This window comes from Malus sylvestris, chromosome 8, assembly GCF_916048215.2.
Source record: "Malus sylvestris chromosome 8, drMalSylv7.2, whole genome shotgun sequence".
In the NCBI taxonomy this organism is placed as follows: domain Eukaryota; kingdom Viridiplantae; phylum Streptophyta; class Magnoliopsida; order Rosales; family Rosaceae; genus Malus; species Malus sylvestris.
In genome coordinates, this window is record NC_062267.1 from 12,538,580 (window position 1) to 12,610,668 (window position 72,089).

Genomic DNA, 72,089 nt, shown 5'->3' on the forward strand with positions numbered 1-72,089 from the left:
AGGGGTAACCGTAACCAAAGCTAGGTGAATGTGATATATTCCATAAGTGGTGGCACACCCATATCTAAATCTTCCAACAGGGCCATGAAAAATAGTGAACGAGCTTTAAGGTTTGGCCACCAAGTGTTTCACGTGGAAGACATCAGGGGAGGTAAGTATCAAAAGCCTAACTGGGATCCAATATGTTTCTACCCTGAGGAAGAAAGAGGTATCATCTACCCACACAACGACCCATTGATTGTGGAAGCTCACATAGCCAACTTTGAAAACGACGAATCCTGGTCGACACGGAGGCTTTGGTCAATATCATGTTTGCTGAAGCTTTCAGGGCACTTAATGTAGCTGAACATTTGCTCGATCGCTCGATTTCCGCTCTAATAAGCTTCTCCGGTGATATCGTGCGACCTTTCAGGGCACTTAATGTAGCTGAACACTTGCTCGATCGCTCGATTTCCGCTCTAATACACTTACCTTTCACCATTGGTACAGACCCTTACACAGCTACCATTACCACTAACTTCCTGGTGGTTGATTGCCCAACGGCATACAATGTCATCTTCAGACGCACAGGCATCAATGATCTCAAGGCCATGGTATCCACACATATGTTGTTGATGACATTTCCAACCCCCTATGGCAATGGTTACATCAGAGGAGATCAACTTAGTGCACGATCATGTTACAACATTTCGGTTAAGCAACATCATCTGCCTGTGCCTAAGGAAACCCTTTGTATACATGACCAAGTCATAAATACCAGCCCAAATGAAGCCAACTTGGATGTTCACAGTGGCAATAGTCAACCTGACGATCCTCGAGATGACTCTTTCACCCAGCAAACACAACCCGCTGAAGAGTAGGAGAAGGTCTCTATCTCAAAAGATTATCCGGATCGCATGGTGAAGATTGGGACCACCTTGTCACCACCCATTTGGTTAGCATTGATCTCATTTATGCAAGAGAACACTGAGGTTTTTGCCTGGTCATACGAGGATATGCCAAGCATTTCTCCCGATATCATCTGTCATCACTTAAGTATTGACCTCAAGACCAAGCCAGTGAGACAGAAGCGAAGATCTTATGACGCTGAACGGTACGAGGCAATGAAGGTAGAAGTTGAAAAACTCAAAGGCATAGGCTTCATCCGCGAAGTCAATTATCCAACGTGGATAGTAAATGTTGTCCTTGTTAAGAAGAATCCGACCAAGGAAAGTCTCCTGCTCCAAAAGGTCTTGTGGAGAATGTGTGTCGATTACACCGACCTAAACAAATGATGCCCAAAGGATAGCTTTCATCTTCCTCTCATAGACAGACTTATAAACTCTACGGCAGGGTGTGAACTCCTGAGCTTCATGGATGCTTACTCAGGATACAACCAAATCCTCATTAACCCTCCGGACCAAGAACACACAGCCTTCACTACTGATAGAGGACTATATTACCATAAAGTTATGCCCTTCAGCCTAAAGAATGCAGGAGCGACTTATCAGAGACTGGTCAATTCAATGTTCGCCGAACAGATTGGGAAGAGCATGGAAGTTTACGTTGATGATATGCTAGTCAAGAGTAAACATGCTAACCAACACATCACCAACCTATCTGAAACTTTCACCATTCTGAAGAGGTATCGAATGAGGTTGAACCCCAACAAATGTGCCTTCGGCGTAGGCTTTGGCAAATTCTTAGGCTTCATGATAAGCCAATGAGGCATTGAGGCTAATTCCAAGAAGAACAAAACAATCCTCGACATGAAAGAACCGGTAACTTCAAAAGACATCCAGCTCCTTACTGGCAAGGTGGCAGCCTTAACTAGGTTCATCTCTAAGGCCACAGACAGATGTGCTCCTTTCTTTAAAGCACTTAAGGGAAGTAAGAAGTACATTACATAGACTGATGAATGTGCTGAGGCATTCAAGAACCTCGAAGACTACATGAGTAAAGCCCCTTCTGCTCTCCAAACTTGAGGTTGGTGACACTCTTATTATCTATCTGTCGGTATCGACTTCAGCAGTAAGTTCCGTTCTCATTAGAAATGATGGTAATGTCGAACGGCCTGTCTACTATGCTAGCAAGGCCTTACAAGATGCGGAGACATAATACTCCAACATTGAGAAATTGGTTCTAGCATTGGTCATGTCTGCTCAAAAACTTCGCCCTTACTTCCAAGCACACTCTATCATCGTGTTTACCAATCATCCTCTTCGATAGATACTCCAAAGTCCTGACACTTCCGGGCGAATGATCAAATGGGCGATAGCATTGGGTGAGTTTGATATCTCTTACCAACCAAAGCCAGCTGAGAGGGCCAAACAGTGGCAGACTTCATTGCCGACTTCACATATCCTGTTGACATTGTTTCTACGCCTAAAGAAGTGGTTTCATTACCCTCGGAAGCTCAGAAAATAGAACCAACAGCCCCAGCATGGAGTCTATAGATTGATGGCTCGTCTAACCAACAAGGTTGTGAAGCAGGACTAGTCCTTACGACCCTTGACAAAGTGGCGATGAAGTATGCTCTTTGTTTCAAATTCAAGGCGTCGAATAATGAGGCCGAATATAAAGCCCTCCTAGCAGGCTTACGTTTGGCAAAACATCTTGGGGTTAAATGAATTAATATCTTCAGTGACTCCTAATTGGTGGTTAACCAGGTTACTAACAACTTTGACGCTAAGGATAGCTCCATGGCAGCCTATCTGGCACAAACACAATTGTTGCTCAAGCACTTCCACTACCAGATCACCCAAATTCCTCGAGCGGCAAACAGTCATGCAGATGCCTTGGCTCGCCTCGCCTCAGTGGTGAAAGACAAGATTGGGAGAAAAATTCAGTCGAATTGTTGGCAGCACCAAGCATTATGGCTGCGGAAGTGTGCAACTTACAACAGGGGGATAGTTGCATTACCCCGATTTATAGATTCCTTGGTCCCTTCCAAATGACAAAGTCCAAGCTAAGCAGATTCGATACAAGGCTACTCGCTACTTGATCATTAATGACTAACTCTACAAGCGGGGTTTTAACCTACCATACCTAAGATGCCTTACGCCCGCAGAGGCGGAAACTATCCTTCGGGAAATACATGAAGGAGTCTGCGGAGATCATGCTAGATCTCGATCCTTAGCACACAAGGCTTTTTGCCAAGGATATTACTAGCCAACACTCCACTAAGATGCCATCAGAATATCCCGCTCATGTGATAAGTGTCAACGCTACGCAACTATTCCTCATTCCCCTCCCAAGCCACTCACTCCTATGATCAGCCCTTAGCCCTTTGCCTAATAGGGACTTGATTTGATCGGCCCAATGCCTGCAGGGAAGGGCAAGGTTCGCTATGCAATCGTTGCAGTTGACTACTTCACAAAGTGGGCCGAAGTAGAACCCTTGGCAACCATTACTGAGGAAAAAAGAGAAGACTTCGTATGGAAGAACATCCTTTGCAGATTCGGCATTCCCAATGCGATAGTCACTGACAACGGGCGACAGTTCGACAACAATAAGTTCAGGATGTTCTGCTCTAAGTTCAACATCAACTTATGTTTTGCCTCCCTAGCTCATCCCCAGTCTAATGGACAAGTTGAAACCATCAATAAAATAATCAAGCAAACTTTGAAAACCAGCTTAGACAAGGCTAAAGGTTGTTGGCCAGAATTTGTACCCCAAGTTCTTTGGTCATACCGCACTTCGTATCGGACATCAACAAGAGAAACCTCATTCTCACTTACCTTTGATACAGAGGCAGTTGTCCCAGTTGAGCTTGAGCAAGCAACGTTCCGAGTCCAGAACTACGTGCAAAGCAAAAATGACAAACAACTTACCCTCAACTTAGATCTAGTCGAGGAACACAGAAACCAGGCTTACTTGAGGAATGTCGCCTACAAGCAGCGCATCTCCAACTACTATGACTCAAAGGTCAAACCTCGTTCTTTCAAAGTGGGGGACTGGGTATTGAAGAAAAGATTACTCTGCAACAGAGTCCCAAGTGAAGGAACACTTAGTCCAAATTGGGATTGACCGTTTGAAGTTGTTGGCATCAGTCGCCCTGGCTCCTACAAGCTTAGAAGCTCCGATGGCAAGACCCTTGGCCATCCATGGAACGCTGATCACTTGAAGTACTATTACAAGTAAACTCACATTGTACAAGTGTTAAGCTTCAGCCGTTCGGCATCCTATGTAACGAAAACTATTTGGCATGAATTCAATAAAAAGGTGATTTAAACAACTAGATCCTAATCCTTTTACATTCCTAGCAATAAAACACTCAGGTTCAAAGCTTCAACATGAATGCTTCCAACATGAAACAAAGTCTAAGTATATATCAACAAGACTATACAAATAAACGAACAGCTTCACAGTATATTCGTTCAATCATACATTCCAACACATTCAAACATAAGCCAATTGTGCTTTGAAAGGGTTCAACATATTTTGTGTCATTCAACACTTGCTACAATGTGCCTAGACACCTTGCTCTTATTCTCACCAACTAGGTGATGAAATGTGAAGAATGAACTCATTTTCATACCACCAACCAGGTGATGAAATGTACAACTCATACTATCATTCATGCCACCAACCAGGTGATGACATGTACAACCCGTACTCTAATATCATTTGGAAACTTGTCATTCATGCCACCAACCAGGAGAAAAAGGAACTCACCTTCGTACCACCAACCAAGTGATGAAAGCAACTCACCATTCATTCCATCTACCAGAATACGAGTGGTACAACTTGTACATGTGAACTCCTAGCATTCATAAATAATAAAAAACCCTCAAGCTTGACAACTCAACTAGGGGAGCACTTATGCCCAACAAGAGTTATAGTCACTAACAAAGTCTTATTGCAAGCCAACAGCAACTTCAGTGCATGGCATACGAAGATCAAACTATTCAGCTCTCTTGCATCTGCTTCAAACATTTCCCTTCCGTAACAATGCAAACACTACAACTCGTGGAAAGCTTCACACACTCTTGATCAAGACAGTGTGAAGCAAAACCAATTTATGGTGCCAACAAGAGCTTCATCAATAGAGGGCAACCAAAATTTTCAAAAGCTTCACACACTCTTGATCAAGACAGTGTGAAGTAAAATCAATTTATGATGCCAACAACAACTTCATCAATGGAGGGCAACCATAATTCTCAAAAGCTTCACACACTCTTGATCAAGACAGTGTGAAGCAAAACCAATTTATGGTGCCAACAAAAGCTTCATCAAAGGAGTTCAACCACAATTCTCGAAAGCTTCACACACTCTTGATCAAGACAGTGTGAAGCAAAACCAATTTATGGTGCCAACAAGAGCTTCATCAATGGAGGGCAACCACAATTCTTAAAAGCTTCACACACTCTTGATTAAGACAGTGTGAAGCAAAACCAATTTATGGTGCCAACAAAAGCTTCATCAAAAGAGTTCAACCATAATTCTCAAAAGCTTCACACACTCTTGATCAAGACAATGTGAAGCAAAATCAATTTATGGTGCCAACAAAAGCTTCATCAATGGAGAGCAACTACAATTCTCAGACCTTCGAAGCAAATTCAATTTATATGGTTTATCCAAACCTTCGACTACTACAAGGTGTGGCTTGCATCACAATCTCTTACTCAACAGTGTGAAAGCAAAATTTGTATATGTTGTCTCTCCCACATTTTCAAATTTCTAGTTTCCCAAAAAAAAAAAAAAAAAAAGGAAAATTCAACAAAGCTTCATCAATGGAAGACAACTACAAATTCTCAAAAGCTTCACACTATCTTGATCAAGATAGTGTGAAGCAAAATCAATTCATGGTACCTAACAAAAGCTTCACCCATAAAAGCTTCACCCACAAAAACTTGACCCACAAATGCTTCACCTACAAAAGCTTCACCCACAAAAGCTTTACAAACAAAAGCTTCACCAACAAAAGCTTCATCAATGGAGGACAACTACAAATTCTCAAAAGCTTCACACTATCTTAATTAAGATAGTATGAAGCAAAATCAATTCATGGTACCCAACAAAAGCTTCAACTCCAAAGCTTCATCTACAAAAGCTTCAACACAAAAGCTTCACCCACAAAAGCTTCAACACAAAAGCTTCAACACAAAAGCTTCACCTACAAAAGCTTGACCCACAAAAGCTTCACCTACAAAAGCTTCACCCATAAAAGCTTGACCCACAAAAGCTTGACCCACAAAAGCTTGACCCACAAAAGCTTCACCCATAAAAGCTTCACCCACAAAAGTTTCACCCACAAAAGCTTCACCTGCAAAAGCTTCGCCCACAAACACTTCAACTCCAAAGCTTCATCAATGGAGGACAACTACAAATTCTCAAAAACTTCACACTATCTTGATCAAGATAGTGTGAAGCAAAATCAATTCATAGTACCCAACAAAAGCTTCAACTCCAAAGCTTTACCTACAAAAGCTTCAACACAAAAGCTTCACCCACAAAAGCTTCAACACAAAAGCTTCACCTACAAAAGCTTGACCCACAAAAGCTTGACCCACAAAAGCTTCACCTACAAAAGCTTGACCCACTTCACCTATAAAGCTTCACCCATAAAAGCTTCACCTATAAAGCTTCAACACAAAAACTTCACCTACAAACGCTTCACACTATCTTGATCAAGATAGTGTGAAGCAAAATCAATTCATGGTGCCCAACAAAGCTTCAACCTCAAAACTTCACCTATAAAGCTTCAACAGCAAAGCTTCATCTACAAAGCTTTAAAATATATATATATATATATTCGAAATTTTGAAAATTCAAAAATTCGGAAATTAAAAAATTCGAAAATTCAAGAAAAAAATAATAATTCGAAAAAAAAAAAAATTGCCTACGCCTCCTCTTCTTTAGGCCTAACAACTTTCATAACAAATATATATGAAGAAGGAGTTTTGGGCTACCACTTAGAAAGGAAATGCCTCATTTGTCAACTCCCTCGACCGGAAACTTGGGGGACTCCTACCGTATTCTACTGCACCTTGATACTCGGAAGTCTCACGACCACTCAGTGACTTGGATTTTTCAAGTCTCCAAACGAGAAGTTTTCGTCACTCGGGAAATTAAGGGAGCACTACCTCAACCTACATGCTTCACTCACAAAGCTTCAACATACAACCTTTAACAAAAGGAAAAATTCAAAGAACTTAGTGAAGAAGGCCTTTGTGTATTTAACATAATACGTTGAAATGAAGCAAAGCTTGTTTATTAATATCTCCGATAAGTTACAAATATGTACATATACATGAATCAAAATAAACAAACAAGAGGGAGCCTTCACAAAGGTTGCTCAGGAGAAGTCTCAACAGTCGGCAGAGCCCCAGAAAGAGGAGGCACCAGAGGGTGATTATTCGGAGCCCCAGTACTAGGCAGAACCCCAGAAGGAAGAGGCACCGAAGGTTGATCATTTCGAGCTTCATTACGCGGTACAGCCCCAGAAGACGAAGGCAATAAATGCCTTTGGAACAAACCCACAAAGCTTTGATGATCAAGTAAAATCTGACCATCAGATTCCTGCAGCTGGTCGAGCTTCCTCTTCATGTTTGTAGCATAGTCATGTGTGAGCCTGCGCAACTGTTTATTCTCATGTTTGAGCCATCTGATCTCCTGTTTGAGACTTCTCACTTCAGCCGCCAATGATTCAACTTGGCAGGTTCGAGCAAATAGGCGTTGGGCCATATTAGACACAAAACCTGCACACTGAACACTGAGAGCCAGAGAATCCTTAACGGCCAACTCATCAAACCTTTTGGAAAGTAGTCTGTTATCTTTGGGAATGAGAAGGTTCCTGGCCACCACCGCAGCGGTCATATCATTCTTTATCACGGAGTCCCCAACGGTAAGATGACCAGTAGGGGATAAGAAGGATGGGCGTCATATGTTGTCTTGAGAAGACATGGCTGCCTCTTCACCAAAGTTCAAGTCAAAACGACAGTCGGATGGGCCAGACATTCTCAGAAATGATGAAGGAGAAATGAGGTGCAATAAATCTATGAAATAAGGGGAAAATTCCTACAAGCAATAACTCTCTGAATGTACTCCTTGGACACAATTGGTGCCCTTTAAAAGAAAGGGCAACAGGGCCGTTGGTTCAAAAATCGAAGAGGCACCACTCTCCGGATTTCGAAGAGGCACCACTTTCCACACGCAACATCAGCTCTTCGGGTACCACAGATAACTTTGCCAAAGATCTCTGACAAAGTTTAAACACATAAATTTTGAAGGTCCAGCTACCCTACTATTACCCACAAGGGTAAAGGAACAGTATCACTGCTTGATAACTAGAAAGTCCCAATGTGTGTCAACTTTCATGCTCTGTGGCAAAGCAGACTAGCAAAAATGCCCAACCTTTACTCACATTCGAGAAAACACTCCCAACAAGATTTCTTGCTCAAAAATTGAAAAGGCATAGCTCTCCGAATCTCGAAAGCCAGACTCCCAATAGGATTACGTGCTCAAAAATCAAAGAGACACTGCCCTTTGAATCTCGAGAGCCAGACTCCCAACAGGATTATGTGCTAAAAAATCGAAGAGGCACCGCTCTCCGAATCTCGAGAGCCAGACTCCCAACAGGATTACTTTCTCAAAAATCGAAGAGACACTACTCTCCGAATCTCAAGATTCAGACTCACAACAAGATTGCTTTCACAAAAATCGAAGAGGCACTGCCCTCCGAATCTCAAGAGCTAGACTCCTAACAAGATTACGTGCTCAAAAATCGAAGAGGCGCCGCCTTTCGAATCTCAAGAGCCAGACTCCCAACAAGATTACTTTCTCAAAAATCAAAGAGACACTGCTCTTCGAATCTCGAGAGCTAGATCCTCGACATGATTGCTTGTTCGAAAACCGAAGAGGCACCGCTCTTCGAACTTCAAATGCCAGATTTCCTTGGATAAAGCTTGTATGCAATCTTCACACGCATCATCAGCTTTCCAGATACCACAGACCACTTTTTCAAAGTGCTCTGACAAAGTTAAAACACGTGAAGCTTGCAGCTCCCACTACATTGCTATGACCAAGAAGGGTAAAGGAATAGCACTACTACTTGTTATTAGGAAGACTCTTATATATGTCGATCTCCATCCTAATGCAAAAATTATCTTAACACACAAATTTAACCCTCTTTTGACAACTGTAGTATAAGTATAAGTAGGGATCGTTCTGGACCGGGGATTAGGAGGGCTTGCTAATAACCTCTAAAAAAACATAAAACTAAACTTAAAGCAAACTTAAAATACTAAACAAGACTCACAAGACTCAAACCAAACTTAAAATACTCAAAACAGCTTAAAACAACTAAATAAACTTAAACTAGACACTAGGAATGACTTTGGACGAAAATTGACTTTTACTTGAATCAAAACATTTAAAAACACAAATTAAAACAGATTCTAACTAATTAGACACACTAAAGTAAAGGGGGATTGAGTTTTGGACGAAGTTGAAACAAACAAACAAGTATGAAAAACTAGACAGATTGTAAAACAAATTTGAGAAATAAGATGATGGATGGGATAGCTAGAGGCTTTTTCTCCACACATGACATGTATGCAAATAATTCGATTTCCAATTACTACTTCATTGAATTATGAACGACAATGCTCCAAATTAATCGTGACATCACTAGTTAACTCTCAGATTTTCCTTGTTTTATTGGATTGGATGACATCATTTGACAACCCAAAACATTCTTCTAAAGTTCCCTACATGACATCATAATAGAAATACAATCAAAGATCATTACGTTTAATGAAAATCATAAGCATTGACAAAGCACTTGCAACTATGACATCATGTCACTCATGCTAGGAATTGAACTTAACACGATCGTTTATAAGCGACCTTCACTACATGTGAATATAAGTTTGTAACGATTATGTGAAACTTCCTTATATTCTAGTAACGGATTTATGCATGCCAATTAAGTGTCGACCCTTAATTAACAAATACAAATAAGTTATCAATCAAATAGTTAAGCCAATTGCATTCATGATTCAAGAGTTCGTAACTGGAATTTATCAAATTATATTGCACACATAATCATGGCTTTGAAATCATCCCTAGCCAAGAAGGGTTTAACCACTCATGTTTACAACAAAACGAAAGGAAATGAATTTAAACATTAGAAACAAAAGAAAGAAAACACCTAAACGCTCCAACGATCCAAGTTGGACAGCAAGCACGTCCAAGCACTTTCCTTCCCTTCCTTTGCTACGGCACAAGGTGTTGGTGAGTGTTTGAAGGTTTGTTTGTATGGAGGAATAAATGTGAAGATGAATGGATGTGTTTGGATGAAGGTTGTGTTGAAATAGGAGTGAATGATCTAACCAAGTATGAACTAAATTTATGTTACACACACTTCCTTTTATAGAGGAAGTGCAAGGCAATGAAGGGGAACATGTAATGGTGTAGCAATTGAGTACAATGATGCATGAAATCTGAAATGATGGAGGGAATAAGGAATGGTGTAGCAATTGAGTACAATGATTCAATGAAATGATGCATGAATTTGAAATGATGGAGGGAACAAGGAATGATGTAGCAATTGAGTGCAATGATTCAATGTAATGATGCATTAAATTTGAAATGATGAAGGAAACAAGGAATGGTGTAGCAATTGAGTGCAATGAATGGTGTTTGAAATGATTCAAATGTGAAAGTGAAGTGATGATGCAAAGCATGGGGGTAAAATGGAGTGGTGTTGCAGCTAGGGAACATGAATGATTGTGCACATGGTAGAGAAAGGAAAGGGAGGTGGAATGATGCAACAAATGAGTTAATAAAGGGAACATGGATGATGATGCACGGCATAGGAATCCAAATGGAGTGCAATGGTGGTGCACGGCAATGATGAAAAGGTGAATGGTGGAGTGACACCCCTTGTGGCTGAGCTCTTTGTCCTTTTTACATTAATTATTCTTTCTCTTTAACACATTCATAGCCTCTTTAGTCTACAATTTCGTCAATCCACCTTGCTCCATGCATGTGCTATTCATTCCAAGCCCAAAACTACTCCAAAATGCATCTTATTGCTTCATAAGGCCTATGGACCTACAAACACACGAAAATAGCTTAAAATACATAATTAACTAAGAAATAACAACATAAATGCATAAGAACAAGCTAACCCAGTAGCATAAATATGCTCCTATCACATCCTCCACAGCCAAGCAGACCTGCAAATAAATAAAAAATGCTCAACTTTTCTTCACATCCGAGAGGGCACTCTCAGCAAAGTCTCTCGAAATACTCAGTTTCTTTTCCTCCTAATAATACCTCTGCAAACAAGTCACACCAGAGCAAGAGTATCTCATATCATCAGGGTTAAAAGCAAGAGTATCTCATATCATGCTTTTTCCCTGTCTTTTCCTTTGACCTTGTTTTTACTTGCAAGACAATAAGAAAGAGAGCAATCAGTCAGCACTTGGAATCAAGCTTCTAGTCAGAAACTGACTGCCTGGAACCCCTTGCCTGAATACTTACCTGGCATTACTCTTGAGTACTCATCTTCAACATCTTATGCTTCCAGAGAAGATGCCACATCTGCCTGAGGAACATATAAAGCAAGTGAAAAGGATACAAGGAAGCATGTGGAGACAAGTGTAATAGAACATGTGCCGATACATCCATTACTTTGTCAACAGCAAAAGTATCTCATATCATCAGGGTCGAACATACTCTAGATTTGATGGACTTGTTTTGACCCTCAAATTCTTAAGTCAGCCTTATACTCTGGAGGAAACCAGAAAACCCTCCAGCCCAGTTCAAGAATAAGCCTGTGGAAAGTTACTTATTCAAAAGAAAAAATATCTCATATCATATATTCTCCATTTGCTTCTCCTTATCCTTGTTACTGTTTACGACACAAGGAGAAGGAGAACAATCAACCGGAAGCCGAAGTCTAACTTCTGATCCAGGTTTCTTGCTTGGAAGTCTGATTGCTTACCTTGTCTGTTACCTCCTTTGACAAATCTCCTAGCTCGGCGACTTGGGGGACTCCTACTATAAGGTTTGTATCGCACTTGACCAAGCCTGAAACTACAAGTAAGCTTCAAGTGAAATTGATACATTACCTTGTGCATCTCCACCGATTAAAGATACCACCCCTGGATGGAGGAAAAGTACTTCTAGAGAAGATGCCATATCTACTTATGAGACAGATAAGGCAAGTAAAGACGATACCACACTTCGGTACTTAGAAGTTTCGTGATTACTCAGCGGCTTGGATCTTGCAAGTCCCCAACCGAGGAGCTTCCCTCACTCGAGAACTTAGGGGAGCACTGTTTGTACCATACTTGACCAATCCTGAAACTATTGAGCACCGGTCAACGTTATACCGTCAAGGACCCATAAGAGTTTCCCTCCAACCAGGAGGCCAATCACAGTGCGACATGTGTCGACATCAGAAGCCAATCATAACGCGACACGTGTCAACATCAAAAGTCAATCACAGTGCGACACGTGTCAATGTCAGAATGAAACTAAAAACTCTCTTCTATAAATAGAGATCATTCTCTCACAATATTTCCTAATGTCATTTGTACTAAATCATTCACTTGTACTCACTAAAGGAGAGCTTGAACCTATGTACTTGTGTAAACCCTTCACAATTAATGAGAACTCCTTTACTCCGTGGACGTAGCCAATCTGGGTGAACCACGTATATCTTGTGTTTGCTTCCCTATCTCTATCCATTTACATACTTATCCACACTAGTGACCGGAGCAATCTAGTGAAGGTCACAAACTTAACACTTTATGTTGTACCAAAGTTTTCACTGATTTTGTGCATCAACAACCCCTATTACAGGTTTTTCCATTGGTCTATTAACTAGCACCCATGTTTCATTTTTCTCAATCATCTCCATTTCAACTTTCATTGCCTGCTGCTAAGGCTGGGAAATTAAAAAAAATGACTAAACCAGCCAAACCGTGCCGAATAAGGTCGGTTGGACGAGCAGTTCCTATAATTCTTGGACATCGGTTAATCGAACCGACCTATGTGTTTTCTTTTATTTGTTTTAATTAGAACATAGACCTTAGTGGAGATGGTGGTATTTTGTCTGTATGTCTAGGATGAATTTAAGAATGTATGAATGTAATACTTAAGTATCTATATATAATGCCTTCTCTAGTAGATCTTTTGGAACTTTTGAACTTAGAACTTTTGATCTATTAGAACTTTTGGAACATTTGGATTGTAATATTATCAAGAATTGGAACTTTGATGAATTTCCTTTTTGTAACTTTAAGAATGTCTGAATGTTAAACTTTGAATTTAACTAGTGTTCACATAAACCGAAAACTAACCCAAACCAACCTGCCATTGTCGGTTAAACGACTTGGTCGATTTTAGACCCAGCTTGGTTGGTTTCACTTTACAATTTTGGCCCAACCGACTAGGTTGGTTTGGTTTTAGTTTTGACCCAAAACTGACCCAAACCAATCCGCGCCAGCCCTACTTGTTGCCAAGCTTTGTCTTTTGAAGCTTCTTCATAGTTTTATGGCTCAATGATGCTCATATTACACCTTGCATATAACTCAGTGATATCTCTGAGTTTCACAAGAGTTAAACTTTGATAATCAATGTTTGAGCTAGAAGTAGATGAACCTGAGACCATCTTAGTTATGTTTGAAGCATTTCCAAACTCAGAATCTTGTGTAGGTGAGGTTGTGATTTCACTCTCCACTTCATTGATTCTTGTGTTCTCTTCAACACTCATAGGAACTGAGATGTGTTGCAGAACTTGCTTCTCCCAATCCCATAAAGAATCCTCATCAAATATCACACTTTGAGACTGTCACTTTGTTGGTTTGCACATTGTACACTCTATAACCTTTCTCACACTTGCCATAACCAATAAAAATAAACTTAGCTGCTGATTCATCCAATTTTGATCTCAACTGGTTTGGCACATGACAATAACAAATAGAGCCAAATACTCTCAAATGTTTGATTTCAGGTTTCCTACCACTAAATGCTTTAAATGGGGTCATATCATCCAAAACTCTTGTTGGACATCTATTTTGAAGATAGATAAATATGTTTACAGATTCTCCCTAAAACTTATTTGGCAATCTATTTTCATGCATCAGTGCTTTACTCATTTCCATAACATTTCTATTTTTCCTCTCAGCCACCCCATTTTGTTGGGGTGAGTAAGCCACTGTGAGCTGTCTTTCATTTCCTACATCTTCACAAACTTTCAAGAATTCAGTTGAGGTATACTCTCCACCTCTGTCACTCCTAAGTCTTTTAATCTTCTATCCACTTCGTAATTCCACCATTGTTTTAAATTTCTTGAATTTGTTGAGAAATTCAGACTTACAATGCATGAAATACACCTAACACATGATGTTAATGAAAGTTGAAAAGTATCTGTTGCCTCCAATGGTTGTTGCTTGCATTGGTCCACACACAACTGAGTGGATGAGTTCAAGTGGCATGCTTGCTCTCCAAGCTTTCTCTTTATCATTAACTCCTTATGTGCTTTCCCTATTCCACATCCTTGGCAAGTTTTCTCTGTATCACCAATTTCTGGCAAACCATAAACCATTTCTCTTTGTTGTTGCACCTTCAAACTTTGAAACTTAAGATGCCCATATCTTCTATGCCAACACCAGGTTGATCCTTCAATGGTTGCCCTAATAGCCACTGAATTCATATATTTGAGAGAAAGTGGAAAACACCTGTTCCCTATCATTGGAACTCCAGCAACAAGGTGCTTTAGTGATCTGTCATCAAATATATCCACCAAGAAATCACCAAAAAGCAAGAAGTTTCCATTCTTAATCATTTGCCCAACACTAAGCAATTTTTCATCTAAGCCTGGTACAAGCATGACTTCTTTAATTTACCTTGGTCCAAACTTAGTGCCAATCACTGAAGTGCCTTTACTAGTGGCCTGAACCAATTCCCATGTTCCCATTTTTACCTTTGTAGCGATATTTGTATCTAGGGGTTGTTCGGTATAAGATCTCAAACTGAAAATTTTCAGGACGAGAATTTAAAGACCAATCCCGAACCAAAATTTTGGTATTCCTAATTTTTGGGATTCCCAAAATGTTTTCGGTATTTCAGGATTCCTGAACTTCATTTATCCAAAATCCAAAATCAATAACATATTCAAATTCAATCACATATTTAAATCCAAATTCCAATTCAAAAGCAACATTATACAAGACACACACAACACACACAAATCAAATCCAAATTCAAACTACGACAATTCCATTTCAAACTAATATTTATTCAATTCAAATTCCAATCCCTATTTGGGATTTTATGTTAAGACTGCATCGTAAACTTAAATACGAGACAATGTGAAAAGAAGGCCGAGGAATTGAACAAAACCCAACTTCACATACTCAGTTCATGATGACCAACCAGATTCAATTACTCAGTCCATGATTGAACTTGAACACATAAATGTAAAAGGAGACAAATACAATGAACAGAAACAAAAGTTATAATACAAATCCAGAAATGAGAGCAACCTTCAATTCTGGTAGTCCATGATTGCTGCCTTGCTTTGTTTGTTCCAAGGCCAAAGAGAGAGAATCGCCAGAGAGAGAGAGAATCATGACAGAGAGCGGGTGGCTGGGTGTGGTGGGCTGGTGGGTGGTCGGAGTTGAGTTGAGGTTCATCGGTTCGAATTCGAGACAAAGAAAGGGGTGGGTGGTTAAGGGTGAGGGAGGCAGGAGCAGGCTCTGAGGTTCGAGGAAATGAGAGAGTAAGGCAGGAGCCTGGAGACCCTAAACAAACATTGGACGGCCCAAATCGTTTCAAAACAATCCAATGGTGACGATTAATTCTAACTATAATTAATATATAATTTCGTATTGGTTCGGGATTCCCAAAAAATTAAATAAGTAATCCAGAATCCTGTACCGAATGGTTTGGGATTCCGTCCCCAAAATTTCGGGAAATTCAGTTTGGAATCGGGATTTTTTCAAGTTTGATTTGGGATTTTCGGGAATTTTTTTCAACCCTATCTGTAATAATATTAATACGAAATGACTCATGTGAGGTCATGTGGTTGCTACAAGCACTATCTACATACGACACATTATTTTTCTCTATCAGTGAGGCAGCATGGCATGCTTAAAACATCGTTTCTTCTTCATGCATGCGATTTGTCTAGTTAGCTGCTTGAGGTATCTTTCCTCTACAATCGCTTGCCAAGTGACCAAACCTATAACATTTGTGGCCCCTAGGCTTGCCCTTGAACCAACAAGGAACCGTAGTGAAGTTTATCACAAATCTTGCAAGGACCATTTGTTCCTTCATTTTGATTTTCTTTCTTGAAATTGTTTCCAGGCTTCATATCCTATTTTTTCCCCTGACGTGGTTTCCAATTCTTTTTAAACTGGGAGTTTCCACCATGACCTGTATTTGTTTGCTCTCTGGGACTCACACTTAGGCTAGAGAAAGCCTTTTCTGTAAGTTTCTCAGTATGCCTTTGCAAGCGTTTTTCATGGGATTTCAAAGAGCCAATGACCTCCTGAACTCCTATAGCTCTGTATCCTTTGTTTCTTCTATCACCTCTGTAATGGAATCATATTCTGTAGACAAACTAATCAAGGGTTTCTGTATTCTTCTCCATAGGATTTCATTTGATTTACCAGCTGAAGCAATTTTGTTATATAATATACCTAGACAAGGATTCATCATCTTGCCTATGTGTATATTCAAATTCCCTTCTGAGTGCTTCCAATTTTCCAGATCGTACCTTCTTATCTCCTCGAAATTCTTGTTGCAAAATCTCCTAAGCATTCTTTGTAGATTCTTGCTATGCGATTCTGGGAAAAATGTCATCGGAGACTGCATTTTGAATCAGTCCCAATGCCTTAGCATCCTTGGCAACATTTTCCTCCAGTTCAAGCGTCTGAGCTGCCGTCAGAGTACTGCCTTCCTCGTTCACTGGGCTTCATTTCCAAGATCTTGTGCGATTTAAAATTCCTACTCATCTAGCTTCTCCAGAAATCATAAATCCATTGAAAATGGAAGCTCGAAGCTCACTCGCTCTAGATCCAGTCATGTAAGACCAGCTCAACAAGATAGAGGTTATCTTTGTTGGATTTCCCCATTTCTTTGTGGATTTCATGATGCCCAGAAGATACCATGTTGAAATTCTAATCTGAGCTTATACACAGAGTCTTGTAATCACAAAGATGAAAAATCTAAGAGAAAACAAGCATTGCAGGAGGAAAAGGAAGATGGAGCTAATCAGAGGAGAGAGAAGTTTGTTATTGCTATACTAAACATAGCAGTGCACGCACACATTCGTTCCAACAGAAACATTCTTTTTACATGTTTAGAGATGACATCACAGCCTTGTAATGTAGTCAACAATATGAGCCTGTCCCTTGTCATCTATCAAAGAAAATATATCAAGACCTTACGCGTCCAACTTAATTCAAAACAAACTATAACTGTTAAGAATTAATTTAAACGAATGAAGAATTTACATTTCAACACTTCTCAAACAAGAAACATTTCTAGTTGGCGAACAAAGAATGTGTGGCATAGAAATTGATCTATACTATTTTTAGTCTGTAAGGGATCATGAATTTTTTTATTTTCGATATGAAGAAGCAACTACCATATATATATATATGTATGTATGTGTCTGTAAAAGAAGAAGGCTCACAGTGTTTACAGAACAGCCATGAAGGCTGTAGAATTTCAAAAGATGCAATCATGCAATTGTTTTTGTATCTTTATGCATACAGTGTTTACGGACAACACAATTAGTTTTTGTATTTTTATATCTGAATGTTCTCTCCATAAATGGGGGTAAGGCTAGCCGACATTCACCTCTCCCAGACCCTGCGTAAAGCGGGAGCCTTGTGCACTGGGTACGACGACCTATATCTGAATGTTGATATCAATTCCAACCATGGTCTAAAATATTCATAATATCCTGATATTTCTATCGAAATTTCCGTGTTTTTGGACTACCGATATTTTTTTGGACTACCGATATTTCGGATATCATCGATATTTTAGACCTTGCTAAGTCACTCATGTATCTTACCATACAATGTATAAAGTGTAAAATATTGTACTAATTCATTATATATAAATGATTATGGTGTGTTTAAACTTATTTCATTAATTACTACATATTTTCTACACTCACAATGTTTGCCAACTCGCTATATAATCAACTTAAATCAGTTATATCTATCATGCAATGCATTTCCTTCCAATTTTTTGTGATAAACTAATAGATAATTGACTAAATAAACATCTTGCAAAGTTTCAATAAAAATTTCCAAGTTTTTCTTACAATTTCCGTGGTTTTTATTTAATTTTTATCGATATCGATAATATTCCGATATTTCCATCGAAATTTCCATGTTTTTAGACTACCGATATTTCCGATATCATCGATATTTTATACCTTGATTCCAATTGACACAATATTTGCACGCAGACTATTAACAATAATTTAACCACAACCTAATTTCATGGTGTTAATCATTTGGTTTTCAGTATCTAAAGTACTTTTGTTCAATATTCTCTGTTTGGATTTTGGGAAAAATCAGAAAAGGGCACAAAATATTAAAATAGTTATTTGAAGCTATGCATGCAGCATGCATGTTCCTTGTTAAGTTTAAAATTTTCTATTTACATTTTTCTTTTGATATATATTCAAGATTACGAGTTTTCTCTTGCCATTTTATTATATAATTTTTTATGTAAAACTAACATTAAATCTTAAATTACATTCTCAACTGCGTAACACGTACATAAATTATTAGATAACCCTTGATAGAAAAATAAAACACAAAAAAGGTTGAGCTTAGGATCAAAGATTAAAAAAATGATTAAAATGATAAAAAAAAAATTAATTTTGATTGCTAAACTGATCAGAACCCTTATAAATCATCATATCACCCTTATGGATCCCTCATTTTATTGAGATTAGTTAGTTTAGTACTTGAAAGTTGTAGAATCATTAGAGCAGTTGCATAAAAATGTATGTTTTTTTTTATTTAACTTATTCGAATTTTGAAATGCAAATAATTCCATTTCTTTAACTTTTGGGGCTAGGTATATAGTATAGTAGTTATCTCTACCGAATGAATTGTTTTAGAACAATGGACTAAAATGATAAGAAACTGAGTTTTGATTGCCAAATTGATCCGACTTTTTTTTTCTTTTCTCTTTTTTTTTTATTTTTATTTTTATTTTTTAAGATTTGTTAGTTCAACAATCAATTTCTAATTTTTTTTATGGATACCCCATCATGGAAAGCATGTATAGTGTGGAATCCCATCTCTCCTTACTCATTTGTATTTTTCCTACTTGTGACAAGGCATGATATCATTTGTTCACAAAAGCAAAAAAGGGCGTCCTCCTTATCATGGGACAATGGAACTGTTCTTTTTTATAATCTTTGGAGATGTTACACATTGTTGAATTGTTGTTCCTTCTTTTGTCCCATTCAACTATAAATATATCCCATAACACCTCCAAAACCACAGCGGACATACTTTGTGAACAACAGCCGCCCTTACCCTACTGTACATCATTTGGACTTACTCCCCTCGAAATCCAAATTTTGATTCTAGTATTATTAGTTTACGTCATTGAACCGTTAATACGACAAAAACTTGTGGCAAGTGAGTAGAGTGATTAGAGTGATTAGAGTGATGTTAAGCTGACTGCATATTTGTATTACATTGACGAATTATATGATATGGTATTCAATAAGATAAACATGTTAATTAATATGAAAGTTTATATCAAGAGAATTGTTATTGACATTTTAAAAATCTCACTTTACATTCCAAACTTTTTATAATTAGAAAGAAAAATATATTTGTAAGGACAAAAAAAATAAAATTTTTGAAGTGCTAATAACAATTTCTTATATCAGTTGCCATGTAAGATATACATATACATTGAACATGCATCGAATGTGATCCAGACAAATTATATCTATATCAGACGACTAAAAGCTTTTTAAGTAAAAACCTAAGCAATCATCTATATGTAGAATGTCATTTATCCCTATTGGATATCCCATCCATGTGGGGTTTTCAGATTTCATAATAATTAACATTCATGTACATGATACATGCATATGTTTATATCTATAGAAGGTAATCTATATATAAGATTATCTTCCATAAAAGATCAGATACCCTTCCATGTTAAGTTCTTAGTCATACATATTTCTCTCTTATCTTCATGTATATATAAATCTCTGTGTATAAATCCAATCAACAAATGCCAACAAATTGATCTCACTAAACCTTGATTGTTTTCATCTTGTTTCTCCTAATATTTCCAATGGGTGCTATATCAGATCCCTATGGAGCTCATCTCCATCATATCATCCCCATCGACTTTAACTCAATCCAGACATTGCCTGAATCGCATGTATGGCATGATCACTCCGATGAGTCTTCATCTGGGGTACCCTCCGCCGACCCGTTATCTGTACCCGTCATCGACCTCATGGACCCGGAGGCTCCAAGTCTCATGATCCAGGCATGTGAGGAATGGGGTATTTTTCAGGTGATAGGTCATGGCCTTACAAAACTCATGGACGATGTGGAGTCTGAAGCTGAAAAATTGTTTGGTCTTCCTGTTGACCAAAAACTGAAAGCCCTACGATCTCCAGGTGGGGCTACTGGGTATGGTCGTCCTCATATATCGCCATTTTTTGACAAACATATGTGGCAGGAAGGGTTTACTATCATGGGGTCTCCAGTCGATCATGCTAAGCAACTTTGGCCCCAAGACTATCAAGGCTTTTGGTAAGTCCTCCATGCATTTCCATGCACGTACGCAAAATGACAAAATTTAATTATACCCTCATTATAAAGTATGCATATCATGCTTTCTGTTTGGGATATGTTTGGAGCAACTTTGAGTAAAATTTTGTTTTCAGGAGGGGTATGTAGGTTTCTATCCAGAAACAAAACATATCTACTTAATGGGTTCAATAATTTACATAAGAATAGACAGTCACTTACTCTTCTGCCTTGCTCTTATCAATGTTTTAAAAGACTCGCCTTGGGGCGTGCCTAGGCGGCCTTGGAGGCGGAGCTGCATCATTTTCGCCTCTGTTTTAAGGGAGTTGGCGAAATACATGCCTAGGCTTCTTGGGGCGCGCCTAGGTGCCTGAGGCATCGATTGGGCGTCCCTTTTTCTTTTTTAAGTTTCAAGAATTTGGAAATTTTTGAGAGTTGCAGAGCTGTTTTAAGTTGTAGGCCATGAACACCAACGAAGGAGATGAAGAAGATGAAGAAGACGGCTAGGTTTTTTAGGCTGAGTTGGTGTTTTTAATTTTTTTAATGCTTAAACTGACCCCACTTGGCCACATTTATTACCCCATTATCTTCACTTTTTTTAAAACTAATCCCACTTTAAAAACATTTATTACCCCACTCTCTCTTTTCTCTTCACTTTTTATTTCTAATATTTATTTTCTCATATACTAGATATATATTAGATGAGCATTGTTTTGTTTTTGCTTTTATTATTTTCTTGAATATTCTCATGATTGGATGTAGAAAAGAAAACATCTTTTTATTTGGATTATTATTTTCTTAATGTTATATTTTTTTTTTTAAAGTTCGTTATAGTTTTTCTTTATTTTTAAGACTACCTATCCCACCCAAATATTATCCAAAACTCTCATATAATAGGCACTTACTTAAGTAGATGTTTGAAATTGATTAATTTGATTGCTTGATTAAACTTGGTTATGTGAGTTAAAGTTGTTTGTGACTATTATATTTTTATATGTATAAAATATGTATTAAAAAATTAGGTTTCAGCTTCAAGCCTTAAGGCTTTTGCCTAGGCGGGCCTAATCCATCAAACACCTCGCTCATGCCTTCGATTTTTAAAACATTGGCTCTTATAAAGGAAAACATAAAAAATAAAAAAATAATAAAACATGAAAGATATGTTACGTATTATATACCGTATAAGTGTTACATTTAATCAAACTTCAAGTTACATTTAGTTTTCTAATTTATTTTTGCAGTGACACAATGGACGATTATCAGAACCAAATGAAGGCATTAGCACAGAAACTAATCCACATTTTCTTCAAATCTTTGGACATTAATTTTGAAGAATTTGATTGGCTTAATGACAGTGGGTCAAGCAATCCGAGCACTGCTTTGCAACTAAACTCCTACCCGCCCTGCCCTGATCCTACTCGAGCCCTGGGCATGGCAACACACACAGACACATCCCTGGTCACCATTGTCCAACAATCCAAAACCAGCGGCCTCCAAGTCTTCAAAGACGGAGCCGGGTGGGTTCTGGTGCAACCCATACCCGGTGCCCTAACTGTTAACCTTGGTGACTATCTCCACATTCTCTCTAATGGGGTGTTTACAAGTGTCCGTCATCGTGTTGTGGTGAACCAGCAGATCCAGCGATTTTCCATGGCCTACTTTTATTCTCCCCCAAGGGATTTTACAGTCTCCCCGGTTCTCTCTAGGGTTCTGGAAAAAGTGCCTAAGTACCGTTCACTCACAGTGAAGGAATATGTCGATATCAAGGGGAAGCATCTTGAAAAGGCATTTTCTTTGATTCAAAATTAGTGCAGCTGATTAATCTTTATTATTTTAGAACAAATTTGGGGGAGATTATTAATTTATTGTTAGTTTTTTCCTCTTCTCTCTAGCATACACAGATTGCTTACTTTTTGTATTTCTTTTAGGAATCCAATTGGTCAGAGCCGGATTATATTACAATGCATTATATGGCTGTATTGCAATGTTTGTTTTATTACTAGTCTAATAACGTAAATACTATTATGTCATTTTCAACCGAAAAACAAATGACAACCGAGGACAGAAAAAATCAAACACATAATTTTGGGTGCAGAATATTCAAAATCCTTTGAGCTAATGGATAATCATTCTCATATAATGTTAATCACATGTCAATTTAGCTACATGATGAGAATGCTAAACAAACATGTCAAAAAAAGATATCGTGCGTACATGTTCTTTTTTTTTAACTTCCGGAAGATTTATACCTATGATTGGACCGCATGAAAGTATAGATGAATTGAGGGCGACATCCTTACGAACTCTATTGGAAAAGACAAAATCTAGCCATGTTCTCATGCAAAGGTATAATACCAAATTTGACTTATTGTCTAACTTTTCGATCGAAATTTCAATTAAAAAGCCTAGTGTAATTGGTTAACTATATTTTATTAATTTAGTGACAACTAAGATAAACGGTTATTCAAATGTTACATATTAATACGTTAAATTTATAAAAGAAATTGTTCAAGCAAAGGACAAGTTGTCTTCATGCGGAGACATGGAGACATGCAAATTTGCAGAGGGAACCACGTCATATATAGGTAAACTTAAAGACTCGTTTGAAAGTGTATTTGAAATGACTAAAAGTATTTTTAGAAAAATGTCTGAGTTTCAAAAGCACTTGTAAAAAACAATTCAAGTGTTTTTCTATGCTTACGGGCTTTTTTTTTACTAAAGTTTGGTTTCAAAAACTTTTGTACCAAAATCACTTTCAGCTATTTTAAAAATAACTTCAAACCAGCCATTTTAAAAGTATAAGATCCTATGTATTTTGTTGTATTATGTTGTATTTTATTTCTCTGATGTTCTGAAATTATGAAAATACGCCTAAAATGGCTAAATGGAAATTATAAAAGTTTAGAGCTCGTTTGACTGTGTTTTTAAAATGGCTAAAAGCGATTTTAGAGAAAATGTTTTTTGGTTTCAAAAGCACTTAAAGTGCTTTCTGCAATAAGCATCAGTTATGTGCTTCTTTCAGGAAGCACTTTAAGTGCTTTTCTAGAATTTACTTGCATTTTTACTAAGGATTGGTTCCAAATACATTTTTACCAAAAGCATTTTCTGTCATTTTAAAGGTACATCCAAACAAGCACTTAATCGCATTAAGCTGGCCAAGATTATCACCACCAAAAGACTCACCATCACTCATAGACTATAAGTCGAGCCTTCCGGGCTTGAATCTACCTCGAAGTGAGGAGATTTGAAACCTTGATTTTCAAGCCTAGACTTTCCGGCCGAATTCGGCTACTTTAGTGAAATTCGGTTTAGTTTTGGACGCTAACCGGTTTCTGAAATTTTTTTGGCCATAAACCTAGATTCTGGTGTAGTTCCGGCACATAGACAGCGGCGAGAAGAGGCTTCGACGATCGGCATGAGGTTGGAGATGACTGGATATTTCATAATAACGATGGAATATTATCTAACGGTGTCAACACATTACGTTAACTGAAGATATATTCCTTCCTTGAATATTCTTTCAATAAGGAAGATTTTGAACAACGGCGACTAAAAATTCCACCGACGGCGCTTAACGACTACCGACTAGTACGTGAACCTAGTTTTAAGTACTTCAATCCCCGTGTTGAGCAAACAAACGGAATTTCAAGACTTTTTCTTAGTATCTACGAGCTTTTAAGTAGTATAGTGGTTTCACATATAGAAGAGACTTATTCCAAGGAGTTTAGAGGCCAAGCAAGGCAAGTGGGGTACGACCCGATGACGTATCAATGAGTGAGCTTTGTTTTCAAACATATATTATGTTTGTATCATACTTGACCAATCCCGAAATTACTGAGCACCAGTCAACGTTATACCGTCAAGAACCCAGAAGAGTTTCCCTCCAACCAAGAGGCCAATCACAGCGCGACACGTGTCGACATCAGAAGCCAATCATAGCGCGACACGTGTCAACATCAGAAGCCAATCACAACACAACATGTGTCAATGTCAGAATGAAACTAGAAACTCTCTTCTATAAATAGAGATCATTCTCTCACAATATTTCCTAATGTCATTTGTACCAAATCATTCACTAGCACTCATTAAAGGAGAGCTTGAACCTATGTACTTGTGTAAACCCTTCACAATTAATGAGAACTCCTCTACTCTGTGGACGTAGCCAATCTGGGTGAACCACGTACATCTTGTGTTTGCTTCCTTGTCCCTATCCATTTACATACTTATCTACACTAGTGACCGGAGCAATCTAGCGAAGTCACAAACTTAACACTTTTTGTTGTACCAAAGTCTTCACTGATTTTGTGTATCAACATATTATATAATTAAATTTCCATAATGACTTTTTTATGTAGTTTTTACACCATGCCATGCTTTTACTTATAAATACAAGTGCTAGTCATGATGTTGAGGTTTATGAAATAATGATGGCATGGTCATACCTATTTTATATGCTCATCATTCATGCTTACACCAAAGTTTATAGTTCTTGTCCGGGTCAGGACTAACTTCACCTGTATGTTCACATTGCACTATTACGCTCCCATTGTGTCCTTCATAAGTGCCCGCTTGTACTAGTTGCTTTTGCATCTAGAACTCGTATGGGACACGCTTAGCGCTAATTTCACGTGTATGTAGTACTTCAGCGTAGATTATTACACCCAACCTACTTTCTACATGGACTTGTGTGTCTGCATTTTTTATGAGCATATGTGTTATACCTATTGAGTTATTTTTTATTTACCTGTATCGTTATCACAATTGCTTTTATACATTCACTTTGATTTTCATACTTATTTGCAGTATCATTTTGGAAACTATACAAAGTTTACAGTAAGACTATATTATGAAAAGTAAAGGGTTTAATAAATCCTTGTTTTTGCTCACTCACTTTCTGTTTTGCATCCTTCTATGACTTAGTAGTAGGATTATGTGGCGAGCGAGGGATCATTGGCGGGTTTTGACCTTCACTTTTGATAATGTAAAAATTATATTTCTCAGAGAAGAATTTATTTCTAGTATTCATTATTTGATCAACTTCCTTTCTTATTCCTAGTATTCATTATTTCATTTCTCAGATAAGAATTTATTTGATCAAAGAAATAAAAAACCAGAGTTCTATCCACTGTCCACCACCTCCGCCACCACAATAGCCCTAGGACAAAAGGGAACGCCGGTGAATGCACCAGCTCTTGAGTTGTCGCCGATCATCTTTGTCGAAGTAAGAGTGGGATAAAGAGAGGGAAGAGGAGAAATATTAGTAAGATAGAGTCGCTGATAAATCCACCACCGGCGATGGAGGTGGATGGTTGCTCTGTGATGGGAGCTCAATGTCAACGGCGTGGATGGGGGGTGGGGGGCAGGGATGGTTTTTCCGATTTCTGTTAGCAGTAGGTTGGGGCTAAATTAGGAAGTTTAATTAAAAAAAGCTTGTCATATTAACATCCCACATACTTAATACACCTCACATTTTATTTTTTAATTAAAATGTATCTTAATACACCCCACATCATTTCCTATAGTACCCTCACACCCCAACTCTCAACATACACCTTAAATTTCCTACCTACACCTCACATTTTCTACCACCCTATACTCTTTACATCTTAGGTGCAAATACATAAAGTCAACCAAATATCTTATTTGTTTCTTCGAATAGGTGGTTTCTAAGTTGTTTTTCCTCCTTGTCAAATAATAAAGATAAAGATTTGAGAATCAGCATTAATGGAAAGAAAAAAAAAATTGAGAATCCATCAGTTTGTGCAAAAAGGGATTTAGAAATGCATAGCATAATGGTTCTGCATTAACTTGATGAATACTGTTTTTGGATTGCTTCAAACTTTTCCAAAAGGTAGCCTACTCTTTGATAATGAAAAAACCATAAAATTCGGCAAAAAGTTACAAAAAAACTACGATGATATTCAGCATGAGCTTGCCTAAACCTTTAAAATTTGCTACTTGCCTCCATTGCTTCACAAAATTCTAATCACATCAGAAGAAATAAAACATTAATATTAGTTTCGTCCCGTCTCATTAGAACTTAATTACCGTAAAAACCACTAATAAAATAAAGCAATATAAAAGATTGTTGTTGTATGAAACATTATGCGGTGCTTAAAAGGTTTGAAAGAAAGTAAGCCCAAACTAACCTTAAAAATCTGCAAATTGACAATTGTATGCTATTTATATAAGTCTAATAAGAACAATGTTTTTTGGTATGATTCTTGTCACAAAGCTACGGGTTTTTGGCGAATAAGCTAGCATGTCTCATTGCCAAACTTGAGACAGCAATTTAACACGGTAAAGTGTTACATGTAACGGGCGGAAGGTGAGAGTTGTTATGAGAGTTGAAGAAGATAAATAATATTAGGATATACATGCTACAAGTGATTTGAGGTTTATGTAGAGTTTATTTATTTAATTTTAAAACCTTATAAGGTCGAAATTGTCATTCCATATTAAGGTATACAACTCATTTAATATTAAATTTTAAAGAGGAATGTATTCAACATATTGTAGAGAACACCATTAAAAGAACATATTTCAAGCCTTCATTTGTGGGGAACACCAACTCACCTAGTGTTCCCGGAACCTAGAAAAATTTCTCCCATCCTACCTAGGATGTAAATATTCTTACTTTTATTGCATTTTTATCTATGCTTTTGACACTACATGCATTTGTAAGAAGGATTCTTCCCGTACTGCATCCCATATTGCATACTCTCACTTCTAGATTAAATTAGTTCTAGACTTTGGTTTTAATTTATTTGTATTTTTACATATCATTTGCATATTATGGATTTGTCATTTTTCAGGTGTCTACCATCATGCCTTGATTTTGATGCCCACTTGGATATCCAGGTCGAGATATGTTAGTACCCATTTTTGGGTTTGAAGAATTTAGCAAATGTTTTAGGAAAATGTTATTGTCATTCCAAAAATCTCATTTTATACTCTTCACAAGTGTATTTTTTTTTTCCAAATATAGAAAGTTTGGAGTGTAGAATAAGATTTTTGGAGTGCCAATAACAATTCTCATGTTTTATGATACAATTATTTTTTGGTTAATTTTGATGTATCCATGTTTATATATATATATATATGTGTGTGTGTGTGTGCGCGCGCGCGCATACTTTTTATGACAAAACATAATTTTTTATTTTGAATTTTCTTTTAGGCCACAAAAATATTTATACTAGTGATGAAAAAATAAATTGATATTAAACTTGTTATTCACGAGATTAAAACCTAAAACTATCACTTATAAATATATAAAGATAAGTCGAACCATATACTCTTAACAGTAATCTAACTCATTGGTCTCATATTCTTAACCGTTTGAAAAAAAAAAAAAAAAAGGTGTAAAATAGTTGAAAGCAAGATGCAGTCCATTAATTAGTTAAATTACATTTATATTGTCTAGCAGTAATGTCAATGTGTGATCATATAATGGGTGACTACCCTAATAAAAAAATATGTGTCATCATATCAAAGCAAGATGGAAACAAAAATGTCATCCTTGCTTCATCATTGCCATATATATTGAAATCAATCTGTATCAATTATAAGTTCGTTTTCAATCATATAATCTTTTGACTTTTACGGAAGCACTTCCAAAGAATAAGCCATGAGATCGGACCTTCGTCGGTATGGAAATAGATAACTTCAATTTCTACATCAACCTGATTTTCCTAATAATTCTTTATATCTTGGTAACCACTAATTGTTTTACTATTCGCAAATAATGGAGATAGCCAACCCGTTTGGTTTAGCGGGACTCAGTCTCCACTCTGTTGGAGGAGGTCCGCGTTCATATCTCATGAACGAGAACTATAGAATAAAAGAACAAATAATGAAGATAAACTCATTATCTACATGTACAAAATTCAATGGGGGAGTATTGTACACAAAATTAATTGATCTTTAATTTACAACTTATGACGAATGAGTTCCTCGTAAATTCAGTAAGCAAGCACTAGACCAACGTGCGATGACATGAAGATGGCTGAAACACCTCAAACTTCACATGCTACGGAGGTACTTCGATGTAACTCAACCTGGAAGATGTTTACCCAAAAAAAAAAAAGATTTTTAATTTACAACTCATGGTGAGCGAGTTCCTAATATCAATTTAACTAGTGAGCATGCGACTGATAGGCGGTGGCATGACGATGGTTGAACACTTCAATCTCTGGAGATGTTTGAAGCAGAACTTCTTCGGAGTACCTCATTCTTTGTACATTCCTCCTGAATGTTTAAAGATCTATATCAGTAATTTTGGGGGAGCTTGGAGTACTGATTAGATATATTTTGGCAAGAGCCAGGACAATGACCACCAATTCTTGCCAAACTGCTAAACAACACGCTTACATCTGTGTAGTAGTGGCCAATGAAAGTGACAATGCTAGGAAATTATAATTACCTAGATTCTGCGTATTACATTACAAGACTAGCATACACGACATTCTCTGAACTAGCAATGAATTAAGTGTCGCAAACGCTAACTATTAACTGTGATGTCATGATTACAATGCTTACCTGAAGGGCTTTTAAGAGTGAATAACAGTGCCTTTGCTCTGCACTTGCTGCAAAATACTTTTCCTTGAGAGCATCACAAACTTTTTGCTCTTCTTGAAGCCCAAGTTGTACCTTTCGAAGTTTCTGCAAGATAGATTTACTAGCAACCTTCAGAATAACTTGAAGCATCGGAGAAAAAGTATGCACAGAAGTTGAACATGAGTTCAGGATAAAGAAAATGATGTATTCGGTGCGTGCAATGTTGAATTCTTCTATGAATTGACATAAGCACAAATATTGTTTCCTTGAAGAGCATACAAAATTCATTTAGTCCGAAATAAACTTGATACAGGACTTGGTTAAATTATATCAGTTTTATCTTATTGGTCTCTCAAATTGGCTAATAGCTCAAACTTTTTATCTTATTTCTCTCTTCACATGGTGGGTGCATCTGTTCAGTTGCAATCCTTATCCTACACTATAGATGACACTGGAGATGACGCTATGGATGACAAAGCTATACCTATACCTGTACCTATACCTACGTAATGTTTTGTCTTGAGGCTTAACAAATTTTGTAGTGCGGAAGTTGTATAAAATTTACATTGATACTAATATCGGCGATACTATCAAGGAGCTCCATTGTTAAAAGTTCATTATCAACCATGAGAATTGGCCACACAGTAACTCAGTTCACCAAGTGGCTGCAAGGCATAATTTAATCCTCTCCAAAGCTATGTATACTTTCAATGCTAGTTAGAACTTTAACCAGCCTTTCCTCGAGGAAGGAGTAAAAAGGCCATTAACTCGAGCCCTTTTAAGGTCGTACCGATCAAAAGGCTAGCTCACTGGATGCTAGTAAATGGTTTACAGGAATGTTATGGGGGCAAAATCCTCATTTCTAATAAAAGATCAAAGGTTCCATTCACCAGCATGCAGTAATTGGTTCTCTTTCACAGAAAAGATGGATCTCTGAGGACATATAAATAGATATGTATTATGGAAACAGAAAAACAATGCTCTTTAGGATCAACTAAATCATACTTTCCAAGGTTAAGGAGTTAAATTTCTTCTTTTACGACAAAGATTGTGAAAAAAATTTCTAGGCACAATGGCGATTTCTTTTTTGATTCCCAACAGAAAATATGCAAGCAATTTGATCATATTTGGAGAATACCTGTTGACTGCCCTTTATGATTCCCTCCATGGAGTTGATAAGTTTCATGCGACCGTCAGTGCTATTGATTGCTTCTTGAAACTATGCAAAGTTTACAAGCAAAACAAGTTGGTATTAATGAGAAAATATACTAACAGCCAGGACTCGAAATCCCTCCTGCATAAATCAAAATTTCCCAAAGAAAAACGATGCAGCCATAACCATAAAAAGGTTGCGTAAACTACATCTACTAAGAAACATAAGAGTACTGATGGAAAAATTCATGGCCGTAGCATACCTGTGAACTTATTGAATTCAACAATGATGTTTCCTTCAGCATATATTCCTTGATCTCCAAAAGTGCATTGTAAGTGGCATAGTATTTCCGAGTTTGTTGAAGTTTTCCCTGAATTTGAGCATTCAATTCTGACAACCGGCATTCATACCTGCAGAGTGCAGACCCAAGATTGAGTCAGTCAGCGTTATTCTTACGGCCTGTTTGGAAATGCTTCGCAGGAATGTACTTCAGCTTATAAGCGCTTTTACAGGAACCACTTCTATTAGAAGCACATCGAAGTTCTATAAAAATCCGATTGTTTCCTGAAAAAAGCAATTGAAGCACTTTCAGAACGTTCCCAAAAGTGCTTTTGGATATCTAAAAATGCTTTTAGCTATTCTAAAAGCACTTCCAAACATGTCTTATTCTATCCTAAACACAGACACAATAATCAAAGACAATATATGCCCTGAACTTCAATTCTCATACTTTTACCAATTCACCAAAATTCTTCAAATTTGTTTTTCGGTGATTCACCAACTGAAACCAAAAACCATAAAATCTTAAAATTCTTATAAACTGAGCAAGAATGAACGCATACTGGACGAGCTCAGATTGCGAAGGAACATCATCAATCTGGCGCTGTACTGCCAACACTGCCCTTAGTTTAGCTGCAAGTTCCTACACATTAATACTTTCATCACTAAAAAGGATAAAACTTAATAAATCACCACTATTTTGCAGCAAATGATCACAGCTTCCTAGCGTTGCGAGCAACAGCAACAGAAAATTACCCTTTTCGCCGAACCGATTTTCGCCTCCGATTCACTCAACAAACGATCCAGTTCATCAGGAACATCCTCACTATCAAACCCATTTTCTATTTGGTCCTCCAATCTACGAACTTCGGCTTCCAATACGGAATTGCTAAGAGACTGGACTTCAAGCTCTTGCCTTTCCAACTCCTGCAATAACAGTATCGAATTACAATCAATACCCATCACCCGAAAACGACGACGCTTCGAGGGTAAACAGAGATTTGAGGAAAACATTGAACCTTCAGTGACTGCTTGAGCGATACCAATTTTTCAACCGCAGTTTCAGCGCCTCCCTTTTCGATTTTTTCCCTCAAACTTTGCAATTCGTTCGTGAAACTTACCTTCTTCTGAATCTGAAATTAATATAAATTTGAAAAAAAAAAGCCCACAATTTTAGTAAAAACGAATTTTGATTTGCCGTGAAAAATGAGAAGAAACCATTTTTTTCACTGACCAATTTGTTGAGATTGTCTTTTGACATTATCGACCTTACGAATTGTTTAGTTTCGCTGCAAAACAACAGAAGTTCCTGGAAACGACGGCGTTTCGTTCTGGTGCGTAGGGGCTTCGTTGCGAACAAAGGTGGATTGGGAGGTGGAGGGAGTTGACAGTTGAGGCGGCGAGGCCAGTAGGCGACTTAACGAACTTTCATTGTTTTGGGTTCGTTCTAAACGACGAACCGTTTTGTGTGGCTTAAAATTTGGGCCTAAACTATCTCCAACCTTTGGGTTAGAACCTAAAATTTTTAGCCAAGAAAATTTAGGTTTTAATCCAAAAATAATTTTTTTGCTTCAACTTTTCTGGGTTAAAATTTTAGCTCAGATTATTAAAGAATGAATTTATGCTAATTTTTTTTTTCTTAAAAGTAACTTTTTTAAAAGACAAAATTATGTAGACTATCATAATTTAATTTTATGAACATTTTAACCTAAAAATATTTAGATTTCGACAAATATTGAAAAATCACTAACCGACACCATGAAACTCGTGAAACACTATGAAAGAATATGAAACACATAAAATAATTTTTTTAATTACTTTAGCTGTTGAATTTAAATTTGGACCATTAGATTTTTTTTCTTTTTTTACTGTTGGATGTAATCAAATTAGATCTTAAAAGTTAGATTCAATGAATTTATAAATAAAAAAAATATACATATATGGTGGACTAGCCCCGCTAAACCAAGGGGAATCCTGAGCTAAATTTGGCTCAAAAATGAGTTTTGAGTTTTAACTCATATTTGCCCCAAGGGTTGAAATAAATTGGGGTAAATTTAGAACCTAAAATTTAAGTTTTACTACAAGGGTTGGAGTAGGTCTTATGGGTTTAGAGTATTGTTTGGTCGCGTTTTCTAAGGTGCGGGCAGCATTTTGCAGACCTTAGAGCAAGTCCACCCCTAAGGACTTTGTGCCAGCACCCAGCGCATTTATCCACTCAAGTAAACAATAATAGACCCCAGTGAACAGTAACAGACCAAAGCATCTCCATCCCTAAAAAAATGCGCTGGCACCCAGCGCATTTATTTGGTGTGTTTTTTTTTTTTTAAGTTTATTTCGGATATGATTTTTAACCAATTTTGGATAAAATTTCAAATAAACTTAAAAAAAAACACATTGAAATAAAATTACATACTCATCAAATAAATTTAAAAAAAACACACTAAAATAAAATTACATAAACTCATCAGATAAACTATAGAAAGAAAAAAATAATTTTTTTTTAAATTTTCTGTATTTTTTAATAATTTTTCTGTATTTTTTAATAAATTTTAATTAAGTTAATTAATATGGACCGTTGATCTTTGATCGGACGGTCCAGTTTAAAAGTAAAATTTAATTTTTTTTTACCGTTGGAAATCCAACGGTCTAGAAAAACTAGCCGTTGGAAATCCAACGGCTATCATAACACCACGTCGCTGAGCCAAGTGGGCTGACACATTTTCAGGAAAGCCTGAAACCCACTCGCGCCTTGCGCGCTTGTGTTGCACGCGCCTGAGAAACAGGCCAGCTTCTTGGTCAGTCCAAAACGTGCTGGGCTATTGCCTGGCATGGGCTGGGTGCCAGGCAACTCCACGGGCTGGAGCAAATGGACTGAGGGCTAGCTTGTTTTTTGGACTAAGGGCTGGGACATTTTTTTCCTGGTGGACTTGCTCTTAGGTGCAAACGAAACGTGGTCCATTGAATCAAATCTAAACAACTGAAAAACAATTTATCAAAATGAGATTACTATGAAATCGGGTCATCAATGACCCCTCACTAAATGAAAATGGTACTTGGCAAAATTTCAAAATTTTGGGAACTTAAAATCTCCCCTCCTTGTTATCAACAACAACCTACTTAAATTTGTCTTCTCCTTCCAAAACTCTTCATCTCCCGCGTTTGTTCAAGCATCATTGTCGTCGAAAACATCCTTATTGTTTGAAAACCTGTCCAAACCCAGTGGTAGTTGTGTTATGCTTATCTTCTCCAGCTTCACTGCAATTTCAAACATCATTTACGAAAATCAGGGAAGTTTGGTTGAGGGTTGTGCAGTTGGTTCCATTGAAAAGACATACTTTTCACTTCATTTGAGTTGGGTTCTGAGTCCTTGCACCATCACCGATGTCATATTTGATTCTTCCCATTCAATTTCAAATTTGGTGAGTTTTGAAAATGGAACCTTAAAAGTTAATTTTGTACTTTTTGTTAATTATGATAAATTAAGTTAGTTTTAAGGTTAATTATGCATGTTCGTTATGTAATTAGTTGAAATTGGTGGATATATGTGAAATTATTGAGAATGGTGCGTTGTGAAGTTATGAAGCTATGTTGACGGGTTGTGTAGAGGCTAGGTCGTTAACTGTTGTTTTGGTAAAGTTATAGTTTTGGGTTAGGATTGATTTTTGTTCTTAAAATATTGTTAATTTTATGACGGGAGTTGATATTGATTAAGTAATGCTGATATGTTGACGAAAGATATATAGCTATGAAACTTTGTTGACGTGTTGTTGCAAGTTTGTGTTTTGTTGAATTTATGTGTTTGTATTGTTATATGTATCCATTTACATACTTATCCACACTAATGACCGGAGCAATCTAGCGAAGATCACAAACTTAATATTTAAGATAATATTCTTTGGTGTATGCTTTTCGCAAACGATATAGTGTTGATAGATTGAAACGCAGGAAGGGATAAACGCGAAGCTTAACCTTTGGAGAGAAGTGTTGGAATCTAAAGGTCATCGCCTAAGCCGATCAAAGACAGAATATATGGAGTGCAAGTTTAGTGCAAACGGAGGCCAAAATGAGTTAGGGGTGAGGATCGGAGATCAGGAAATACCAAAGAGCGACTGTTTTCGCTGCCTAGGATCTATCTTGCAAAAGAACGGAGAATTTGATGGAGATCTCACCCATAGAATACAAGCTAGATGGATGAAGTGGAAGAGTGCATCCGGCGTGTTGTGTGACCGTCGTAGGCCACTGAAGCTCAAGGAAAAATTTTATAGGACGGCAATAAGGCCGACAATGCTGTATGGCATAGAATGTTGGACGGTGAAGCATCAACACGTAGGTGTAGTGGAGATGAGGATGCTTCGTTGGATGTGTGGGCACACGAGAAATGATAAGATTAGGAATGAGGATATCCGAGGTAAAGTAGGAGTAGCCGAAATTGAAGGAAAGAGGAGAGAAAATCGGTTACGGTGGTTTGGACATGTGCAAAGAAGGCCTACTGACGCTCCGGTTCGAAGATGTGACCACGGGACAGAGGTTCAGGGCCGAAGGGGTAGAGGAAGACCTAGGAAAACTTTGGAAGAGACCCTAAGAAAAGACTTAGAGTACTTGGATCTAACGGAGGACATGACACAAAACCGAGCACAATGGCGTTCTAGGATTCATATAGCCGACCCCACTTAGTGGGAAAAGGCTTTGTTGTTGTTGTTGTTGTTGTATTGTTATATGTATAGGATATGGCAACCAATAGTATTCAACGAGCAACCAAAAAGATGTGTATAGGCAAACGGTTAACAACATATCCCAAGCCCCCCATGTGCTAGGATTGATTAGGGAGAAGCTTAAAGAGGCACATCTTGGTGCCTTTAGGGCCACTTTCTTTGGCCACCTCGAGCGTGCTAATCAATTGGCCTTTAGTGAGCAATTGGTCCATGAGTTGTCATTGCATAGAGCAGCAAACCAAAGGGTTAAAGGCCTTGAGGGGCTGACTAATTTAATAGGTTGAGGGAATATTTTCTCTAGAATTAGGGTTAGCAGGTGAAAGTAACAAGAGGAGGAATGAAAAGGGCAAAGGTAAAGCCAAGGCCGTCCTGAAGAAAGTCACAATATATATATATATATATATATATATATATATATATATATATATATATATGACTTGTGGTGCTTGAAAGGGCGTTTAAGGAGTGCAAGAACAAGGAGGATGTTTTCAAGCTAGGCTTGGTATACTTTTCTGAGGCTGTATTGATTTGGGCAAAGACCAACGTCATTGTGAATCTAGAGTACCCTTACCTCGTAGAAGATATGGATAGGTTCAATAGCTTTGCATGGGATTCCATCTCATTTGAACAACTTCGTGACAGCCTCTCGTTTGCTACTTTGAGGAAAGGTAGAGGTAGAGTTGAAGGAGATGGTGAGGGAGATAAGAAGGAAGAAGAAGAAGTTAAGGGAACCAAAAGGAGGCAGCGGTCCGGATGGGGCTGCAAAGGATTTTCGTATGATTTTTAGGTAATATGTGTTGCTTTCGTTGGTAATGTTGACTTTATTTCTGTGGTGGAGTAATAATTTATTGAGCAATACGTGCAGGTGTGGGCATGTGAAAAAATTCCCCAACTTGAGAAGCCCTTATGTTACTGCAAGATCTTAGATCTGAAAGCTACACCGAGAATTCTGCGATGCAAGACAACAAAGAAGTAACTGATCCACGAGTAGCTGCAGTTGTATATAGCCGAGAGCCAAGAGGTATAACTGTATTGCAAACCTTTTGAAATTTATGGATGAAAGTGAATGTCTATGAATGTTGTATGTGAGAATGTATTTCTGATGCATGGCTTTAAATAGAGAGTGTTCCGATTGAAGAGAAAAGGAACAAAGTGTACCAAATGTAGGCGATGATGATGATATTGTGATTCTTGACAACCTCACTCCCGACATAAATGATGTCAGTGAGTTGAAATTGAAAATCAAGGAAGGTGTCATTAACGCGATTGGGCCATGAGGAGGAGATTTCAGAGAGGATGATGCTGAAGAAAGTGGAACAGTTGTCGAAGGTGGTAAAGGAATTAAGGAGGGATGTGAAGGAAAAACATGCAGAGGAGAAGACGAGTAAGAAGAAAAAGAAAAAGATGTGGGAAAAGAAGAAGAAAATGAAGAGGGAAAATATGAAGAGGGAAAAGAAGAAAAATGAGAAGATAAAGAAGAGGTGAAAAAAGAAGAGGGTGGTGAAATTGGCAGTGACGTAGAAACTGTTGTGGAAGAAGAAGAAGAGGAGGAAGAAGAAAAGGGTGGTGAAAATGAGGTTGATGAAAAAAATGGTTTGGAGGGAGGGGAGGAAAAACCAGTGGGCGAAGATGGGAATGAGGATGAGGAAATAAGGGCTGAAGGCAAGAGGGGAGAGGGGGTGGGGTGAGGGTGAGGGACCCAGAGGGAATGAGGTAATGAGAGCTATGGATGACGAGGGTTGGAAGGTGTTTGTAGGGATTGTTGAATGGAGCAGTCCCTTAGATGTATGCCGCGAAGATGGTTCGAAGTGTAGCTGATGAGTATGAAGATTTGAAGAGTTCGGATGATGACAATGAGGAGGTGATATACACACTTAAGGGCGAGCAGGTGGGGACCAAGAGGAAGGTCCCCTCCACAAGGGCGACGTCAAAATTTGTGCGAACCAAAATGGGGCAGTAAAAGAAGATGAAAGTGGTTTGCTAGATGCCTTTATTGTTTGACGTCGCAAAGTGCCAAAAAATATATGTCGGTGAACCCAAGCAGGATGTTGTGCAACGAGAAGCATTAATTAAAGCCAAAAAGAGAAACTGCATGGTTTAGGTGATGGAATATTTCTATGACTTCAATAAGTTGAAGGAGAAGGCAAAGAAGTAAGTTACTCTTTAACATTTGGATTTTATGGATGCATGAAAAAATTGATTAATGACTAGATGAGGTCAACTGTTTTTTTTGTTACATTCTTAGTCCGGTTGCCCAATTGGAGATACTAATTTCTAGCGGCAGCTTCTGGACCAAAAAGAGTGGTTGTCAACGGATGTAAGTGGCTAAACTCTATGTGTTATGGAGTGGTATAAATGTGTTGAGATTGCATTGGCGTGAAATGAATAAAATTTTGTATATTGCAGTACATTCACTTGTAGCTCTATCTCCTGCTGAAGCATCATGATGAGGCACGGAGGATATGCAAGTGTTGACCATCAACAGAACAGACTGGTTTCTGGTAACACATCCTACATAATTTCTCCTAAAATTGAAAAGTTTGGCAATATTGTGATGTTGAGTGTGTCTTCGTACATGAAGTGTCGTACATGTTTTTTGATAAATTAACACTTGTGGATAGTCGTACTATGAACGTTGCCATGCTGAGAGGACAATTGAAATGAAAACTAAAGGCCGGAAAGGGGTTGCATCCAAACAGTTTGAGCCGGTGCCGGTGAAAACAGTGACGGGGAAGGGGTGGAGTTTGGTAGATCATGGGTGGAGGGTGTGGATAGGGTGTACATGACCCCTCCTGAACCTTGATCACCATTAGGTTGCCATAGAGTTGAATCTTAAAGGTGGGAGAATAAATGTGTATGACTCTATGAAGATTGCAACCCACTCGCGGCAAGCTTGTGCGAAATTGGCTCCCATCGCTCATGTGTTGCCAGTGTCCTCCTAAGCCTTTACAACAATTAATGTAAGCTATACAAGGCTATAAGTTACAAGAGTACCAAAACCTAATTATAACAAAGCCCAATCGGGTTGTGCTCACTTTAACATTTTCCTGAAATATCTTACTCATTGCAAGCGACTTATAGCTCAAGTGGTTAAAAACGTTTACTCTTACACTCGAAGTGTTGTTATTGTATTCACCGTCCTACCCTCCCCAATATTGTTCCAATTATACTTCGACTACTTAATTTTAGCAAGCCGAACCGAACTGCTAACTAGTCTTACGTTACTGAATAAGTTGAGTGTTGGAATTTTATAGTGGCACATTCACAACGAGTTTAGGTTACTTAGCTAGCCGAAACAGCGTAATTGTATGATCTTGTAAGTTTACAATTGTATCCTAACTGCTAATTGCTGATGCCAATTTTAATTATATATTCCATGGTGCCTATTCCAATGCGAAATTGCACCAGTGCCAATGTCTATGCAAATTTCCAATGCTAGTAGTACCAATGCGCCAGTGCAAGATTTTAATGCCAATTTCGAGTGCAAACTTCCAAACAACAAACAAACTGCTGATGCTAGTTGACAAACAAACAAATTGATCCCAATCAAAGATGACGCACATGGCTTGATCGACATTACTTTAGTCTAAAGTAAGGTTTTCAATTGCACTATTCAAATGAATAGTGTTTTGAGATGGATTTTGAGTTATTTACAAAATTCATTTCAAAAAAGAGAGATCTTCTGCTTTACGTATTTTCTTTGAATACGCATGTTGGATATGGTGTGCATTGTCTTACTGTATATTGGTGTAGGTCGTGATGTCATTACACGAGTGTGGAGGCAATGTCGGGGATGATGTACATATCCCATTTCCTCATTGGGTGACAGAAATTGGCCAAAAGAATCCTGATATATATTTTACTAATAAAGAAGGGAAACACAACACTGAATGCTGTTGAGGTATAGTATTCTAGAATTACCTACTTATGCTGGTCTTTTATTTCTATGGATTGCCGTAGCTCCTTTCCTATATTTGTCTTCTTTTACATGTTCCACTCATGTTTTAAAAGAAACTATTGCTAAACCTATTCCAACTTATATGTTCTATATTTCTAAGAATTTTCCTTTTGTATGCTCTAAGAATCAGACCCTATGCTTTCTTACTGTTTAATGCTGAGAGTTTTTATTCTGTTGCATTATAATGGAACCAATGCAGGTTTACTTCGACTACATGAGGAGCTTCAGAGTTGAATTTGATGAGTTTTTTTAAGGAAGGAATAATATCAGAAATTAAAGTTGGATTAGGTCCGTGTGGAGAGCTACGGTATCCTTCTTATCCTGAACAGCATGGTTGGAAATATCCTGGTATTGGTGAATTCCAGGTACCTTAATAAATGGTGATCCCTCCTTTCATTAGTGGCATGCATAATAGCTAGGGACTGACGGTTATTTCTAAATGTTAAGTTAATAGCCCTTCATTTATCTGTGGTTATGACCTTAAGCCTGTAGCTCATTTGATTTTTTACCTCTATCTGAACCTTGAAGTAGTTCTCTGATTCAACCTGGTTTGGTGCAGTGTTATGACCGATACTTGATGAAGAATCTGACGCAGGCAGCAGAAGCAAGGGGCCACTCCTTCTGGGCCAGAGTACCAGATAATGCAGGTTCTTATAATTCCCAACCACATGAGACAGGGTTTTTCCGTGACGGAGGTGATTATGATAGCTACTATGGCAGATTATTTCTTAATTGGTACTCCTGTGTGTTGATTGATCTTGGTTATCGGGTACTTGCTCTGGCCAATTTAGCTTTTGAAGGCACACGCTTTGCTACAAAGGTGAGTCCCTTTATTGGACATTAGTTCTTCACAAGTTTATTTTTTTGTGGAGTTTCTTTATTTGATTTATGAGCAGGTATCAGGTATCCACTGGTGGTACAAGACTGCCAGCCATCCTGCTGAATTAACTACTGGATTTTACAACTCCTGCAACCGTGATGGGTATGCGCCAATTTCAGTAATGTTAAAAAAAAACATGCGGCTGCTCTGAATTTCACATGTGTTGAAATGCGCATATTAGGCCAACATGAGGGCTTTCCGGAAGCACTGGCAGACCCCGAGGGATTAATTTGGCAGGTAAGCACAGAAACTCTTATGTAATTACTCCCTGGATCTTAAGCGTATGTAAATTAAGCAATAAATATAAATCGCCACTGTTTGGAAAGTGAGCATCTGGTTTGGCTGGATGAGAAGAATCTTAAAAAGCATCAATTAGACTTTTGAGCTGAATATGCATTCTTCTTTTATTCTTAGGAAGGTGGCCAAATTTAGAGTCCGAGTCAGTTGTTATTTTGTGAATAATGGATCTGCTCAGATTCATTTTTCTCCATTTGTCAAACACGTACTTTAAAATTTCTAACTAACATGGGCAAGCAACACTGGATCAAGAGGGCGGGTCTGTTGTTACATGTAAAATGTCAGTTTCAATAGGCTTATGTACTGAAATATTATCTGTGAAGCCTTTTAATTTGTTTTCCTTTTTATAATGTTTTTGGATTTCATTTTTTTTTGTCAGGTGCTGAATGATGCAAATTCCTACTTTTCTCTGCCTCCTTACTCTCTACTTGCACCAGTTGCGACACAGAGAGAGGGAAAGGGAAGAGTGGGGATCTCACCGCCATGGATTACGTCGCCGGTAAATTTGTAATTTTTGTTACTGTTATTTGTTAATTTATCCGTTTCTATTTTTTTTTGAAGGTCAGTTAATTAATCAGTTAATAGTGTTGCTGTTTAATTAATCAGTTAATAATACTGCTGCTGATGATTTAGTTTTAGTATAACGATGCTATTAATGATTTGGTTTTGAGTTTAAATCTGATTAGCGAAAATCGGAGGGTTTAAGGTTATGCACTTACTTTGGATGCGACTGCCAAAGAAATTTAAGCTTCTGCTAAGGTAATTATCGATAATTGGATTGTTTCATGCGATCAAATGTGGTAGTGAAATGTTAAATTTTATGGCTACAAGTTTCTAATTAGAATACTAATGCTGCAATTCATGATGATCAATTGTTCTGACTTAAACAGTTACTGCAAATGTATTGTTGTTTTGTGATGAATGAGTTATCTTTTGCATATAAGACTTTTTGTTTCTCGATACTAAGTCTAAAATAGAGATTTCAGAGCAAAATGTTGATCCAGTATAAACGAGTTGTGATTTTGTAGTTTTTATATGTTTCCAGATGAAGTTAGGATCTGCAAAAATTAGAAAGTGAAAAAGTGCACAGGAAAGTGATGCTGACTCACGAAAGATGGTTCAAATCTTTATTGGAGGTGTATTGGATTTATGTTTCTGATGTGTTAAGTACATTGTTAGGACTATAGATTTGGATTGAACTCAATATTGTCCGTGTATATAAATATATGTGTGTATATAGATGTGTGTGTGAATATATGTGTGTGTGTATAGATTTATACATAAAGGGAAGATGGATGGATAGGTGTATGCTTAGTCCGTAAAAGAAGAAGAGAAAACAAAAACCACACCAAACAACTCGCATTTAAAGCTCTTTTTCTTTTTCTCTTTCTCTTTTGACATAAATCTCTCTTTGTTAGATTGCTAGGAGGCTACACTGTGTGAGGGTCATGTATGTTTTATTACGGTCGTATCTATAGTTTTGGGAACTGGAGGAAAGAAGTGGAACAAACCATTTGCATGGCAGAGGCCGACTTGATTTTTTCTCGAATTTGTAGTGCACAAAAATGGTTTAGTATATATGTAAAGGGGATGAGAGAACGCAGATATGCAAATGCTGTATCAAAGATGATTTCTTTACAGAGTTCAGTGCTTACATTTGTAGTTTTAAGATCAGTGTGGATGTTTCATAACATTGAAGGATTCCTTATTCCAAGAATTGTTATTGCATTCGATTTCGTGATTCGAATAGTGAAATATATCTATGAGCTGTCTTTTTTCTTAGTCAAAATATAAGTTTATATTATACTAATAAATTATTTCGAGTATATATTTGAATGTGGTTGGTGAACTTGGACTGAGTTTGATATGTTGATCGCTTGAAGCGAATCGCTTTGTAGCTATGATTTGATTTTCAAGAGATTAAATCACTGTCTTAGGCATCCTATTTCCTAAGAAATCTATTGAGCTATGTTGTTCTTAGTAGGAAATTATGGTTGCTGGTGTTAGCAATGGATTGAGTCTTTCTATTTGCTATGATTATATATCTAAACAAGCATGACCTTAAATTAGGTGCAAATAACAAATTTTGTTCACAAAAGAAAATGGATAGGTGTATGGTTATTAATTTTTGTTTTTCTTCCATTACGTTATTTGATTTTTTTGGTTGTTACTATTGTGAAATCAAATCCGTTCCATGCATTGCGGTTCCAGCAGAAGCGCGACGTTCAGGAACTATCTTCTTTCAATTGCTCCTTTAACATAAGAGGGCATACTAGCATAAACTCTTTGGCACAAGGTAGAATAAAACTTATGTAATCGACTCATTTTTCATGTCATGCCATGTTGGTTTGGTGAAGTTTATTTGGATTGTGTAAACACAGGAATTCCTGCGATGAACGAGACAAGAACACATGTACAAAATAATATTTGTATTAATGATTTAGGGGTTACAATCTCTTCTACAAATTTAGCCTTTGATTCTATCTTTGTAATGGGTATATTTGTTGATTTTGTTGATCCAAAGGGTCGTCAGGGCTTGACTAAGAACAGATGATGAATGATGAACACTTTCTTCAAGGGTCATCGGGGCTTGATCTTGAATTAGTGGAAGTTTCTTCAAGGGCCGTTGGGGCTTGGTCTTGAAGGAGGATTTTGAAGAAGAACGAAGAGGACTTTCTTGATTATTCGGGATTTGCTTGAGGGCTTTAGAGTTTTGAGGTTTCAAGGCTTTGGTGTGAGGTGAATTGGTTATGAATTGGTGTCCCAATATGAAAGCATTGGCTTCCTATTTATAGAATTCCAAAACTTGATTTTTTGGATTTAAATAATCATATGAAATAAATTATTTCTGCAAGGTGTTGACACGTGTCATGTTTGATGACTTTTCCAATTTATTTTGATTTTTCGTTTAGTCACATGCTATGTGTAAAATTTATGTGACACATGAACGTTGAAATTTTAATTATTGATCAACATTTATTTCACCAAAATTTCGATGTCTACAAATGCCCCCATTTCAAGGTGCGTTGTATACATGTGCTTGTCATGTGTAGAAGATGCGTTTTGAAGTCCCTTACTGCAGATGTCGATCCAAGGGCCGTTGAGGGTTAATCTTGAACTGGGCTGGTAATTTCTTCAAGGGCCGTCGGGGCTTGATCTTTAATTTGGCTGGAAGATTTTCTAGTTTCCTCCAATTGTTGATTTTCCACAGACTTAATCTTAAACTGGGCTGGAGGGTTTTCTGGTTTCCTCCAAAGGACTTTTCACAGACTTAATCTTGAACTGGGTTTGATTCAAGGGTGGTGGACACTTGATCTTGAATTAGACTTGTGATTTCTTTAAGGGTCGTTGAAGCTTGATCTCGAACTTAAACATGACCACGAGCAGTTTTAGGACATGCATGCTTTGAAAGATCAAGGAAGTTCGCAGCATTTTCATATGAACCCTGAGCAGTTTGGTTGAAGATATGATCTTCAAGGGTTATCAAGACTTTGCTCTTCGGTGACAGTGCCATCGAAAGGTTTTTGAAGCTTCTCGAGCTCTTTGATTATAGCGATGACGGCGGGCTTGGATTTGACTTAGACTCCTCCGTCTGGATTATGCAATTTGGCCGAGAAGGGTGTCCTGCCATAATGATTTGTTCCAGCTCATCGTGCTGCATTCTTCTCTGCTTGTTTCTTTCGCCTAACCGAAGTGGTGCGCAACCCTTTGCCTTTAAATGGTTATTCAGAGCATCACTTTTCAGCCACTCATCCATGCTTGGCAGCTTCAGTGTAAAAAGCCAGCACCATATCAACTGTCTTGAAGTATTTGCTGAGTTAATTCGAGACCCGTCAACAGTTGAAGATGAGCACTCGAGAATAATGCTAGGTAAGCAACCAGGCAAAGGTTCCAGGCAATCAGTTCAGTTCCTGATCGGACATTTAATTTCAGATTCCGACTGATTGCTTCCTTTTTCCTTGTTCTGCAGGCAAGAGTAAGGGCAAAGGAAAGGATAGGGAAAAAGCATGATATGAAATACCTTTGATTTCGACCCTGATGATATGAGATACTTTTGTTTTTGAAGAAGTAGCGGATGATCAGCACATGTATTTGTTGAGCTTGTCTCCACATGCTTCGATGCATCATTTTCACTTGCCTTTTCTGTTCTCCAGGCAGATGTGGCATCTTCTCTAGAAGCATAAGATGTTGAGATAATGGGTACTTCGAGAGCAGTGCTGAGTGAGCAATCTAGAAGGTTCCAAGCAGTCGGTTCCTTATCAGGAGCTTGAATGGAGGTTCCGACATATTGCTTTCTTTATCCTTATCTTTGTAGGTAAGAATAAGGATAAAGGAAATGACAGGGAGATTGCATGATATGAGATACTTTTGCTTTCTACCCTGATGATATGAGATACGTTTGCTTTTGAAGAAGCAGCGGATGAACCAGCACGTATTTTGTTGCGCTTGTCTCCACATGCTTCGATGTATCATCTTCACTTGCATCATTTGTTTTCCAGGCAGATGTGGTGTCTTCTCTGAAAGTACATTAACGGTTGAAGATAAGTTGAAGGCGATGCTAGGTAAGCAATCAGGGAAGGGGTTTCCAGGCAGTCAGTTCCAAATCAGAAGGTTAACTCCAAGTGCCGGCTAATTGCTCTCTTTCTCCTTGTCCTGCAATGAAGAGGGAGGACAAAGAAAATGATAGGGAGAAAGCATGCTATTAGATACTCTTGCTCTCAACCCTAGTGATATGAGATACCTTTGTTCTGGTGTGGCTTGGTTGAAGAGGTATTTCCAAGGAAGAAGAAAACTGAGTATGTTGAAAGGTTTTAGTTGCAGATGCATTCGGCAAGGAAGAAGGGTCAGACATTTTGAATGTGTGCCTTGTTATAGAGGATGAAGGTCGAATTATATGGTGATTTCCTGATAGCAAGTGGCAGTGTGGATGTGGCCTTGTCACCCACACTTGTCGGCCAAAAATGTGGTAGTTGGAATAATGGACTTCACACGTTTTCAACTTTATCAGTGATCTCTGGCAAAGTTGCACGTGATAGCCGAAAGCTGAGACTGCGTCTGAAAAGTGTTGACGGATTTTACGCAGGAAAATCCGGGTTTTGAAATTCAAAGAGTGGTGTCTCTTCGATTTTTTTTTTTGAACAAGTGGTTGTGTTGCCTCTTCTTTTTAAAGAGGTGTCAATTGCATTCAACATGCACACTTTAAAGATTGCCCGCATTTGAAAATTGTCTTTGCTGTATTTCTGAGATTTTACTCACTCCAACCCTTTTCTTTTACCATCTTTTTGGAAATGGCTAACTCGTCTAACATTTGCTTAGATTTGAGTCTCAGCAGTGACACAGGTGCACCGTGTCAGGGTAATATATGGCGCTCGTCCTTCTTCTTTTCTAATGGCCCTATTACAATTGAAGACTCTGTGATGAGGGATGCAACAACGGCTACGGTTGTAGTTAGGAACCTCATCGCTCCTAGAGATAATAGGATACTTTCACGACGATCCGATGAGTTAGCTGTTCAAGACTCCCAGGCTCTCAGTGTTCAGTGTGCGAACTCTGTTTCCAACATGGGCCAACGCTTACTTGTTCGGGCTCGCCAGGTTAAATCATTGACAGCCAAGGTGGCAACTCTTAGTCAAGAGATCAGACAGCTCAGACGCGAGAATAAAGAGTTGCATGTGCTTGCAAATAGTTATTCGACGGGCATGAAGAGGAAGCTTGATCAGCTGCTGGACTCCGAAGGTCGGATTCAAAGTGACCATCGAAAGTTTGTGGATGTATTCCAGAGGCACTTTTTGCCTTCGTCATCTGGAGTTCGACTAAGTATTGAGGCTCCGAATAAGCTATCTTCAGTGCCTCCCTCCTTTAGGGTTTCGCCGAGTACTAAGGCTCCAAGTACTGAGGCTTCACATAAGTGACATTTATGAAGGCTCCCTTTTTTTTTTCTTTTGCTTTTCTTTTCCTTTTTTTTTTTTGACTCACTTGTAATTTCTTAGAGATATCAATGGACATGCTTTATTTTATTCAGTATGTTGTGTTAAAACGTATATCTGACTAAGATGTGTTGCTTCACTTTTTTTATTTATTTTTTATTTTTTTAGATGGTGCCTGATGCACTTATTTCCTTTTAGATGGTGACTAGTGCACCCATTTCCTTTTAGATGGTGACTGGAAGCATCATTCTGTCGCCACCACCCTTTTCCTTTTTCCTTCCTTGACTTGCTAACAGTGGCATGCACTTGTGAATAGTGGCTTGAAGATGGCATGGCTGGATTCCTCAGTGGGTTTCCTCGCTGTACTGCACTCTCCGCATGCGGACCATTTTCATTTGCTTCTCTGGAGACCATCATTTGCATAGTCACTGCACCAATTTTTTTCTTTTTTCTTTTTTCTTTTTTATTTTATTTATTTATTTTATTTATTGTTTTTTATTTTATTTTTTTTAAGATTTATATATATATGTGTATGCTGCATCGAATGAAGGGCGGCCACCTGCAGCGGGAAATGAGAAGCTGGAGGTACTGAGGCGGTGCAAAGCGTCGAGCTTCACGATCGGCTAGTTGTTTGACAGCGGTCGTTGAAGTTCTTCTCTGATTCAAATGCAACAGCAGAGGTAAGAAAACGAAGGAGGTCTTTGGGTGTGAGTTGACAAACTTTGGTTTTGTCAATCACATTCAAAGGCAGCAGCCATGACGGAGGTGCAGAAGCAGCTGAAGCTTGAGGTAGAGTGTAAGGCATCGAGCTCATGACCGGCTAGTCGTTTGACGGTGGTTACTGACTTTAGAGAACCCTCAGAATCTCACTGACTGTAAACCTTTGCAGCCTTAAAAAAAAAAGAAACATGCCCACATCATGCACGTCATTCCTCTGACCGTTTCAACACATTTAGCAACTCGACCGAGTCAAACAAGCTAAGACAACTTCAACCTCTTGTCGAACTTGTTGACTCAGATTATAGTTTTAGTCATCACACAGATCTGGTCCTCATCCACCATCGTCTTCTACCATCAGAAATTTCACGGGTCATATCGAAGGAAGAAGACATCACTGCAAAGGGGAGAGACAGATTGACTGCTCTTCCGAAGCTTTTTCACTGTTGTCAATAGCACCAATCTTCGCTCCTTCAGTTTAGCAAAAGCTTCAAGATCATCAGTAAGTCCAAGTGGGTCAAAGGCACATTCTGGGTTTCTTGGTGGGCTTGAAGGATGATGCGGTGGCTGGGCGCGAGGTCCAAAGCTCTCTGGGCCGATTACGGGACAAGGAGGCGCCATGCCTTGCAGACAGAAATAGCAGGCGCTGGAGCATTATTTGTGAGGAAGTGAGAGGAGCGGAAGGTGGAGAAGAAGCAGCAAACGAGCAGGGTTTGAGCTTCGAGCTTGGAGGTTCAGCCTTGCGATCGTTTGATTCATATGAACTAGCTGCTTATCTATTGAAATCGCTTTAATAGTCATGACTTGCATGGCTAAGCTACCGCTTGAGTCGGCATCGGAAAGCATGGAACCAGAGTACTTCCTTGGGCTTTCCTTCCTTGGCGCCCTTAGCGAGGCCAGGGTGATCACAAGTTCGTGCCTCGGGTGCTCTTGTTCCTTTGGCGGAGTTGATGCAGGGGTAGAAGAGGCAGTAGAAAGAGCTCTTGCCCTACTTCGAGTTGTGACGCCTGAAGTGACATCGCCTGCAGTGATGACGTTCTTATTCCTTGCATTGGCTGCGAGAACAACTTGAGCCTTCTTTGATGTCATTTGTGCTTTTTGCGGATTCAAAGATAGAGATGAGAGGTAAAGAATGGTCCCACTGGGCGTGCCAAATTTGTAAACATGGGAATTTCTGCGATGAACGAGACAAGAACACGTGTACAAAATAATATTTGTATTAATGATTTAGGGGTTACAATCTCTTCTACAAATTTAGCCTCTGATTCTATCTTTGTAATGGGTAGATTTGTTGATGTTGTTAATCCAAAAGGCCGTCGGGGCTTGATCTTTACGATGAACAGATGATGAATGATGAACACTTTCTTCAAGAGCTGTCGAGGCTTGATCTTGAATTAGTGGAAGTTTCTTCAAGGGCCGTTGGGGCTTGGTTTTGAAGGAGGATTTTGACGAAGAAGTTTCTTCAAGGGCCGTTGGGGCTTGGTTTCTTCGGGATTTGCTTGAGGGCTTTAGAGTTTTAAGGTTTCAAGTTTTGGTGTGAGGTGAATTGGTTATGAATTGGTGTCCCAAAATGAAAGCCTTGGCTTCCTTTCTATAGAATTCCAAAACTTGATTTTTTGGATTTAAATAATCAGATAAAATAAATCATTTCTGCCAGGTGTTGACACGTGTTCTGTTTGATGACTTTTCCGATTTATTTTGATTTTTCGTTTAGTCACATGCTATGTGTAAAATTTATGTGACACATGAACGTTGAAATTTTAATTATTGATCAACATTTATTTCACTGAAATTTCAATGTCTACAGATTGTTATGAACCTATAATTCTGTTATCCGAATTGCAGCATATAAACTTGGTTGTTTCCTTCTGACGCCATTGAGACACAAATGTTGTTCCTGCATTAAGTAATTTTCTTTATATTGAAATTGAATAAATTTAATTTTCCTTTATATCCAAATGTATTAAGTAATTTTCTTTATATTGAAATTGAATAAATTTAATTTTCCTTTATATCCAAATGTATTAAGTAATTTTCTTTTGTTTCTTCTCTTTCTAATCAAAGACGTTCAGTTTTTTCCCACTCATTGTACAATGTGTTTATATGCCAACTCACTTGAATGTATATAAAAGCAAAATTGCTTATCTTATCGACCTCATTCACTCATGTATCCCTCTATTTGTTCAAAATTGTGTTGAATTTAATCAACTTAAATGTGTTTTATTCATCCGATTACGCCTTAAACAGCTGGTTGCTGCAACAACATGCAGGCATATTTTCTAGTTCATCCTAAACCAAGCGTAAGTAGCTAATATTTGTCAAACTAAGAACCACCTTTAGTTTTGCGGTTCACAACCATCCTAGACCAAGCATGAACAGAAAATACTAGAAATTTGTACCCGTGCATTGCCGCGAGATTGAAAATTGTATGAAAGATTGTATTGCAAAGTTAAATTCCTTAGTTTAACTTGCTTGAAGTAAAAGACATCAAAATCTGAATCAAACGGAAGGGAAATTCTTATGTAAAACAACCCAGAAAAGATACCATCTTTAGAATCAATTCAAGTATATTAGCAACGCGTTTGCACTCAATAAAGGAAACTAAACGAAAGCAAACCGCAATTCTTCTAGCTCTATTCTTTGGCCTAAAGAGAATTTGTGGGCAACAACCCCACAAAAAAAACCCTTTCTTTATTTTGTTAAAAAAGAGCAAACTTTGAATCAATTGTCATTTCAAATTCCAGTATATGATAACCAAAACAATAGGAAGCAACTTCATCAAATTAACACACCATGAATTCTAAAATTTTGTTAATCAGTAAGCTAAACTCACATGTCAAAATTAAAATTATAAGAATAACTATTTCATTTGGTTGAAAGTATAAAGATATAGTAAAAGGCACTAACATGAAGTGAGTCTTCCTCTCTTCTCTCTTCGTCTCTTTGACTCTCCCCATGTTCACTCCTGCGTCAAAACAAACAAAATTCTTAATATAGAAATTAATCTCTTGAAAACCCAAAACTCTAATGTGTTTATTTATTCTACTATATAATTTCCCTTCTTTGGAAACAAACAAAAGCAGAATTGGATAAATTTTTGTGGAAATTCATAGTTGTACTATGGAAGACGAACATGGGACAAATTGGGCAATAATAATCCATCAAACAAAATGTACACCATGAAATCAAGATTCAATATGACACAAAAGGAATGTCAATATTTTAAAAGGCTCGCCTCATGGTGCACCTAGGCATCCTCTGAGGCTGGGCGTGGGGGTTGTCGTCTCTGTTTTGAGGGAGTGGGCGGAAGGCGTCGTCGGAGCCGCCTAGGCGCACCTCAGAGGCTTCTGTTTTCTTTTTTTATTTTTATTTTTATTTTTAACTCCCAAACCCAAATTTTGGGTAGGTTTTAATTGCCTTATACCTCTTCCTTGCACTATTGTCTCTTTGCCTTTTTTTGTTTTTGATTTTTTTATATAATGGATGTGTGCGCTGGCATGCATTGCTATATATATGCTCATTGTGCTTTTCATCCTCTATTTTTTATATGTATACATAATATATATATATATATATATATATATATATATAATATATATATATATATATAATATATATGTATGTGTGTGTGTGTGTGTGTGTGTGTATATATATATAATGTGTACAATGTGTGTATGTATGTGTGTGTATATATATATATATATATATAATGTGTACGTATATATTTATAATATATGTGTACGCTCAGTGTATATAATAAAAAATTTAGGCCTCGTGAGACTTCGCCTCACGCCTCCCTATGCCGGGCTATCCCTCGGACGCCTTGCTCACACCTCACACTTTTAATACATTGAACAAAAGCAACCATACTTATTCATAATCAGTGCATTTATGTTCAATTATCAATTAACAATTTTATACCTTTTATGTCACGGGTATGGGACACTAGAAATTCCTATGCCTCCTTGTCCATCTATTTTCCAATCTATGATTTCCTTTTCTTCTTAATCATCCTTTGAGCTTCCTGCAAAAAAACACATACATGCAAATGTTTTGAGGTAATAATAACAACCACTGAAGAAAGGAGGAGCACTTTTGTTGTAATTCACCTTTTGGGAAATCGGAGAAAGTGCTAGAAGAATTTGATTCTGATTCCGTCCTGAATAAAGTTGCAGTCTTTTAACTTCTTTTAGGACCCAATCATACCTAAAGAGACATTTAACTAATCAGATTGATTGACAAAATGGATTTTCACATAATCTCAAAAAGGTTTCTTTTAACCACAATTTTAAGAAATAGATCAATCAATATATACGCAATCACAAAGCTTGATCACTTAAAAAATGTAACCACAGTAGAGCAACAAAAATGAGAGAGAACAAAAATCTGGAGTTCCATTTAAATTTTAATAGCACAGTCAATGATAGCTAAAGGTCGTACCCAGTGCACAAGGCTTCCGCTTTACGCAGGGTCTGGGTGAGGTGAGTGTCGGCTAGCCTTACCCCCATTTATGGAGAGGCTGCTCCCAAGTCTCGAACCCGAGACCTACCGCTCATGGGCAAAGGCACTTGCCATCGCACCAAGTGCGACCTCTATAGTCAATGATAGCTAATTATAAATTATCGAACTCTGTAATACGATGGATACTTGGAAAACTAAGAGCAAGACTAGTGCAACATCCAACTACTCCAGCATTAATGACTGCATAGGAAGAAAAAGTGAACATGATATAGTGAAGGAATAACGTAAAAGTACTATTTCTACATTCAAGTTCCCATACCATCATCCCTTCCTTGCAGCCTCTTCAAATTGCATACAACCAAAATGTGCACTCCAGACAAAACTGCAAATGTTCAAAAAGGGAAAAATATAAAAAGAAACCTTTACAACTGAATTCAAAGAAACATTCTGACATTGTAAATAGCATTTCACATAATAAAAAAAACTAAACTAATTACACTCAGATTGCAATAATATCATTTAATAATAGGAATTCCCATACCTTGGCAGAAGATCCTGCATTTGCAAAGGATCCTTTAAAATCTTTTTTCTTGAACAACCCTGCACTTGCAACATATCCAGGCCAGGTAAACCAACAACACCCTCATGTTGAGCTCTCCTCTGCATATGTATCCCTTGTAAGCAATCTTAATCAGTCAGTTATCATGAATATACAACTTATATTAATTTTCTACAATATAACAGAAGAGGACACTTTCACTTAAGCAGCACAAAATGATATCATCTGCATTTCTTTCCAAAATCCACCACTCTTATGCCTTTGCCTGCACAATTTTTTCTCCAACATAGCCTACCATGATGATAGCACTATCAATAATTAAGACATAAAGAAAGGCTATCCTAGCTAGGCAGTATCATTGGAGTAAACCAACAACACCTAAGTAAAGTAGCAGACCAAGTTTTTTTTAGAATTGATGTCTTAACATGTTTAAGTAGCGAAGCGAAAAGATTACAACACATTGGATGCGTTAACACATCCATAAGCTAATGACTCCCTCTCCGATTTACCCCATCATTCTTAATATATTCAACAATGCAGTTGCAATTAAAAGTCCTTGGAAAATGCCAAGCTACTATAAAGACATGATGAAAACTATATCTCACCTTACCCTCTTGTTGGCATAGACAGTATATCCGTCCTTGTTGTTCGAGGTGAATGATAATCCTGAACTCCATTATCATCATCGTCGAGAATGTCTTTGGCTTTTCTAGCAAGAACACCCCAAAACCCATGTTTGGATTCATTAACATTCTTCAATGATGTATACTCGTGGCTGAAAATCGAATGGAAAGCAGCAAAATTTAAGTAATGGGTAGAACAAAAACTGGAATCAGATACAACAAAACACACAATTCACGAATGAAACAGCAAAAAACAAACCCCCAAAAAATTTAATGAAGAATTCTTTATAACAGGCATGTTGATAATACCACGAAAAATTGCACTTCATTATACATGCCTATTGTTTTCTCTGTCCAAATATGAAATTGCCATCATCTTTTTCGGAAGCACCAACCAAAATCACTTCTCAAAGAGTTTATACACAGAAGAGAGTGGAAGCTTATCCAAAGCCAATTTCATGTTGTTCACTCCTTCTTCTTCTTTTTCTTTTGGACCCAACAATCTGTGGGTTTGATTGCAGCATAGTGATTTAGTTTAAAATTTCAAAATTGATTATATATATGTAGATAATCCTAAACACTTAAATTAAACATGAAATTGAAAAGAACACTTCAATCTGACTAAAACTACAAAGGAAAAAACAAAGACAGAAAAATGTTCAAACCAATCTATAAGCCAAAATGATCCCCCAACATCAATAAATTAACAATAAAAATCTAAACCCATATAAATTCACAGGAAAATCAAAACGCGCGAAAAAATAATTGGATCACAACTGGTCAGGTACAAAAGGATAAATTACAAATCCAAAAGAAAAAAAAAATTCACAAACAAACTAAAACTTCAAATCGGTGATGACCGTACCTTGAAAAGGGTATACGCACAAAGTTCTTCGAGATTGATCCCAATTCCGACGTCGGAGACTAAAATAGAGTCCGATTATAAAGGTTTTGCAGCAATGATCGCATAGATCACCCTGTAAGTTATAAAAAAAAATAAAAAATAAAAATAGATCACCCTGTAAATTATAAATAAATAAATAAACACAAAAATCAAGCAAAACCCAATAGGCTAATCGGATTAAAAAGCTACAAAATGCTGGGAATTTTACAAACCAAGACAAAATTGAAGTCCTGATCCTTGAAGTTCTCGAGGATTTCGGACTTTGCTGGGCTGGAGAGGGTAGTTTCTCGGACCAAAAAGTAGGTGCGATGGCTGGCCTAGACGATGAACCTTTCGGTGCCGTCGATGAAGAGGATTTTGGACCTGGATACCATCAGGAATGGGATTGGGGGAAATCGGAATGGGATGAGTTGGAGAGAGAAAGCGAGTGATTCGATTCGAATTGGTGCATGAAGGAAGAGGTGGAAGGTCGGTGAGGATGAGCTTAAGCTCCTACAGCAATCGGAGGTTGAGAGCAATAAAAAGTTACGTGGCAACAATCTTAGAGGAGATTGAAATGAAAGCACGCCCGTAGAGTGCGAGAGACATCCATCAATTTGTTCAACCAACCTCTTTTTTTCCTTTTTTCTTCTTTCACAACATTGGTGTTCACCGTAATGTGAAGGTAATAAGAGCCATTGGTGAAAGAAAAATCTTGCAAGTACTTGTAAGAGTATCTCTAAAATAGATGTCAAATTTTAAACGTAAAATTTGAATTTGGTAGTTTATATGGCATTTTGACATCTTTCAATATTTTGCTCTGCATCCGGTATGTCAAATTAAATAGTATTTTATTACACTATTTTATTTTCTTTTTATTTTATTAAAATATTACTTTCTGGGTTTGGAATGAAGAGTTTGGAGGAACTCGGATTCTCTCATGAATCCGCGGAGAACCCTTATATCCCAGTCCCACCAAACCCGGGAAAACCCTTCCATTGTATTAATTCTGTCATCGGTGAGCCGCGAAAACAACGACATTGAGCTGCAATTCCAATTGCTTTGACTACCAACGTTATTTGCCTCACTGGGTTGCAATCGGAGCGCACAAAAACCAGCTTGAAAAGGCCTTTGGAGAGCTTGACAAATGCACGAAGATAAGAAATTGGGGCGGCGGAGAGACAGGGGAAAGGGAGGGGAACCGCGTCGTCGGGTAAAGACGTTGACGACAGTGACGATGAGGACCACGACGATGGAAATGAGGACGGCAATGCTGTAGAGGGAGATGAGGAGGACGACGACGGTGCAGACGGGAAGGAGAGAACGATGTGGGAGAGAGATGGGGTAGGATGCAAGTCCATGCCCATGTCTCTGGCTATGGTGGCAAGTCTGTAAGTGTCAGTGACAAGCTTTTTGATTGGGAGGAATAGGAGAAATGGGGTTCTCGATTTGCTACTCCTTCTGCTTCTTCCTCCGCCACCCGTTTGTTTGTGACTACCATTGTCGTCGTCGTGATGTTGGGGGAGAAGGAGAGAGTTGTTGTTGATGGTTTCTTAAAGAGTAATGTCATTCTTGGCATGTTTGTATACCATATTTATATATAACATCTGATGTGGACAGTCCATCATTAAAATTAATCAAAATTTAGTTTAAATTAAAAATCATTTAATAAACTAATAAATAAAAAAAAAAACTAGAATTAAATAGTGATTGTGGTATACGAGGAGTCTTCTTCTTTCTTTCTAGAAACCAATTTCTTCCAAGATTCAATCTTGCAATCCTGCCGCAACAGAGCTTATAGCTCAAGAAGAATGTAGAGGAAGTCAAGCACAAATATTCATAATCTGATCATGAAAATGTTTCTACTTTTTATTCGCATTTACAAGTTGTAGAACAATATTAATTGACCTGATAGATCTACTGTATACAAAAAGTGTCAAAAAATCCAAACCAGAAAAAAAGTACAAAAAAATCTTAGAACCAGAATATTCGTCATTTAATTGCAGAAGCAACAATATGAGCCCACCATTTGAGATTGTCTTTCATGTCAATTTCATTCTCCAATGCAGGAAACCCCGAATTCATCAATGGCTTCTCTATCTTCCTCTTCTCCTTGACCTCCCAAGCTTCAGAAAGGTACAGCCTTGTAATTGCGAACTCATCAGAACTCTCATCTTTGCTATCATCCTTCTTTCCCAATTTTTGTAGCCCATGAATGATTGAAACCAGGTTTGAATCTTTATCTTCCTCTGAGAAAACAAAACCAAGATCCATAAACCCTTTTATCTTCCTCTAAGAAAACAAAACTCAATCGTTGCTCATGGACCTGGTGTGCCTGGAAGGAGAAGACTCCTCATATACCACAATAACTATTTAATTCCAACTTTTTTTTAATTATTGGTTTATTAAATGGTTTTTAATTTAAATTAATTTCTGATTAATTTAAATGATGTGAATGTCCACATCAGATACCACATAAGGTGCTATATAAATGTGGTATAAAAATATGGTAAGAATAACATTACTGTTTCTCCAAACACAAGAAAGCGTACCAACTTCAGTGGCAGCATCTTGCCTTTATAAAAAATTAATAAAAAAATATTTGACGCTGCTGTCAAATTTGACAGCAAGGGGAGAGCTACTATTCCATATCATGACACATCAGATTTGACTTCTCAGTTGGAAAACATTGCAGCGGTCTTTTTTTACTGTTATTGTTGAATTGGATATTTTGACATCTTATTTGGAGATGTTCTAAGAGGTTAATTGGACTACTCCGCATATTGCAAGAATTTTCAAGAGTTTGGACTACTCCCTATATTGTCAATTACTTTTATAGTGAAACCTCAACTTCATCACCTAAGGTAGTGACGAAGACTAAAGAAACTGAGAATCATAATTTTAAATTCTCAATATCGAGAGAGAAATGCAGAGGCTAATAAACTTGGTCTATCCCTTTCATTGTCTAACCAAAGACGACAAAAGCTTGTAGTTGTGGATTTAGACGCAAAATCGTGTATCACCATAATGAAAGCATACTTAAGAAGAAGAGCAGCAATCACGACCACGTTTGATGGACTAATGAGCCGATTAAGAGTCAACGAAAACTGTCTTGTCATCGTGATTCACGACTAAGCATGTCTGAAGTTGAAACAAAGCGAGTATAATGCAGGGCTTAGCTAGCTATATATGATTACAAACCGTGATGTTGATTTAACTACATATAAGTTCACATGACTTCTATTTACAGGCTTGAAGTTCAAAGCTTAGTCTGTATCACATTACATCACGAGATAAAGATGTATACGGTGGGGTTTGAGTTTTCATAATTCGTATGCAGCTAATGTGTCAATCAGGTTTGAGTTTATGTCTTTTCTCCCATCTGATATGAAGTTCAAATTTAATTAAAAATCAAGTAGTACAACAAAATACGATACATACAACAAAATATCTTCGTAGTTAATTAAAACAGAGCTTAGATATATGGCGCGACAAGTCAATTGTTAGAGATTATATTCAACACCAACATTGATGGAGCACTGTCTCTGCACTTCTTAAAAGCTTTGCACTCTTCTTCGAGGACTCTGAAAAAATTGCTGTAAACTAACTGACCAACAATTTTTTACTTTTCATTGTTTCAATCCTACCCCATTCGAAAATTTAGCCCGTCTAAATTTGAAACTTGGCTCCGGCCATGCTCAAAGAGTTGCAAGAATACAAGCTACTCCACACCTACGATGTACTCAGCTAAGCTAATTATAGTACCATTTCAGTGAATGCCCTAATTTACACAAGCCCATTATATCAGACATATTAATTATTCAAGTAATGTATAAATGTTATGAAACATAAGTTTTTTCTGCACCGCGCGTGGTAATCACTTGTTGTTTATACTGTTGATATTGCTAATTAACTTACAATTATCAATAGGTGGTCCATATGTTGTCGATATTTTGTTTTTAAGTGTAGTTAACTACAACGTGAATTGATTGATGAAAATATGTGATGGTGCCATCAATGATCATAACTAACAAAACCAAACATGTATAATTTTTTTTTCACCAAACAAAATGCAAGATACTTTCTATTTATCAAATATCTAAAGTCTTAGCCCCAATACATATTATGATTATTGTCTTGCAGTAAAGTAAAACATACCAGACATTGACATAGTAACCTTGTTGCAAAACACACATCCTCTTAACCCAATAACATGGATATTATATGATATAATATCAAACTCTAGCATATAATTCGAGTGCATCCTCACGAATATTGGACGTGAAGTATGTAAAGTATGCACCAAAGTTGAATGGCTTGTAGAGCAAAGGATGCTCTTTGTCTATAAATTCTTGAGGCACTTCAATCACCACCTCCTCTTTTGGCAAAGAGAATAGGGCATACGAGTACCTCTCTTTGTCCCCACTCATCATAACCCTGTGCGTCACTGCATGAAGCCTCCCATTGCTCCAAGCCTTAATTGCATCCCCAACAAAGACCACAACAGCTCCCTCCGGGACCATCACTTCAACCCATTTGCCTTGTTTGGTCAGAATCTCTAGGCCTTGCACATCGTTTTGGCACAGAATGGTTAGGGTGCTTTTGTCAGTGTGAGGCACAAGGCCCAGGGCAACTGATGGCGACGCCGACAGTGATGTTGATGACGAGTCAGCATTAATGTTGATGTTGCCTGGAGTTGGAGGAGGAGGAGGAGCTTTGTACTTCATGAAACGAAAAGCACTGGTGGTATTTTGGACATGGGAGTCATAGTGGTTTCCTAAACCAAAGCTCTCTAAGATCATCCTAAGGATGATGAGATTCAATTCCATCATCTTGGAGCACATGGATTTCATTGCCTCACTACAACACAAGAAAACGAAATACACATATAGTCAACGGTAAAAACAACATATGTCGTTTTCTCATTCAGTGAAGTTTGTAAGTGCAAAGGCGACCACTAGGAAATTATAATCAATCGAGGAAATAAGGAGGCCGGAAGATGTATATGACATGTGGTGCATTGTATCAGGTTAGGTTAACTTGTAAGTACAATCATACAATTGTGCATAACAGTACCCATTACTTATTATCCATGACTAGCATATATATACATGATGTACCTTGGATTTTGAATAACAATATAATCTTAAATAATCTAAATTATGAAGAAGGAGATTGATTTGACCACGGTGCAAAATAGGGAACGCACTACTTTAGCCATTTTGGTAAGTACACATCTGTTAAAAAAATGAGGAGTATGCAACACAAAGACTTTTCAAAAGATCACTCATCCTAGTACTACTCTCACACAAACTCGCTTGTGACATGGGATTATCAAGGTCATGAATATGCACGCACCTACCCATTATTATTATGGGGTGTGATATCTACACACTTCTTTTTACTTCTCCCACACCTTTTTGATTTTTGACCGTCGGATCGGATGAATTGAAGAAGATCAATGGACAGAAATTAACAAGGGGTGTGTGAGAAGTAAAAAGGGGTGTGTGGATAGCACATCCCTATTATTATATATAGACTGTCGTGATATGGGTGTGATATATATTGAGTCAAATTATATAACATATTTGTTGACTATTGTAAATAATCCAAGAAAGTGCAACTGGCTGCTGGGGGGTTTAAATGAAGCAGTTACATATTGCAAAAGAAACTGATGATCTTTCCCCCTTTCCCTGTGCTGGAGTTCTACAAGGGCATGTGCAGGCATGATAGCGAGGACTATATAACAATCATATAAAGCTGGCACTCCTTTAATTCAATCTGTTTGGAAGGGATAAGCCTTATTAAATGAGGCATTGGCTGGTAGCGAGGCTGTTGGGTAGCAGCCATTGTCATGTCAAATTTCTGGAGTTTTAATGTCATCATATATAAACTATTCTTTAATGCTTTTGCTTCGTTTGAATGTGAGCCAACTTAATAAGGAAAGATTCTCAATCATATATAGTAGTAAACCCTTAAGCTAGCACAACAATTTTCTAATTTAACCTAAACAGGTAGTGATTAAACTTCTGTTTAGTTGCAATTAGTATTAACTTATAACTCCTCAAATAGCTATTCAAACCTTTGAAGCCATGCATATGCACGATCTATGACCTTTCATCGGTTTCAACTTTTGGCAAACGAAAGTATATACGACCTGAGAGAAAGTTTAGAGATGACAGAAAAATGGGTCTAAAACTTATTCTCGCTCTCCGTTTTTCATTTGTGTGAGTACTTTGAAATAAATAGAACACTAATTTCAAGTGCAAAACACAAATTGAGAGTGAGATTAGCAGACGTCCTGGAAAACAAAAGCAAAATGAAAACTTGGCCTTGGATATATCTTGATGAGAGCTATGCATGCATATGTACAAAAAAAAAGTCTAATGCAAGCTATGATCAAAGTCAAAGCTACATGTTTATCTATAATTGCAAAGTTTAACTAAAAAGCAAGAAAAATCTCACCAAAGTGCAGGGTTTCCTTGAGGCCACATGAGGTTGGTGAAGGCCTGCGCTGCGTCAAGGCAGCAAGCGTCGTCAATGCCGAAGCTTTCGTTCAAGGGAATGACAGGGCTCTTGCCTTCGTAGCTCTGGTAAGGCTTCGGACTTGTGTGCTTCTTCTTGGTCTCTTCAGGCAGATCAAACAAAGCTTTCATTGCCGCCACCATTTCTTCACGTAAACTCATTGGGATCTCATCCTTCACTAGCAAAAGAAAGCAACCATAATCCTCACATACCTCTCTCACTTTGTTACCCATAGCTTTCCATTCCTCACTCCCTTGCTTTAACACTAAACCATCTGAAAAATCAAGAATTGGGAGTACTTGATCATCCATCTCCATCTCTCTCTCTCTCTCTCTCTGTCTAACTGTCTCCCACTCTCCGACTCCTCTCGTAGTTTTTAATCAGAAAGGAATCACTCAATTTATAGGAAGCTAGTTCCATACACTGTAACTCCCCTTCCCCCACCAAAAAAAGTCCAAAAATTAAATGTGTCTACACTTTTAGCTGGTTATTTGCGCAGTACTACTCCACTTTCTATCCTCATTTTTTTCCCTTGGGTTATATAGATTTTACTTATGTCACAATGGCATGTCATTACCTTTGTTATTTAGTAATTAAAAAGAGTAACGTTAGAGGGATTGTTTTATTTTACCACAATAAAATGCAGTTCACTTTACGTAATGTCATCTGTATATGGTAAATTCTTTGTGATAAATTTTACCCCAAGTAAGAATCATCAAAATATGAGAAATGTTGTACGTTGATATACTATTACAAGAATTAATCATTAGAAATTAACAGTTCAAATAATTTTCATATGCGTTATACTTTTTAGTGTTTCTATAAAAAGCACCTGTAGTTCAAAGAGTTGATAGTATTTATCCTTGTACCAGCGGTTTTTGTTCGAAACCTTCTTCTCAATAGTGTTTGACAAAAAAATATAAATATATAAAAAGCAATTAAAAAAAGTGGACGTCAAATACGTTCATTGTTGAAATTTTAAGATGTAGAATACATACCTTGTTGAAATTCTAACCAACAAAAATGAATACATACTACTAAAAAGGTTGGTGTGGAAAATATGAATTGTTAAAACAACCCTACAACCAATTTTGTCTAGGTTATTGAGAGTGTGAATCTTATACCGGAAATAAGGGATTTTGCATGTTGTTATAAGTAGTGAGGCTACTTCTCATATTGTCCATTATTTTTATGGAGGAACTTTAACTCTCTTCATAGTATGACAGTAGGTTAATCCACTTGTTGAGCTTCCACATGTCCTCACGTCAGTCAATATGTATTATCAACGTTGTGGCTTAAATGACTCCAGATGTGAGGGAGCGTACTGAAAACGTGAATCTCACATTAGAGAATTAAATGACTCTACATGTGCTTATATAAAATTGAATTACCCCATATATTATCAATTGATTTTATGAGAGAATCTCAAATTCCTTCGTAACCTTCACGTCTTTGTTAAGAGTTCTTATAGTTATGATAAAGTATAAGTAGATATAAGCCTATTGGTGTTATCTCAATTTGTGAAGGTGAGTGGAAAAATGGGTTATGACTAAGTTAGCACTTCAAAAAGTAAGTAGAATTACGTACAAAGAAAGAATTACTAGATCGATGGTTAAATTTCCAGTTATGCAATTAAGTACAAAGAAAGAATTACGTACAATTCACAGTTCTCTAAGTTGAATTGTTGAAAAGTAAAGAGTTGTTTTTTTTTTTTTTTTTTTTTTTTTTTTTGCAACGGATCATATCATAAACAAAGCCAGAAGGCAGAGGAAACATGGAAAGCTGGCAACCGGCAAGCAAAGGTACACAACCATGAGGAGATGGGGCCTATTTACCCAGACAGAGTTGCGCATCTCCGGAACCTGGTGCGATGCAAAAAAAACCGCCTATTCATTTCCCGATCTTGGTATCCAGGACCATTTGCATGTAACTATTGAGGCACCAATGTCTTCAACACGGGTTAGCACAGGGAAAGCCTCCCAAGTTGCTTTGCTAATCGATTCCTTTAACCAAGTGATGATAGACAGAGAGTCGGATTCCATAACAACCTGGGTAAAATTTTCTTATTTAGCTAGAAGACAACCCTCAAGCACAGCGAGAGCCTTAGCAGCCTTCACACTTGACGCAGAAACCTCCCTCCTCTTGACCGCAAGACATCATCCAAATGAGTCTCGAATCACCACTCCAACTACACCCATTAATTCCCCCTGCCTCCAGCATGCATCAACATTAACTTTTGCCATTTGGGAAGGTGGGTGTCGCCGCACTGGGGTTGGCCATACCACACAAACCCACATCCAACGCAATTGAATTGACCGTTAGTCCTGGATCAGGTGGCTTATGGTTAAAAACAGCTCAACAACGACCCTTCCAAATATGCCAGCATGTGTATGCTACTCTTGTAAAGAACAACTTCCTCTCATCCTTGTTTATTGGGCATGCAAGCCCCACCATTTTAATCCAATCCGCTAGAGTCGATACCTCGGATCTTTGCACCCTATAGTTCAGAGGGCCCCCCAAACCAAATACGATTAAGCCACAGACAGAGTAGTAAGTGATGTTCAATTGATTGCTCACCACAAATAGGACAGATTGGGGACTGAGCATATCGCCATCTAAATAGACTTAATTGTGTAGCCAAAGCCCCCCGTAACCCCTGCCACAAGAAATTTTGAATCTTGGAAGGGGCATCAATACTCCAATAGCTGGAAGAAGAAGAAGGTCGGCACGACCTTGACCGATGAGAATTAGCATGCAGCCACCAATAGCTGGATTTGACGGTATAAAGGCCCCTAGGATGAGCCTGCCAAATAAGGCGATTGGGGCAACTGGGTATCCCCACATGAGTGGCAGCAATGGCGTCGCAATCCTCATCAGAGATAGTAGACCTGATACTATCTAATTGCCACTACCGAGTCTCCAAATATGATGGTAGTGACCTTTTGATTAGCATCATAGCTGGTACCATTTGTTGGTGTAAGGTGACCCTGTTGAGAATTAAGCTGCATTCTTGCTTTAGAAGTTACCCTGCAGAAGCTAAACCTGCAGATGAAATCAAAAAGGAGCTGAGAAATGTGAAGAAATTAAGACTTTACTAAATCAGGAGTAGCCATTGAAATTCAACAGCTAGTTTCTTTTACCAGTTTAAGAAAGTTACAGCTGGTGTTTTTTCTTCTTTTGTCTTGTTAATTGGACTGAGCCTTCCCATCTTCTTCCAAGTGGATGGATGATATCCTCCAATAACCATTTATGGTCGGAGAGGAGTTCTAGGTTCCTAGATGTAGGATCTGATTTTAGACCGGTTGTAAAATGATATAGTCTTTTTGTAATTTGTCTTTTGAGATATAGAGAAAATACACAGACTCTTGCTCTTCCTACCTTCTCTTGAAAGAAACAAATTTCTTCAAACCTTTGCTCAAAGTTTCAATCTTTTATCAACCTAATCGATATGCCTGGTACCATTTCAAACATGGTATCAGAGCTATTGGTCTGATTCCGAAGAAAGGGCGTTATACTGTGAGAGAAATCCAATTCCGAAAAAAAAAAACCAGAAAACCTTAAAGGTGGTTCTTTTATTGTGACTCTTCGTATTCTAGCTCAAGAAATGGCTGGATCGAGCACATCTGGTGGTGATTTACGAACACCACAATTTAATGGATCAAACTACGATTTTTGGGCCATTAAAATGGAAACCATTCTTATAGCCTACGATCTATGGGATGTGGTTGAAGCTGGGTTACCTGAACAACAAACTCCCAAAGAAGAAGGCTCTGAGGAAGAAGGAGAAAGCGAGACGGAAAACATTCCGGTTGAAGCTCCTGTTGTTACAAAGGAGGAGAGGATCAAAAATGCCAAGGCGTTGAGTCTCATCCAAAGTGCAATCACTGATGAGCTTTTTCCCAGAATCCGAAATGAGAAGACTGCAAAGGGTGCCTGGGAAATCTTGAGAAGAGAGTTCAGAGGAGATAAAAAGGTACGAGCTGTGAAATTACAAGCCATTAGAGCAGATTTTGAATATTTAAGGATGAATGATGTTGAATCTCTGGATGACTATTTGGCTCGGTTCTTTGAGATAGTAAACAACCTGAAATCTCTAGGAGAAGATGTAACCGAAAAAAGGATTGTTCAAAAGCTGTTGATGAGTCTAAATAGCAGATATAAGTCCATAGTGTCAATCATTGAGGAAACCAGAGATCTGGACAGTATTAGAGTTGAAGAAGTCCTAGCCTCAGTGAAAGTCTATGATAAAAGAGAAGACTTGCATGATGAAAGAGATAAATACACTGGTACAGAGAGGGCATTCAGCAGTCTCAAGGTTGGAGGAAACGGAAGCAGTAATGGAAATTTCAAAGGCTCTCAGTATAAGACAAACTCAAAATGGACTCAATATAAAAAGGGGAAGAACTGGTCTCAGAATGGGAACTGGAGCAATACTAGTGGATCAAACTGGAACAACAACTCTGGAGGAAGTTGGAACAATAAGTTCAATCCACAGAACAAGCAAGGGAGTAATAGTCAAAGTGGTGTGAAACCACAGTGTCAAGTCTGCGAGAAATACCATTTTGGTGTGTGTAGATATAAAGGAAAAGCTAAGTGTGGAAAGTGCAATAGGTTTGGTCATATGGCAAAAGACTGTGATAACAACAAACAAGTGGCTAACTGTGCCAAGGAAGAAGATGTAACCACTGGTACAATGTTCTATGCTTGTCACTCAGCATCAATAGAACAAGATAAATCTGTGTGGTTTGTGGATAGCGCTTGCAGCAATCACATGACTTCTCAAGAGTCTCTTCTATTGAATCTTGACAGATCAGTGACTTGTAGAGTTAAAATGGGGACTGGAGATTTGGTTCAAGCAACAGGCAAGGGAACACTGGTAGTAAATACAAAGCATGGGAAGAGATACATCAATGAAGTCCTGTTGGTTCCAGGATTAGATGAAAACCTGCTGAGTGTTGGTCAAATGATGGAACACGGCTACTATGTTCTGTTTGGAGGCAACATGGCTGTGATCTTCGATGACAGCAACCTTGAGAATGTGGTAGCCAAGGTAGTAATGACAGGGAACAGATGCTTTCCATTGTCTCTTGAATCTATAAATCCAGTGGCCAGAAAAGCATCAATTGAAGAAGAGTCTTGGATCTGGCATAAAAGGCTAGGTCACTTGAACTTTGCAAGTCTGAAAAGGATGCAGAAAGAAGGGTTGGTGTTTGGTTTGCCTGAACTATCTGAAATGAAAGAAATCTGTGAGAGTTGTGTGTCTGGGAAGATGCATAGGGAACCATTTGATAAAGAGAAAGCTTGGAGAGCTAGTAATCCATTAGAACTGGTACACACAGATGTTTGTGGACCAATGCAGAATGAATCCATTGGTGGCAACAGATATTTCATAACATTCATAGATGATTTCTCAAGAATGTGTTGGGTGTACTTTCTTAGAAACAAATCTGATGTGTTCAATGTGTTTAAAAAATTCAAAGTCCTTGTGGAACTACAAAGTGGTTTTAAGCTCAAGAAGCTGAGAAGTGACAGAGGAGGTGAATATACATCCCATGAATTCTCAGACTTCTGTTCCAGCACTGGAATGGAGAGGCAATTGACAGTAGCATATTCTCCTCAGCAAAATGGAGTTGCTGAGAGAAGAAATAGAACCATTTGTGAAATGGCAAAATCTATGATGGCTGAGAAGAACATTCCTGTGATTTTCTGGGCTGAAGCAGTTGGAACTTCAGTATATCTGCAAAATAGATGTCCTACAATCTCAGTAAAGGGCAAGACTCCATTTGAAGCCTTCACAGGAAGAAAGCTAGGTGTAAAACACATGAGAATGTTCGGATGTATCTGTTATAGTCACATTCCATCCAAGCTTAGACAGAAGTTTGATGACAAAGCAAGCAAAGGAATTTTTATGGGGTATGGCAGTTGTGAAAAAGGTTACAGAATCTATAATCTTCAAACAGAGAAGATTATTCTCTCAAGGAGTGTAGTGTTTGATGAGAATAAGACCTGGAACTGGCAAAGCAAGCAAGATGAATCTGTCTACATACCTCTCACTATTGGAAATGAAAACACTGAGATGACAGAAACTGAAGAACATTTTCATGAACCTCATAGTATTGACTCTTCAAATCCTACTCAATTAATCTCAGATGATGAACATGTTCCTGGAAGCAACATTGCCAGTACAAGTCAAGGCTCAACACCAAGCAATACACCAGTAAAGCTGAGAAGCTTGGAGGACATTTATGCAAGATGTAACATGACCATCATTGAGCCTGAAACCTATCATGAAGCTATTGAAGACAATGCATGGAAGGAAGCAATGAATGCTGAGATTGAAACTATTGAGAAAAATGGAACTTGGGAGCTAGTGGAAAGACCTGCAGACAAGCCTGTCATAGGAGTCAAATGGGTGTTCAAAACCAAACTGAATCTCGATGGATCAGTTCAAAAACACAAGGCTAGACTTGTGGCAAAAGGGTATGCTCAGAAACCTGGTATTGACTACAATGAAACCTTTGCCCCAGTGGCAAGGTTGGATACAATTCGAACTTTGATTGCACTTGCAGCACAAAAGGGTTGGAAATTGTTCCAACTAGATGTTAAGTCAGCCTTCTTAAATGGAGTGCTTGAGGAGGAGGTTTACACTGAGCAACCCGAGGGTTTTGAAGTTGAAAATGCAAGTCATAAGGTCTACAAATTAAAGAAGGCTCTCTATGGATTGAAGCAGGCTCTTAGAGCTTGGTACAGTGAGATTGACACCTATCTCACCAGCTGCAATTTCAAAAGAAGCATCAGTGAGGCCACATTATATACTAAAACTGATGAAGAAGGAAACCTGATCATAGTCTCTATATATGTTGATGATATAGTTTATACAGGTAGCAGTGACTCATTGCTCAGTAAATTCAAAAGGGATATGATGCAGAAGTATGAGATGACTGATTTAGGACTCCTACATCATTTCTTGGGGATGGGAGTTCTACAATCAGAGAAGGGGGTTTTCATACACCAAAGCAAGTATGCAAAGGCCTTACTTGCAAAGTTTGGTCTCGAGGATTGTAAGTCAGTATCAATCCCTCTTCCCACTGGTGAGAGACTAAAGAAGGTGGATGGAAGTGAGTTAACTGATGAAGGTTTATTCAGGAAAATAGTTGGCAGTTTGCTATATTTAACTGCAACTAGGCCTGATATAATGTATGCAGCCAGTTTGCTATCAAGGTTCATGCATGGTCCCACGAAGAAGCACATGGGAATAGCTAAAAGAGTTCTTAGATACATTCAAGGTACTCTCAGCTATGGCATTGAATTTACAAGGGACAAGGATTTTCTCTCCCTTTCTTCGAATTCTTAAATCCATCTCCAGTGAAAGCTTCACTACCCACTTGTTCAAAATTGGTTTTAAAGAGATAGCAATAGAGACAAAATGCCGCATCTTTAGATACACTATACTCCAACCAATCAAACTCATCAAACCATTGGGGAATGAAGCGTCGATTAATTCCCGATATATTAGTTATTGGGAAATTATGACCTCTAGGTTGACAAGGTCCTTTTTGTAGATATAATCTTCGGACCTCATCTCTCATATTAGCATCATAATCTATTATTCGAGTTCTTAATCCAGGATCCGCTTGAAGATTACCCAAAACATCATCTAACTGACTTTGTCTTGAACTTGGAGTTCTTGAACTACCAACAGTATTTGAACTATCAACATTATTCGAACTACCCGAACCCGATGATGACTTTCTCTTAAAAAACCGTTCCATAATAATGCTACATATACAAAATATTCAAAATAAATACTCACAATATAAACAAACCATAAACATAATCAAAATAAATATGAATTGGATTTCAATTAAATTAAATATCTCATCTTGCATTCTACATATACAAAATAATGAAAATAAAAACTCACAATATAAACAAACCATCAATATAATCAAAATAAATATGAATTGAATTTCAATTAATTAAATATATTCTACATATACAAAATATTCAAAATAAATACTAACAATATAAACAAACCATAAACATAATCAAAATAAATATGAATTGGATTTCAATTAAATTAAATATCTCATCTTGCATTCTACATATACAAAATAATGAAAATAAAAAATCACAATATAAACAAACCATCAATAAAAACAAACCAATAAAAACTCACAATATAAACAAACCATCAATAAAAACTCACAATAAAAACTCACAAAATAAATATGAATTGAATTTCAATTAATTAAATATATTCTACATATACAAAATATTCAAAATAAATACTCACAATATAAACAAAGGGAAGAGATGGAGTTGGAGCCGCCAACAGAGGAGCAGCAAGGGAGGAGATGGAGTTGAGGGTTTGGGTGCAGCAGCAGCAAGAGAGGAGAGGAGTTGAGGGTTTAGGGGGATTGAGTTAGGGTTGGAGGATGAGAAAACAAAAGAAATTGGGTCTTTTGATTGTATAGGAGTAGGGTAGGAAGGCTGGGACTGGGGGGGGACACGGTGGGAATTTCTTTTTTCTTTTTTTTGTTCGGCCTGGCCCAAAATGACGCCGTTTTGGCCAGGTCATTTAAAAAAATTTCCTGGGCCAAAACGACGCCGTTTTGCCCGTTTGTTTTGAAAAAAAAAGAAGCGCGCGCGAGCGCTGCTTCTTCTTCCTCTTCCTGCCGAGTCTTCGTTCAGGCTTTTTGTCGAACAGTTGGCGTGCGAGTCCGACCTCGACGACCCCGACGACCCCAGCTCCAAGAGGTCGCATATGGGAGCTTCAAGGTTGTTTCCATGGTTTCCAAGGGGTCCACAGTGGGGTCGTCGGGGTCGTACGACCCCTTGGAAACCATGGAAACAACCTTGAAGCTCCCATATGCGACCTCTTGGAGCTGGGGTCGTCGGGGTCGTCTGGGTCGGACTCGCACGCCAACTGTTCGACAAAAAGCCTGAACGAAGACTCGGCAGGAAGAGGAAGAAGAAGCAGTGCTCGCGCGCGCTTCTTTTTTTTCAAAACAGACGGGCAAAACGGCGTCGTTTTGGCCCAGGAAATTTTTTTAAATGACCTGGCCAAAACGGCGTCGTTTTGGGCCAGGCCAAACAAAAAAAAGAAAAAAGAAATTCCCATCGTGTCCCCCCCAGTCCCAGCCTTCCTACCCGACTCCTATACAATCAAAAGCCCCAATTTCTTTTGTTTTCTCATCCTCCAACCCTAACTCAATCCCCCCAAACCCTCAACTCCTCTCCTCCTTTGCTGTTGCTGCCCCCAAACCCTCAACTCCATCTCCTCCCTTGCTGCTCCCCTGCTGGCGGCTCCAACTCCATCTCCTCCCTTTGTTTATATTGTGAGTATTTATTTTGAATATTTTGTATATGTAGAATATATTTAATTAATTGAAATTCAATTCATATTTATTTTGTGAGTTTTTATTGTGAGTTTTTATTGATGGTTTGTTTATATTGTGATTTTTTATTTTCATTATTTTGTATATGTAGAATGCAAGATGAGATATTTAATTTAATTGAAATCCAATTCATATTTATTTTGATTATGTTTATGGTTTGTTTATATTGTGAGTATTTATTTTGAATATTTTGTATATGTAGAATATATTTAATTTAATTGAAATCCAATTCATATTTATTTTGATTATGTTTATGGTTTGTTTATATTGTGAGTATTTATTTTGAATATTTTGTATATGTAGCATTATTATGGAACGGTTTTTTAAGAGAAAGTCATCATCGGGTTCGGGTAGTTCGAATAATGTTGATAGTTCAAATACTGTTGGTAGTTCAAGAACTCCAAGTTCAAGACAAAGTCAGTTAGATGATGTTTTGGGTAATCTTCAAGCGGATCCTGGATTAAGAACTCGAATAATAGATTATGATGCTAATATGAGAGATGAGGTCCGAAGATTATATCTACAAAAAGGACCTTGTCAACCTAGAGGTCATAATTTCCCAATAACTAATATGTCGGGAATTAATCGACGCTTCATTCCCCAATGGTTTGATGAGTTTGATTGGTTGGAGTATAGTGTATCTAAAGATGCGGCATTTTGTCTCTATTGCTATCTCTTTAAAACCAATTTTGAACAAGTGGGTAGTGAAGCTTTCACTGGAGATGGATTTAAGAATTCGAAGAAAGGGAGAGAAAGATTTAAGATGCATGTTGGACCGGTTGGGAGTGTTCATAATAAGGCTAGAGAAGCTGCTACAAATTTGATGAATCAAGCTACACATATTGAAACGGCAGTGAGCAAACACTCTGACCAAGCTCGTAAGACTTATCGCACATGCTTGATTGCTTCAATCAAGTGCACTAAGTTTTTATTGCGACAAGGTCTTCCTTTTCGTGGCCATGATGAAAGTGCCACTTCAAGCAATAGGGGAAATTACTTGGAGTTATTGCAATTCCTTGCAGATAATAATGATAAAGTTAGAGAAGTTGTGATGGAAAATGCTCCGGGGAATCTCAAATTACTAGCTCCTTCCATTCAAAAAGAAATTGTGAATTCATGTGCCCTTGAAACACTTGATGCTATCATGGATGGTCTAAAAGATAGATTCTTTTCAATATTGGTGGATGAAGCACGTGATGTGTCTGTGAAAGAGCAAATGGCTATGGTGTTGCGTTATGTGGATGACAACGGGCATGTAATTGAAAGATTTGTGGGTATCCAACATGTTACCGACACTACTTCAAGTTCACTAAAGGATGCTATTGACACATTGTTTTCTCGCAACGGTTTGAGCATTTCCAAGCTACGAGGACAAGGTTATGATGGTGCTAGCAATATGAGAGGTGAGTTGAATGGCCTTAAAACAAAGATATTGAGAGAACAACCTTGTGCATATTATGTTCATTGCTTTGCTCATCAACTTCAACTAGCTCTTGTTGCCGTAGCAAAGAAGAATATAGACATTGCCTCTTTTTTTGCAACGGCTAATAGTGTGGTTAATCATGTTGGAGCATCTTGCAAGCGGCGTGATTCACTTAGAGGGCAACTTCAAGAAGAGCTTGTGATAGCTTTTGAAAATGATTGTCTTATAACGGAGCTTGTGATAGCTTTTGAAAATGATTGTCTTATAACAGGGCGAGGCTTAAATCAAGAAACAATTCTCAAACGTGCCGGTGACACACGATGGAACTCACACTATGGTACCTTGATTAGCATCATTTCTATGTTTTCATCCGTGGTTCATGTGCTTCAAATGGTTATTGATGATAATCCCAATGAAAGTGCGGGTGAAGCAAATAAGTTAATGAGAGAGATACTTACTTTTGAGTTTGTGTTTCACCTTTTCTTGATGAAAGTCATATTGGGACTCACAAATAATTTGTCACAAGCATTGCAAAGGAAAGATCAAGAAATTGTGAATGCAATGGCTTTAGTGAAATCATGCAAGGAAAAGCTATATTGGATGAGGAATAATGGGTTCGATGCATTGGTTGATGAAGTATCTTCTTTTTGTGAAAAACATCATATTGATGTTCCTAACATGGAAGAGGCATTTATACTTCCAGGGAGGTCAAGGCGTTATGCTCCAATAAAGACAAATCGTCATCATTATCGTGTGGAGCTCTTTATTTATGTCATTGATGAGCAAATTACGGAGTTAGAGGATCGCTTTAATGAGGTAAATACCGAGTTGCTTATTTGTATGGCATGTTTGAGTCCGAAAGATTCATTTGTAGCTTTTGATAAACCCAAGTTACTTCGTCTTGCTCAATTTTATCCTCAAGACTTTTCGGATGAAGATCGTTTGGCACTTGAAGATCAACTTGAGATTTATA

The 72,089-nt window shown here is 37.9% G+C and overlaps 4 protein-coding genes, 2 long non-coding RNA genes and 2 pseudogenes across 13 annotated transcripts in view; 3 read left to right on the forward strand and 5 right to left on the reverse strand.

Annotated features, from left to right (window-relative positions):
• Window positions 1-9,946: 9,946 nt before the first annotated feature.
• LOC126630978 (uncharacterized) lies at window positions 9,947-15,805 on the reverse strand. The gene is made up of 2 exons (XR_007626181.1): window positions 15,486-15,805; window positions 9,947-11,040 (listed from the first exon to the last, which is right to left on the reverse strand). It is a non-coding gene; the product is annotated as an uncharacterized LOC126630978 (long non-coding RNA).
• Window positions 15,806-20,258: 4,453 nt separating this feature from the next.
• Window positions 20,259-22,609, forward strand: LOC126633398 (gibberellin 3-beta-dioxygenase 1-like). Its single transcript, XM_050303983.1, has 2 exons — window positions 20,259-20,765; window positions 22,004-22,609. Exons 1-2 carry the CDS (start codon window positions 20,296-20,298, stop codon window positions 22,569-22,571), a joined length of 1,038 nt encoding a protein of 345 aa, XP_050159940.1. The 5' UTR covers window positions 20,259-20,295; the 3' UTR covers window positions 22,572-22,609.
• Window positions 22,610-28,615: 6,006 nt separating this feature from the next.
• LOC126630935 (uncharacterized) lies at window positions 28,616-32,181 on the reverse strand. Of its 4 annotated transcripts, none has more exons than XM_050301087.1 (8): window positions 31,985-32,181; window positions 31,770-31,883; window positions 31,507-31,677; window positions 31,314-31,393; window positions 30,734-30,881; window positions 30,457-30,537; window positions 29,301-29,423; window positions 28,616-28,819 (listed from the first exon to the last, which is right to left on the reverse strand). In XM_050301087.1, exons 1-8 carry the CDS (start codon window positions 32,009-32,011, stop codon window positions 28,778-28,780), a joined length of 786 nt encoding a protein of 261 aa, XP_050157044.1. In that variant the 5' UTR covers window positions 32,012-32,181; the 3' UTR covers window positions 28,616-28,777. The 4 variants fall into 4 exon arrangements, with proteins under 4 accessions (XP_050157044.1, XP_050157042.1, XP_050157043.1 ...); XM_050301085.1 differs by having other exon boundaries at window positions 28,616-29,009; window positions 31,985-32,180; XM_050301086.1 differs by lacking the exon at window positions 28,616-28,819 and adding an exon at window positions 29,021-29,112.
• Window positions 32,182-37,260: 5,079 nt separating this feature from the next.
• LOC126631367 (beta-amylase 2, chloroplastic-like) lies at window positions 37,261-40,629 on the forward strand (annotated as a pseudogene).
• Window positions 40,630-50,989: 10,360 nt separating this feature from the next.
• On the reverse strand, window positions 50,990-54,351 carry LOC126631614 (uncharacterized). Of its 5 annotated transcripts, none has more exons than XR_007626414.1 (6): window positions 54,001-54,351; window positions 52,867-53,861; window positions 52,244-52,362; window positions 51,889-52,084; window positions 51,351-51,447; window positions 50,990-51,265 (listed from the first exon to the last, which is right to left on the reverse strand). It is a non-coding gene; the product is annotated as an uncharacterized LOC126631614 (long non-coding RNA). The 5 variants fall into 5 exon arrangements; XR_007626412.1 differs by having other exon boundaries at window positions 52,244-52,376; XR_007626413.1 differs by having other exon boundaries at window positions 51,889-51,942; window positions 52,022-52,084; window positions 52,244-53,861.
• Window positions 54,352-54,658: 307 nt separating this feature from the next.
• Window positions 54,659-56,041, reverse strand: LOC126631368 (uncharacterized; annotated as a pseudogene).
• A 1,784-nt stretch (window positions 56,042-57,825) lies between these two features.
• On the reverse strand, window positions 57,826-60,653 carry LOC126632709 (2-oxoglutarate-dependent dioxygenase AOP3-like). The gene is made up of 2 exons (XM_050303169.1): window positions 60,233-60,653; window positions 57,826-58,627 (listed from the first exon to the last, which is right to left on the reverse strand). Exons 1-2 carry the CDS (start codon window positions 60,607-60,609, stop codon window positions 58,003-58,005), a joined length of 1,002 nt encoding a protein of 333 aa, XP_050159126.1. The 5' UTR covers window positions 60,610-60,653; the 3' UTR covers window positions 57,826-58,002.
• An 8,901-nt stretch (window positions 60,654-69,554) lies between these two features.
• LOC126631369 (uncharacterized) overlaps window positions 69,555-72,089 on the forward strand; it is a 3,218-nt gene continuing 683 nt past the window's right edge. Inside the window, exons 1-2 of the mRNA XM_050301516.1 lie at window positions 69,555-69,633; window positions 69,997-71,932. Coding sequence (XP_050157473.1) covers window positions 70,004-71,932 — 1,929 coding nt within the window. The 5' untranslated portion in view covers window positions 69,555-69,633; window positions 69,997-70,003. The remainder of the gene's footprint in view (window positions 69,634-69,996; window positions 71,933-72,089) is intronic.

Coding starts and splice junctions, on each gene's coding strand:
- LOC126633398 (XM_050303983.1), top strand. CDS start 20,296: ATGGGTGCTATATCAGATCCCTATGGAGCTCATCTCCATCATATCATC. Junction 20,766..22,003: donor CAAGACTATCAAGGCTTTTG/GTAAGTCCTCCA, acceptor TTATTTTTGCAG/TGACACAATGGACGATTATC.
- LOC126630935 (XM_050301085.1), bottom strand. CDS start 32,011: ATGTCAAAAGACAATCTCAACAAATTG. Junction 31,394..31,506: donor AAATCGGTTCGGCGAAAAGG/GTAATTTTCTGT, acceptor ATTAATGTGTAG/GAACTTGCAGCTAAACTAAG. Junction 30,538..30,733: donor TGAATTCAATAAGTTCACAG/GTATGCTACGGC, acceptor AACTTTGCATAG/TTTCAAGAAGCAATCAATAG.
- LOC126632709 (XM_050303169.1), bottom strand. CDS start 60,609: ATGGAGATGGATGATCAAGTACTCCCAATTCTTGATTTTTCAGATGGT. Junction 58,628..60,232: donor CAAGGAAACCCTGCACTTTG/GTGAGATTTTTC, acceptor CTTGTGTTGTAG/TGAGGCAATGAAATCCATGT.